Here is a 72,089-nt window from a genome sequence, read left to right on the forward strand (position 1 = left end):
TCACTAGACTAGTCATAACCAGTTCCTGTAACCGTTCTTCATTTGTTTTAGTCTCCAGTACCCTAATCATCCTGGTTGCTCTTCTCTGTACTTTTACATTAACTAATATATTAAAGGAGCCATTCAGATAACCTAAAGGCCAAATGTTATTTGAACAGAACTGAATGGTCTGTTTTCAAATATTTGTGTAGAATAGGAATTATCCCCACCTTCAAGGTAGAGGTTTCATAGCTCCAGAAGATAAAAGAGCCAAACAGAAAAGTCAAAAGAAATGCTTTTTAATAATTGTACTTTAAATTCATATACTATTAAAACCTTTGCATCTGTTTGTGACCTGCAAAGTGATAAGGAAAAAAATGATTGAACCAAGGTACCTCAAATGGACTAACTTACAAAATGTGTCCAAAATGCAAAACTATTACTTTCATGGGAATGACATTTGGAAATATTGTTACTGCTTCAGTGCAACTCGGCTGCTGTTTAGTGCCACCATTTCACTGCCAAAGTCAGCTATAGTCACATGAGCTCATTTTCAATGTTCTCTGACAGCTTCCCACAAGTCAAAGGGAAAGCTGGAAGGAACTGATATGATTGCAAGTTGTCTTTGTCTCCTTTCCAATAGCAAAGTGTTTACTTGTGGGAAGCTTGCAAAGAGAAAGTCATTGAAGATCCGGGGGGGAGGGAGGGAGGGAGGGAGGAAGCAAGCAAGGAAATTTCCAATACTCAGTGCTAGCTTCCAACTCACTCACTCACTCCTAGCTTTTTTTCCCCCATCTGTGTACATTCTGTTTCTCTGTTTAGGTAAGTAAATTTCTCTGAAACAATGACCCAGAGGGTCATAGGTTGTCTTGCATTAGATCAAACTATAGTTTGTATTCAAAAAGCATTTGCCTCACCCTTGTCACATTTTTCATAATATTTCATACATCTTTGAACTTTTTTGAAAACTAAAGCAATCAAACAGAGAAGCTTTTAGGCTTGGATTAAATGTTGAGGAAAAAAAATGGGGTTGATGTGGTTGGATATCTGATTTGTTACATTAGATGACCACTTTATATACTGTTAATTAAAACAGTAAGATCAAGCTTTATCTCTTTGTTGTCAGGTGGCTGTAAATTAAGTCCACTGAATGGATATTTTGTTTGGCCTTGAAAAATTGTTTAGATCTTCGGTACCAGGCCTTTAAGAACATTACAAGAAAGACAAATAATAATTCAGATTTATTCTCTGTTTCTTTAGAAAACTAAACAAGCTGCAATACAGTTATCTTGAACAAAGTAATCCATTATCTTAGACCACCCAGGTGATAATGATCAAATCCAGACATATTAAAATCAAATATAATTTTAAACTCTGAAATATTATCTGGCATTGTAAATGAGAAAACTGTCACACTAGCATTAGCATTAAGCGACATAGGAATATAATTTTCCACTGTCACACAGAGAAAAATTCTTAGGATTCACATCAAGTTTAAAAATATGTTAACATTGTAATATGTCTTATCTATATACAAATATACCCAAAATATGGACTCACTTCATCTTCATTACTAGTGTCCTCAGTATCATCCAACTTCTTCCTGTTCTACACTGCCAAATTTGGGGGAGTGGCTCATTTGGTAAGAGATGGCCTTTCTAGAAATTAAAAACTGAGAACTACAGGTAGTCCTTGACTTATGATCACAACTGTGGCCAAAAATTCTGTTGCTGAGTCGGACAGTTGTTAAGTCAGCTTTGTCCCATTTTATGACCTTTCTATCCACAGTTGTTAAGTGAATCACTGCAGTTATTAAGTTAGTAATATAGTCATTAAATTAATCTGGCTTCCCCATTTCCTTTGCTTGTCAGGTGATCACATGACCTGGAACACTGCAACCATCATAAATATGGGTCAGTGCTAAGTGTTTTAATTTTAATCACATGACCATGGGGATGCTGCAATGGTCATAAATGTGAAAAACAGTCATAAGTCACTTTTTGAGTGCCATTGTAACTTTGAACAGCCACTAGATGGACAATTGTAAGTCAACGACTACCTGTATATTGCTTTCACTATTACACATTTACATAATTCATTATGAAATAAAGGAATAATCTATATTACCGTCTTCAGGTCTCTTGGAGGAATGAATATCTCTACCTGTTTTAGTTAGCTACAGGTCTGATGGTAGAAAAGATTTAGTCATGACCTCCTGCTGGAAAATACAGCCATGCTTGAATCTTGCCTTATCTATTGGAAGCTTTTGTTACTATGAACCATGGTGTTTATTTAAGCCAGTCCAATCAAAACAGACTATGATGTATAAAGTTCAGATTTAAAAAAATTAATGGAGACAACAACCCAACAATTAATAGGAAAAAAAAAAAAAGAATATGAAAACTTGGAATACTGCAAGCAATTTTCCCCTTTCCCTTTCTCACCAAAGAAACATTTGTTCCACTCCCAATTTTTAATGGATTTTCTAAGTAACAGGAAGGAAGGTAGCAGGGTCAAACTATTCTGTAGATCCTACTCCTTAAGAGAAACAACCAAGAGTGAGAGCTCCCCACTCAGTCCCCTGGAGAGGTAGATATTATGGAGAGAAGGCAGTCCTGAAAAGATCCAGGTCCTGAATGGAGGGCCTAGAGGGCCTCCAGAAGGATCCTGAGGCCATAAAGGGTCTCCAAACTGCATTACACCCAGATGCCAGTGTAATCAGTGCAGGTCTCAAGGGTATTACAAAAGCATATCAAGTCACATCCACAATGACTTAAGCTGCTGCATTCTGCTTTCTAAATATAATAATTTTATTAAACATTCATCAAGAGAATAAAAGAATTGAAATAAAAATGGGTTTTCACAAAGCAAGAACTGGTGGTAGATTAATCAAGGCAGTCATAGGCTAGATCCCACTTGTTTAAAAGCATCTACAAAAGACAAGATGGATCAAAGACATCAGTAAGCATTGTGGGCCCAATTGGCAAAAGAAAGCTCAGGACCATATAGGTTGGAAACATGAGGAAGAGGCCTTCATCCTGCAGTGGATAGATTGAAATGATGATGATGATTACAGTGATGATGATTAAACACTACAGCCAAACAAATAAAACATAATGTAAAATATCAAAGAATTAAATAACAGAACATAAAGTTAAAGGTTCCCTTCACACAAATGTGCTAGTCATTCCTGACTCTAGGGGGCACTGCTCATTTTTGTTTCAAAGTTGAAGAGCCAGCGCTGTCCAAAGACATCTCCATGATCATGTGCCCGGCATGACTAAATGCCAAAGGTGCATGGAACACTGTTACCTTCCCACCAAAGGTGATCCCTATTTTTCTACTTGCATTTTTTACGAGCTTTTGAACTGCTAGGTTGACAGAAGCTGGAACAAGTAACTGGAGCTCACCCCGTTATGCAGTACTAGGGATATGAACCACTGAACCAGAAACTGCAGAACAAAGAATTATAGAGAAAAATAGAAAAGTAAGAGAAAGTAAGACTATAGTAAAGATAGAGAAAAGCAATATATAAATAAGTAACTTTTTACTGATGACAAGTATAAACTTTTTAAATTAAATTATTGTCTTCTCTAAGTATAAAAATGATTTCTTCATGCCAAATATGTAGGGCCTATGTTTTACTTGTTTTCTCAATCAGATTAATTCCTGCCTGAACCAGTTTGTGAACTGGAAGAGGTATAACAGGTTAATTTGCAATCAAATCAGCCCGACCAGTTCTTTCAGAACAGTTTTTTCAAACAGCAAAGCAGCAGCCTCCCAAACAGTCGGACAGAGTCAGTGGTGAGATTCAAAAAAATTTAACTATCGCTTCTGTGGGTGTGGCTTGGTGGGTGTGGCAGGGGAAGGATGCTGTAAAATCTCCACTCAGAGGTGGTATTTGCTGGTTCTCTGAACTACTCAAAATTTCCGCTACCGGTTCTCCAGAACTGGTCAGAAGCTGCTGAAGACCACCTCTGAATAGAGTTTATCTAAAAATAAAATTAAGAGTTTCATGGGAATATGTTTGAATTCCTGATCTGGATTATTTGTTACATTGAAGAAGTGCAGGTCTAATGACAAATTAATTGTATAATGTAATACTTCTTTTAAACTTAATCCATAACTAATAATTGGGTCAGGATATTTGTTCATCCAACCTAGATAACTCTGTTTAGAAACATAGCATTCCAACTTTCCTATATCTACTAAAGGAGAGTTAAATTGGCAAGGTTTTTATCTGGTCATTTGATTTGTCATTAATTTTCTAAAATTGGTTTTAAGAATAAAAGGACTCCAATCCCAAATCACAACTGCCTACATATTCACTCTTTCTAAACGTCTCTCAGTGTGCATATATTCTGCAATAAAGGTAGACAAATCTTTCTCCTACAGATAACATTCTATTAGGCTCAATACATAGATAGCAAAAGCAATAATCCAGTGACTCCCCAAAATGAAAACAGCTGTAAACAAGAGCAGAAGCAACTATTCATGACAATATATTTGCAATTCCAGTATTAAATATTTTACAGATGAGAAATGTTGCATTGTATATAATATTTTTGGTGAAGCCTGGCCAATTTGTGTCAGAACTCACTGAGATGTAAATTCAATCTTCATTTTTCAATACTGTTTTCGAAACTGAAATTTGAATGGGAAAAAATGAGCTTTTTACTTTTAAACAGCTATCCTTTTTTTCAAACATGCTTGGCTTTTTCCCCCCTATGATCCAAAAATAAATAGTTGTCAACCCCAAAATATGATAAATGTCACACAGAAAGTTTTGTAGGGCTGTAATAATAACGCAGCTCTGCAAAAGAGGTAATATTTTATATTGTATTCTAGGGAGACAACATTCAGTGGTTAATATCTATTCATTAAAATTTGTATAAGTTGTATGAGTTTAGTCAGGATTTTTCTTTAAATTAAAAGTAAACAGAGGTAAATCACTAACACCAAACAGAGAAAATTCTTCAACCAGTGTTATACATATGTATTACTTCCAGAAAATAGCACTGTGTTCAATGGTGCTTATTTTCTATTATGTAGGTGAGTCTATATTTTTTCAGATATTTTTCTTTAAAAGGAGATAGAGTGAGAGATGCTTTGAGATGAAGGCCCCATCTCAAAAATTGGCAGAAAAGCCTGACACCTCATTCACCTGTTTAACAGCAGATCTGTTACATCCGAAAAGTAAAAAAGGAAATATTCCAATGAGATTCCTGGGGGATGCCAGGAGGCACAAAGAAAATCCCTAGGACAAAGAATTCAGTCAGAAAGAAGATGAACTATGCTAGCTCTGAAGCTGTTGCAATCTATTTTCTTTCCACTGAAATGAATAAAAGGGAAACTGTTAAAAGAAGTGGGAAGAAAAGGAATAAAAATGTTTCTTTCTCCTTCTTTCTGTCAAGAGCTTCAGAGGGCTTTGAGTAAGAAGATTGTTCCATCTTTGGCTCTTCCCTGTGCAGTGATACCATTATTATGTAGTTCTGTGTAGAGCTGCAACTTAAGCTAATAACAAAAAGGGAAACATGAGGAAAAAGAAATCTGCCAGGCAGTAGAACAATCTTCTGTGTAACGGAGTCTCAAGATGCGATAAAACTTTCCCTATTCTGATCCTCCAGATATTTCTCATGTGTGGTCTGAACTTTGGATTGAAGGCAAAGAATGAAAAGAAAGACACCACAGGCGAGTAATAGTGGAGGAGGTGAACAATATGAAGAGGAAAAGGGGGAAAAGAAAAAGAGCTGCTAACACAAACATCAATCAAAGCTGGTTAAAGGAAGATGGAACAAGGCTCAGTTAAAGTGTTGCCTCACTGAGAGCAATTTGATGCATTCTTCACAAAGGCAATTATTTATTCATAAATAAAAGACTGTATAAAGAGGCAAATATAGCCAGGAGCCCACCCAAGGAGAACTGTCTTTCTCTGTATTGTCTTTTTTCCCCCTTGTCTTTCCAACTGATTTAATTATTTTAAATGAAGAGCACAGGGTAATGTTCCAGCAGGAGCATCATTTGATTGCTTGATCTTAGAGATTTTTTTTATCTCCCTGATACAGTTCAGGCCAATTCATACTGAACTCATAGAAAAAGTGGCAAATTAAATCTGTTTCAGATATTACAATTTTTATAGAAGTATAGTAAGCAGTTTCAAATCTATATATGAAAGTTTGTCATAACATTCTATACATCAGTTATGTGATATTTTCTTCTACACGGAAGTCTACATGAATCTCCATTTGAATGTATTAATTGCCTTTGTGTGTCTATGTATATGTACACACACACACATACTCCTCTACTCGTTGTAGAATACCTTATGCCACCAGACTTGAAATTCTAGAACTAGAAAACCTTGAATTACGCCGTCTTCGGTCTGATTTAAGCATGGTATATAAAATCATACATTGCAATGTCCTACCTGTCAATGAATACTTCAGCTTCAACCATAACAACACAAGAGCACACAATAGATACAAACTCAATGTTAACCGCACCAAACTTGATTGCAGGAAATATGACTTCAGCAATAGAGTGGTCAATGTCTGGAATACTCTACCCGACTCTGTAGTTTCTTCCCCAAACCCCAAAAACTTTAACCTTAGATTGTCTACTATTGACCTCACCCCTTTCCTAAGAGGTCTGTAGGGGGCGTGCATAAGCGCACCAACGTGCCTACCGTCCCTGTCCTATTGTTTGTCTTATTCTTTTATTTTTCTTATATGTACCCATTTCATGTATTCACAACTTTGTATACACTTATACTTATTATCTTGTAAACAATTGGCAAATCAAATAAATAAATAAAATATACACACACATACACAAAATAGCATAATAGATAATGTTGTAGTGGTTAGAGTGCCACCCTTTGATATTTGAGACCAGGATTCAAATCTAGGCTTATACCCGTCTTATCAGAAGGGATCCTTTGACAAAGACCTCCTATGGCTTCACTGCCTACCTCAGTAAAGAGAATATCACAATCTAAGAGAGTCAAGCCAGTTCAACGTAATCAGTGTAATCAAGATTATCAAAGTCTATACAGATGTCGGAGAACCAGGTATGGAATTGATGGAATGATACTATAACAGTAGCCTTAATAAGAGGGGATATATGAAATATATGAGGGAATTATAGATGGTCAGAAGATCTATATCCACTTCAACATAATGAAGAGATCCCTCTGTATTAGAGACCACAGCAGTTGATATGAAGCATATATAAACTAACTACAGTCAACCCTTCATATGATTACCAAGACTTGGTAGAGAAATATCATTAGATAGTATTCTAGAAGATGTCTAGGGAGCTGTATAGGGAAATCTCTATTTTTTAATGATAATGTTACTATGCTATTTAAATATTAAAAAGGAAGAGTGTTACATAATATTAAATTAAAAACATATTTAGGAAGTTGGAAAAATAGCAGTTCATACTTAACTTTTGCACTGGGACAAATTACTCTGTTTACACAAAGAAACCTTCAAAATGTTTGTCTGATATTGACTCACTACGGCCTAGTCAGCTGTGATTTGTACAATAGATTGTGATTAAGTAAATCATATCTTAGCCCGATGCATCAATCTAGTCACTTATAGAAAAGCAGGCTAAATCTTATACAGTTAATAATCTATAAAATTAAATACTATTGCATATTATTTACTTTTAAAAATAATTAGTATCATATCATTTAATATTATTTTCTGCTGGATATTTTTATAGTCTACAAAATTCTACCCGGATATTCATACAAATAGGAGAAGATAGCAGACAACAAGCTATGAGTCATTTAACTTGCTGAAAATCAGTCAGATTCTCCCCCTTTTCAAATCTTTTCCCAGGTCTGATAAACATCCTGGAATTCTAGTTTTTCAAAAAAAAATCTATTGTTGTTACAGACCATTTGGTTTAATGATTTATTGCACTTAATTATTAAGCAGATAATAAATAATAAATAAGATGAGAAATGTTATATATTGCTAAATAAAGACATCATTTACCAGGAAAAACCCTTTAAGAGAAGCTGTTGTTCAGAGCTGCTGAGGAGATCTATGCATTAATAAAAAAAATGCTTTCTTTTGGCAAACTCCCATGGGTGATTCAAGCAGTAGTGAGCTCAAGCAGACAGCTGGGAATTCAGCCTTAAGGGAAAAGCTGATCAGAGATGAAAGGCAGAACCACATGTGCATTTTCTCCTTTTCACAGATCTCTAGGGACTGCCATTAGATATATGCAGGTAGCTTGGGTAATACAGCACTGATATGTGGGACATACCTTGGGGTTTGGTGGCGGCGAATGATAGCACTCATTGTGCTGAAATGGAAGGGGAAAAAAGCTAAATGGATGTTGAACATAATCTGAATCCTCTTTAGTAACTCTTGATGCTATATCACAATTTCTAGTAGATTTGAATGTTGTTTTCATATCTGAAGAACTGAAAAGCAGAATGGTGCACAGTAGTGAAGGCAATGTGAAAACACATTGGAAAATTGGTTAATTGTATGTAGATATAACTACTAAACCATATTTAAACTAGGAAATGAATAATCTGAAGCTCTTATTACTTTTTTTGTATGCATTTTTTGTATGCTCTTATGACTTTTTTTGTATGCATTTTTTGTGCATTTGCTTTTGTGCATATGCTTCCCATAAAGATAGTGGTTCCCACCAGTGGTGGTATTCAATTTTTTTTACTACCAGTTCTGTGGGTGTGGCTTGGTGGGCGTGGCATGGGAAGGATACTGCAAAATCTCCAGTCAGAGGTGGTATTTGCCGGTTCTCTGAACTACTCAAAATTTCCACTACCGGTTCTCTAGAACTAGTCAGAACCTGCTGAATACCACTTCTGGTTCCCACAATTTCAGATCATAAACATGCATAAAGTTCTGAATTTTTGAAAGAATTCAGCTGTTCTACCCCAGGAATCATATATTAACTTTATGCTTGAGGAGAGCACAAAAATCTATTCTATTGCCATAGCTTCACTCAAAGGTAGCAAATATGTAACATTTTGCCAAAACCAAACTACTCAAAATCTGTTTATTTTACAATAGTATTGTGACTCAGCCATGGGAATATATTATACCATATACAAAACCAGAGTTCACATTTCTGAAGCTATTTCCTTGGCCAGAAAATATCCAAGTCTATTATATTCTCAAAATTTGTACATCTAATCAAATCAGACATTCATAGATATAATTCTGATTCTTTAATCCTTTTGCTCAAGATGCCTTGCAACTAGTCCACTAAGTTGCAGATGATCTGATCATATTTAGACCTTTTTTCTTCTTTAGAAAGCCAAGTGGTTTCTTATGTCTTCATGATTTTCCCTCAATGTCTGCACCATCATTTGCGGCTAGAATATATTATCTTTGCTTGTTTTTATGGAAGCCATTAAACCTAGAGAATAAATCTTATGGGAATTATATTTGAGGGCAACCTTTCCTAATCTTGGGCTCCTAGATGTTGTTACTGTATTACAATTTCCATTACGCATAGCAAACACAGTTACTAAGCAGAGATGATTGAACTTGCAGTCCAATAGCATCAGATAATACTTTAGAATAGTCCAGTGTAGACTTTCTTAGAGTAGATTAAAGCATTTCTTCTTTGTCTAAAATTGGTGGACTTAAAGCACAGTAAGAAATATAAAATATAAGACTAAAATTGCTCTTCCAGGTTAAAGCATATCATGTGATTAAGCTGGGGAAACACTTCAGCTCAAGATAAACCCAAGTCACTATAATGCAACTTTGTATGTTTTCAGGAGATAATGAAAAAGTAAAAGAAAAAGGAGACTCATGCTACCAAACTAACATTCTATCTCTGCAATAAATGTTTGCATATTAAATTCTATCCTGAAAGCTCACCTGTACAATATTGCCTATAAAGCATCTGATTGTAATTAGGCAGCTGGTGTATTCCTATTTCTGTTCATTGTACTACTCCTAGCAGAATTGCTTAACTGTGATTGTGTTCTTCTTGTTGTTGAATCCCATTGCTGCTTGTTTCTCCACATAGTGAATCCTTTGATTATTTGAATATTTCCATTTCCCCTTGTTTCTGGCAATGAACCACTTAAGGTTTACATAATACAAAGTGCAATCTTATGATAATTTAAATCAGAGCAGCAAAAAAATTCCAATATATGTATGTGTATATATATGTATATGTATATGTATATGTATATGTATATGTATATGTATATGTATATGTATATATGTATGGTGTTCAGCTTTGTTCGGGCATTTTCCCATGTCATTGTAGTTGTGCTTTTAAAGTTGTAGCAACGTTTCGGCAGAATCTCATCTGCCGAAATGTTGCTACAACTTTAAAAGCACAACTACAATGATGTGGGAAAATACTCGAACAAAGCTGAATACCATACATGTAAGTACCCGCGAAAACTTAAGAAAACACACACACACACACACACACACACACACACACACACACACACACACACATATATATATATATATATATATATATATATATATATATATATATATATATATATATATATATATATATATATATATATGTTATGTCCCACCTTCTAAAATAAACAGTTAAGGCTGAAAGCAGCAGTCCTTGTAAAGAAAGGCAGCAAACAGGAAAATGTTATGTCCCACCTTTTAAAGTAAACAGATAAGGCTGAAAGCAACAGTCCTTGTAAAGAAAGGCAGCAAACAGGAATTTTCACAGATAGCTCCAATAAGTAAAAGTTCCAACGAACTAAATCCAAGACTCAACAAGATTCTTCAGATCAAAATCCTTCACAAAATAATTCCAATAAGTAGAAGTTCCAACGAATTAAATCCAAATCCCAACAAGATATTTCAGATCAAAATCCTCCAAACTGTGCTCTTCAGTTCTCCTTGCAAATAGACACTTTGTTCCAGACAAAGTGCAAAGTCATATCTCTCCCTTTATAGAGTAACTAATTAGTCTAATTGCTGGTCTGCTCTCCTACTGTATCCTCGTTGGTTCCTCCTTGTCAGGAGACGTCTTGTCCTGACATCTACCCAGCAATCATCCAAATTATCATCTTCTTCACCTGAAGATATCATTGGTTCCTCATTATCACCCGTTCCCGGCTGACCACCTAATTGAAGGGTGGAGGAGTTTGAAGGTTCAAGCCGATCTTGCAAATCAAATGCATTCATCTCCTCCTCATCGTTAGAACTTGCTGATTCATATAAGTCCTCCTCGCTGGAGCTGTCATTCAAAAAACCTGTAGCAGATGCCGGAATCACAACACTATCCCTCACCGCAGGGCCCTTCCCCCGGGTCTGGCGATCCGGATGCGGTTTCGAAGGGAAGCGTGCATGAAAGTCTCGAAGCAGATCCGAAGCATGAAGTGTAGACGCATCCGTCCAGGAACAAGCCTCCGAGTCATCTACCCTCCTCCTGACCAAATACTGGAAGCGACCTTTGAGCCAACGGGAATCAAGGACGTCGACCACCGTATCGTCAACAGCAGGCTCCTCAGAAAGCAATGATAACGGACCCGGTTCAGCAGAATCACGTAATCGACAAACAGAAGAATCAGGAATCAAAAGAGATCGATGAAAGACGGGGTGAATACGCATGGATCGTGGCAAAGTGAGGCGGTATGCCACGGGATTAATAACTGCCTCAATCGGGAACGGACCAATAAACCGATGATCAAGTTTTCTAATAGGGCGATCGACCTTCAGATGTTTTGTAGATAGCCACACTTTATCACCCACAACTAACGGAGGTGTATCTCGACGGGACCGATCTGCAAACCGCTTATAATCTTCTTTTGCCTTGTTCAATTGTTGTATCAGTAGACGGCGAACTGCGTGTAGTTCTTCCAAAAACTCGGGTCTCAGGAACCGGGGAATCCATCATAGTTAATGGGAAGAAACGCGGATGATAACCCATATTTGCAAAAAATGGCGTGACACGGGTGGAGGTATGCTGCGAGTTGTTAAACGCGAATTCTGCTAACGGGAGGTATTTCACCCAATCGTTTTGTCGCAAATTAACAAAACATCTCAAATATTGAGTAAGAATCCCAATCACCTTCTCCGTCCCGCCATCAGTTTCCGGATGGTGTGCTGACGCTAAACATACTTTCACTTGCAAAGCCGCCATTAACTGTTTCCAAAATTCTGCCGTAAACTGGACCCCACGATCAGAAACCACTCTATCAGGCAGTCCATGTAGACGGAAGATATGTTGCAAAAATAACTGAGCCGTAGTGCGGGACGATGGTAATTTCCGACAGGGAATGAAATGGGCCATTTTAGTCAACATATCCACTACCACAAGCACTGTTGTGAACCCCGATGAAGACGGTAAATGTGTCAGAAAGTCCATAGAGATCGCTCCCCATGGTCTACTTGGAGTCGGCAAGGGTTGCAAAAGTCCAGGAGGTGCACCGGATGCTGCTTTCGCTTGCCTACATTGAACGCAAGAAGCGACGTAAGAAGACACATCATGACGAACTCGAGGCCACCAAAAAGTCCGAGTGACCAAATGCAAGGTCTTGTGTAATCCAAAATGACCAGCGGCTGGGTTATCATGACATTGTGTCATGATGAGAGCCCTCAACGGTCTGGTAGGCACATATAATAAACCCCGATATCGAAGCAGATCGTCTTCAAAAGACCATGGAGAAGTTGGGCCAATGTCCTCCCGTCTCTGCTGCATCCACGCATCCAAACGTTGCGCCTCTCGTAGTTGGGCCCATAAATCTACCGGTTCCTGCAGTACGGCTAGAGATTCCGGTGGTAACACTGTCCGTAAAGGAAGAGGATCTTCGGCACAAGTATACTCCGGTTTCGAGATAATGCATCCGCCCTCCGGTTCTGACCACTTGGAACGTAAGTAACCGAGAAATTAAATCTGGCAAAAATAACGACCAACGAATCTGCCTTTGATTCAATTTCCTAGCCGTGGTCAAATGTTCCAGGTTCCTATGATCTGTCCGAACCTCCACCTTGTGTCGAGCTCCCTCCAAATGATGTCTCCAAGTCTCAAAAGCAACCTTAATAGCTAACAACTCTTTTTCCCAAATGGTATAGTTGCGTTCCGAAGCTGTAAGCTTCCTAGAATAATAAGCGCAAGGAAACAAAAGAGCGCCATCCTCCGAAGCTTGTAACAGCACTGCTCGATAGCGACATTAGAAGCATCTGTCTCGACCACAAATGGGCGATCCGGATCAGGATGCTTCAATATGGGTTCAGTTATAAATGCTTTTTCAAAGTGTCAAAAGCCTGTTGTTGTGGAGGCCCCCACACAAATGGAACCTTCTTACAAAGAAGCTGGGTTATGGGATCCATTATCTTCGCAAAACCTGGAATGAAAGTCCGATAATAGTTGGCAAATCCTAAAAGTCGTTGCACATCTTTAACCCGACGAGGAGCTTCCCAACTACACAACGCCTCAACCTTTTTGGGGTCCATAGCAATGCCCACAGGAGAAATAATGTGTCCCAAGAATTCGATAGACGACTGAAAAAGAAACATTTTTCTAATTTAGCATAAAGTTTATGTTCCCGAAGACGCTGAAGCACTTGACGCACCTGCTGAAGATGTTGCTCTTTAGATTTTGAATAAATCAAAATGTCGTCCAAATATATGACAACAAACTTATCCAACATGTCTCGAAAGATATCGTTCATTAAATGTTGAAATACAGCAGGAGCGTTGGTCAAACCAAATGGCATAACGGTGTACTCGAAATGACCATAACGAGTGCCAAAAGCAGTCTTCCACTCGTCTCCCTTACGCATCCGAACCAAATTGTAAGCTCCACGTAAGTCAAGTTTCGTGAAAATTGTAGCTTCCCGTAACCGCTCCAACAATTCGGAGATGAGCGGTAAAGGATAGCTATTTCTCACAGTGATAGCATTTAGCGTCTATAGTCACAACAAAGACGAAGTTCTCCCGACTTCTTCTTGACAAAGAGAACGGGTGCTGAAAGAGGGGATGACGAAGGTCGAATAAATCCCCGAGCTAGATTTTTATTCAAAAATTCTCGAAGTGCAACTAGTTCAGGCTCAGACAAAGAATACAACCTCCCCTTTGGTAATGGAGCGTCCAGTATCAAATCCACGGGACAGTCGTAAACACGATGTGGTGGTAATTGATCTGCCTCCTGTTCACTGAAAACATCGGGGAAATCCGACAGCTCTGAAGGAATCGAGGCAGCAGAAGCGACAATATGTTGGCCTGCGCAGACATGTCTCAGGTGGTCCACACATTGCAGGCTTGGAAAAGAAACAGCGTTCTGCGCCCAAGCCACCAACGGATCGTGTAGACGCAGCCAGGATACTCCGAGCACCAAAGGAAGATGGAGGTTCGAAGTGATATAAAAACTTATCGCCTCCTCGTGATCCCCAATACGCATACGCAGTGGTTGGGTGGCAAGCGAATAGGTCCCGACTTTGAGTTCGCGCCCATCTACGGTTTCCACCTGCATGGGGGGATTCACAGGCACTAAAGGAACTTTGAAATGTTTTACAAAATCATAATCCATAAAGCTAGTCATAGCCCCTGAATCCACCAGTGCCACGGCAGGGATTCCCTCCTTCCGAGATTGCAAGAATATGCGAGTGTCCAAAAGTAAATGTCGAGGAGGGCCAGAATTAACTTCAGCAATTTGAGATGAAAGTGAATACTGTGCCCGACCTAGGGTTTCCCTGAGGTCGGGCCTACCCCGTTTCCCGACGGACCAGCAATGGGTTTTGATACAGGTCCACGAGTCCCCTTCCGAGTGCAGGAATTTGCAAAATGTCCCGAACCCCCGCAATAAAGGCACAAACCTTCCTGAAATCTTCTCGATCGTTCCTGAACTGTTAAACGAGGGCGGAGTGCGCCTATCTCCATCGGCTCCTCTGCTGGAATTCTGGATTGGAAAACCCTCATAGACGGGGTGCGTGAACGAGGAAACACAGGTGGCTCTGCAACGGTCCGTTTACACCCACGATGTTGTAGGCGAGCTTCAACACGTAAGCATTGAGTAATCAATGTGTCCAAAGTTGAAGCACGCTCTGCATGAATTAGTTCATCCTTGATAATGTCGGACAAACCCTCTTGGAATGCTGCCATGTGAGCTGGTTCATTCCAGGTGGAGTCCATACACAACAAGCGAAATTCTGCAACGTATTCTTGCAATGAGTGTTTACCTTGAATAATATCCCTCAATTTTCTGTCCACAGTTTGAGATTTAATTGGATTCTCAAACATAACGTTCATCTGTTGAATAAACCCCTGAAATCGTCCAGTAATGGACTATCTTGTACTAATAAGGGAGTAGCCCATTTGGCAGCCTGCCCGGTTAACAAACTAATAATAAAGCCAATTTTAACTCGATCGGTTGGAAAATCCTCTGGCCTCACAGAAAAATACAATTGGCACTGACCCAAAAATGTTGAAAACATGTCCGTTTGCCCAGAAAATTTATCTGGCATAGCTATCGGAATTTTTCTCACAGGGGGTGCAGGGGGAACTCCAGCTGCAGCTGAAACAGTTTGAGAATTGGCAACGACGATAATAATTGTGTTACCTGATTTTGAAGGGATACGTTGCTCTGAAGTAATTGATTTATTTGCATCTGTTGCTGCTCCACCAATTGTTGCATTTGAGTTGAATCCATCGTTGCAAAGATGGTCTGTTGGGTCCGGAACAAAAATGTTATGTCCCACCTTCTAAAATAAACAGTTAAGGCTGAAAGCAGCAGTCCTTGTAAAGAAAGGCAGCAAACAGGAAAATGTTATGTCCCACCTTTTAAAGTAAACAGATAAGGCTGAAAGCAACAGTCCTTGTAAAGAAAGGCAGCAAACAGGAATTTTCACAGATAGCTCCAATAAGTAAAAGTTCCAACGAACTAAATCCAAAACTCAACAAGATTCTTCAGATCAAAATCCTTCACAAAATAATTCCAATAAGTAGAAGTTCCAACGAATTAAATCCAAATCCCAACAAGATATTTCAGATCAAAATCCTCCAAACTGTGCTCTTCAGTTCTCCTTGCAAATAGACACTTTGTTCCAGACAAAGTGCAAAGTCATATCTCTCCCTTTATAGAGTAACTAATTAGTCTAATTGCTGGTCTGCTCTCCTACTGTATCCTCGTTGGTTCCTCCTTGTCAGGAGACGTCTTGTCCTGACATCTACCCAGCAATCATCCAAATTATCATCTTCTTCACCTGAAGATATCATTGGTTCCTCATTATCACCCGTTCCCGGCTGACCACCTAATTGAAGGGTGGAGGAGTTTGAAGGTTCAAGCCGATCTTGCAAATCAAATGCATTCATCTCCTCCTCATCGTTAGAACTTGCTGATTCATATAAGTCCTCCTCGCTGGAGCTGTCATTCAAAAAACCTGTAGCAGATGCCGGAATCACAACATATATATATATATATATATATATATATATATATATATATATATATATATATATATATATATATATATATATATATATATATATATATACACATACATACATACATATACACATACATACATACATATACACATACATACATACATACATACATATACATGTATATGTTTGTGTGTATGTATAAAGGCAAAGCATTCATTTATACAAGTTGCCATGGGAGAATAGATGGCAATATAAATTCAACAAATAAATAAATAAAATTGCCCTTTCTAATACTCTAGGGAGTAGTATTCATCTCCATTTCTTAGCCAAGGGAGCCAGCATTGTCTGAAGATCCTTTCCATCATCATGTAGTCAGTATGTCTATACACTAAGACACCCAGAATGCTGTAACCTTCCCATTGAAGTAGTATCTTTGAATCTACTCACATTTGCATACTTTTGAAATGCTACCGTAGATGAGCAGCTATCAGTTACCCTTATGACCACAGTTTAGCCCAAATTTCTGTTGCTAAGAGAATTGTTAAGTAAGCTTTGCCCCATTTTATGACCTTTCTTGCCAGAGTTGTTAAGTGAATCTCTGCAGTTAAGTTAATAACACACTTGTAAAGGTGAATCTGGCTTCCATATTGACTTTGTTTGTCAGAAGGTCACAAAAGGTGATGACCAATCCCAGGATACTGCAACTGTCATAAATATGAACTAGCTACTATGCATTCAAATTTTGAACATGTGACCATAGGGATGCTGCAATGGTTGTAAAAAAATGGTTATAAGTCACTTTTATTCAGTGCCATTTTAACAGTCACTAAATGCTGACAGACAGACAGACAGACAGACAGACAGACAGACAGACAGACAGACAGACAGACAGACAGACACAGGCAGGCAGGCAGGCAGACAGACACCTCAGTATGCATTAATCAGTTTTGCATATGATGATATGTTGTTTGGTAGCTGAATACAAAATTATTCCTTTGAATTAGATCCAATAAAAATATTAAAAGATAAAATTTAATATTTTGATCTGATAAAAAGTCCCAATTAATTGAATGGCATTTTTTTACTTTACAAATTAATATAGATTTTTTTTTCTTTAAATGATTGTGAACACTATTCCAAAAAAGACATTCTCTCTTTTTTGATGAATGCCCTTTTTTAGAAAATGCCTGCTGTGATCCATGTGTGGCTTGTCTACAAATGCAGCCTGGCTTTTTCTTTGAATGATTGTTTTTTACTAAAATGTGCAGATTTAATTGATTAATTAATCAAACAAAGACATATAATTAGTCAGATGGATTCCCCCATCCAACACTTGGTAAGAGCTATAACAAAAACCAAACCTCTGTAGATCAGCTGGCATCTGTTTCAATGAGGTGCTTCATCTTGCACAGAGTAATGCATGTAGTAATGCACCTAGAAGGAACAGAAGGAAGTACCTTAATCATCTTGCACCTTGATAAAGGTCAACAAAGCATCAACTTGGCTCTATTGTTAGGGGCTTTTGAACATAAGGCAAAGATGTAGAAGTCATTGCTGATGGAAATAATTTCATTGTTTTGCTTCACTTGCAATAATGTTTCAGAGGTGAACATTGCTAAAGCTTTTCACAAAGAAAATTCCCCATCACATGACCTCCTAGTCCTCCAGAAATCACATCGTTTTAATTGCCATAATGATTGTCCCTTCAATATCTTTGGAGATTCTCAGTCATCCAGGCCATGGTTGTCTTGACTTTCTTTGAAGGTGTTTTGTTTGTCATCCAAGAAGCTTCTTGAGCTCTCACAGTTGAAGAAGCTTCTTGGATGATAAGCTAAAAGTCTTCAAAGAAAAACAAGAAAATCCACTTGCCTCTTGAAAAAGCACTTTTGGATCAGTGGTGGGATTCAATTTTTTTTACTACTGGTTCTGTGGGCATCGCTTGGTGGGTGTGGCAGGGGAAGGATACTGTGAAATCTCCAGTCAGAGGTGGTATTTGCCAGTTCTCCAAACTAGTCAAAATTTCCACTACTGGTTCTCCAGAACTGGTCAAAACCTGCTGAATACCACCTCTTCTTTGGATGTCCCCACAATAGATGGATATCTATAAAGATGCCCCTCCTATAAGCAGCTACTTTCATGTAAACTAGCATACAAGCTTGGATACAAGCTGGGGAGAAAGAGGGCTTACTCTTGACAGTTGAACAACATGTCAGGGCTGTACTCCAAAAAAGTGGATGGAATCATAGAAAACTAAAATTGTTTTGATTTAATTTAAATTGAGTTACAGTTAAAATATTTAAATCTTTCTATTTAATTACCATATTTTTACACTAAAAATTAAAGTTTGGCTACAACATCTGGAGGAGCTTTTGGGACTTCAGAGAAAGGGGGGAAACAGAACAGCAGAAAACAAATTGTTTCAAACAGAAAGCATAACAAAGAACAATCGTTTTGTCTTAAAGTGCAACAACTGGTAAATTTGGTATCAGCTAGTGTGTTTTCCAAATTTGGGAAGACTTTGTTGGCTGTATAACCTTGTAGTAATAAGGGGATGTCACCATAACATGCAGACTTTACATATATAGAAACAATACGGTACAGGGTGATTTTTCATTTTTGAATCCCCTGCATCAGTGACAATATCAATTAAATGTATCCCTGACCTGCTGGGTTCTTTAAATATTTGCAGTTCTCTGCAGCTCTATTTAGAAATGAAATTAATGAGCTCATTAGATTCTGCCTCAATCTTTCAAATATAAATATGACAATCAGTATAAATCTTATTCTTGCTCTACTTGCAGTGAAATGTACTTCAGGAAAGCCAGGCTAACCCTACAATAATCTACTATATATGTCTGTCTGTCTGTCTGTCTCTCTGTCTGTCTCTCTGTGTGTGTGTGTCTCTCTCTCCCTCCCTGTCTCTTAAAAAGAGATAAAGACCAACAAGAACTAATATAAAATAAAGGAAAAAGAGAGAAAACAGAAAAAATGTAAAAGAAAAATGAAAAGGAATAATAAGATGTAGCTTCTGATCTTCTTTGTAGTATATATAATTACAAAATCACCTTTTATTCTATGGTTACAAAAAAACCCTCTCTCTTTTATTATATGTTTTTCAAATAGTCAAAACCATAAATTCATTTTTCCATTTCATGCATAAGTCTTAAGGGATTTCCAGTCATCAATAAACATATATGTTGTCTTTTCTCTAATCAAGGAAGTCAAGTTTGCCCATCTCTTCAAGTTCCATCATCCTCACCAACCATTCTTCAATTTTGGGTAGCAAAAGTTTCCATTTTTGACCATATAATAATCTTGCTACAATTGTGTTTGTGCATAAATCGGAGTCCACATCATTGAATAATGCTGGGTTGGCAAAAATTATACTAAATTTTAAAGTGTTTTATATGGTTTTGGATTACTGTAGTGTGTGAACCTAGAAGTCTGGCTTTTCAAACAGAAAAAAGGAAATTAATTTTGATCTCTGTTTATTAACTTAAGAAAGTATTTGGTTGGTGACAGCAGGAAGTATGATTTGTCATGATAGAAAATTTACTTGATCAAACTGGGACTGTCTTCTATTATTGAAACTGTAGAGTTTTTTCATGTATGTATTTATTTAAATTCAAATAATTTCTAGCAAAATAAAAACAAGACAATCCCTATTTTTAATGTTATAATCTAAAACAAGGGTCTTCAAACTTGGCAAGCTTAAGACTTGTGGACTTCAACTTCCAAAATTCCTTAGCTAATATGACTGGAGGAGAAATTCTGGGAGTTGAAGTCCACAAATCTTAAAGCTATCAAGTTTGAAGACGCCTGATCTAAAAAGACATGTCACTGGGATAAAGAAGGAAAAGAAAATAAGAAATGAGCTAACTGGTATATAACAGGTCTTACAGTGACTAATGTAATGCTTCCAATGCTTCAAAGATGAACACTGTACTTGAAATAATCTATTTAATTAAAGGTTGTGTTGTTGTTGTTATTATTGTAATCTCTGGTCTCTGCCCAGAGTCATCTTGTAGGGGAGATGGGCAACATATAAATTTAATAAACAAATAATAAAGAAAATAAATAATCCCCAGATCACAGGATAAAACAAAAACATCTCATTCAGTTGAGGAATTGACCTCAATATAAGAAATATAATAGAAGGGAAATGAACATTCATAGACTGGTTTCTGCTTTATATAAATTGTTCATAAACTAGTGTTTAGTCTCTATTTATCATATTTTTGGTTTGCCCTATATCACTAAATGTGTCATAGAGTTAGTTATACAACTGCATTCTCCACATCCCCTTTTTATTGTATTTCTGCATTAAAACTGAGATGTAAGTGAGCATTATTGATGAAACCACATAAAGCAATCTCTTCTGGTTTTCTTCAAGAATAATTATCAAGAACAAGTATCCTGTTTCATATTGTTCCCACCCCTCAAAAGCATTTCCATACCACTCCAATGTGATATTCAAGAAGGAACTACTTGTATACCATAATTGGCAAATCTGCCTCAGTAATTTTTTTAAAAAAACTGTTGCTATCAAGTTGTGGCACTTGTCTCCCCGTTAGGTGAATGAGTGCACTCAGGGAAACATAGTGAGAGTGGTGATGAATAATACACAACCAGCACACAGATACACTGAATGGTAAAATGTAAGTTTTACTTCCTGTAAATGGGTAAACAAAGTCCAACAAACAGTCCAAATCATACACGGTTAAAACAGTTAGTATTCAAAATAATCAGTCCAAGGATAATCCAAAAACGAAGTGCTTTTCTTTACCAGTATCTTAAACAAAGTTCAGTAAACAGGGTTTGCAAATAGTTGCAAGACTCACAGTAATTCAAGCAGAATGACAATCAGGCAAAAGGCAAAAGGAAAGCAAAGGAAATGCAAAAAAGAACAAACCAAGTTTCTGGCTCCATCTTATTGCTGTTGGAGGAACCTCAGCCAATCACAATTACAACAATCTCTTAAAGATACAACAGTATTAAATGACTATCCTGGTTTATATATTGCCAACCCAACTGTTGGGTTAAGATTTTATTGGTTAAGATCACAGCATCATTTCACTTCACAATGTTGCAATGGTGTGCTTCACTCAAATACCCAATAAATTGGTGGCCTTTCAGAAATCTGCAAAGCCACAATAATTACTATGATTGTTTAATATAACTTAAAGTGATACAACACTGGAATGCTATAGCGTCTCCTACAATGATATTGCATGAAATTATTGACATTTGTAGCTAGCACATGACAGAGGCTGGGGAAAACAAGACAATGTCAGTTTGCTTCTCATTTTTTTGTCCTTCATCCTATTTTAGGAGCACAGATAGGAAATCAATGAAGAAGCATGATACTGCATTGTTTAGGAGAAAATGAAAGCAGTCCTGATAGATATCTTTGATATTGTTTGAACTGCTCCCCTGAACAGGTTGTTTTTCCTCTGAACACATATATTTAATAGCAGATATGGAAATATCCTTTCCAATGGTTCCAACATCCAGCAGCAGATAAAAATTAAATTTCTCCAACTTTTCATTTTAGTTCCTATTTGTTTTGTGTTGTTGTTTCTTCTCCCTAAACCAACTATCATAGATTAGAAAAAAAATCCAAACTTCTGTTTGTTTTTGTTGTTGACACTAGAAATAAAACAGTGAACAAGTGAGTTTAGGCAATGTTATAGAAAGTAAAATCAATAAAGGATTCAAATTAAACACAAACAACCCCTCAGAAGCACATGAATATATATGTTCTCATAAATGGATTACAAGGTTCAGTATCCATGTCTGTGTGAATACAGTACAGAATATGTTTCTTGACACAATAAGAAAGCTGGTGGAGGAAAGCTGACTGGAAACTCAAAATATGATTCTGTAACTGTTTGTATTTCTGAAATGTATTTTTCTATTGTTAGTGTTGTTTCTCAATTTGTTCAATAAATCATTAGGGATTTTTTTTATCTGATATGAAGTTTGTGTATTTTAAGTAAGGTTTATGGATATGGGAACTGCATAATATACAAATATAAATAAACAGATAGAGTTGTGATCTAGCTATGCCTAGTAAGGCTGTCAAATTTATCAAGAGTTCTACTGACATTTCAACTAGGAAAGTTGAATTTTTCATATTCATACACTACAGAAGTGGAAAAGAAGTTCAGATGTTATAGGCTAGCGTTACTTTTTCTCCAGCTAACCCAATTCCTAGTCAGCAACTTGTTTTTAATACAGTATTAGCAGTAATTGTATTTTGAGCAGTCAGCCCTGGTGTCTTTCTAGCTTTCAGCAAAGATTCATTGACTGGGACTACACAGTGTCCTATAGAATGAGATTACCATTTCATTTTAATGTGTTCCCATCTCACTAGAAATTGAAAATAATCACATATGGAAGGATAGTTCAGGTTCATTCCCTTGCCTGCTAAGTTGGTTTTATTTAAAGTGCTTTTAAAATATTTAAAAATTCATCTAAATAGAATAGTAGGATTTTAAAAAGTTATTCCCACTTTACTTGAAGTCAGAATTGGTATAATCCATGCTGGGACCTCAAAATGTGTGTGGGTATGTGTGTATGCTCAAATAGATTTTTATTTTCAGTTATACCTTTAATAATAAGAGTAACAGAATAAGAGGAATTATAGATTCCTTCAACTTCTGGATCTTATCTACTCAGTGGAAGAAAGGAATTTAGGAGATCAAATGAGAACTTTGGTTGTTCATACCAGAAAAGAGAGAACTGGGGTATCTTCTATTTGCTTTCTGATAATGGCTGAACTATAGAAAAAGAAAAGGCACTGCCAAACTGTTTTTACTGTTCCACGCAATAAAAGTTTTAATTTCTTCTTAGTTGTGCAATAGAAAACAGCTGAGATTCATCAAGGAAAATAATAATTATTAACATTAATAATAATTGATAGAATTTATATGTATATAGAATTTATATATCCTGACTCCCAGAAACTTTGGGTGGTTTACAATTATTAAAACTATTTTTAAAAAAACATGAAAAACAAGCAGAAGATAAAAGAACATTGATGGCAAAGAAAACAAATCCAGAGGACAACAAAAAAGAAGTGGACATCAATCATCCTTGACAAGGCCTAGGTGAAGACAAAAAAGCTAGGTCTTCAGAGCTCTTCAAAATACTAGTAGGGTAGGAGCCCTTCCCAACCAAATATTATGTTGCTGTCCACATTGAGACAAATATCATGAAAAGCCTGCTGCATTCAAAAGCCAGGTTATCACTAAAGAATAGGTAATTGTTCTTGTTGAAGAACAATTGTTCTTTTAAAAAAAATAAAATTAAAAAAAAGAACAATTGTTCTTGTTCTCTCTTTTCTCTCTGAGGTACCATGTAATTACTTAACACAAAGAAAGCCAGAAGCTCAGGATTTTATTAGCCTGATTTTTTGAAAGGGTTAAATGGGGTTAGCTCTTGGCAATGGATACATTTATTTCAACATCTCTATCTTTAGGTTTGCCAGAGCATGGATTACTTGATACTCTTGCTAACAATTTAATGATAAGAAAGGAGGTATTTGTGATCCTGGTGGTTCTAGCAGAAGATTAGCAAGAAATTGAATATTTCATTAGGTGCATGGTATATAAATGCTACAGGATTTTGTATTTTCATGTAATGGTTCGTTATTGTACTGCAGAGTGAAACAAGCATTTTTTTAATTCATGAAATGGTCATGTTTGAATTATATTTCTGTGTCCTTAGTGAGACACTATGTAAAGCTGAATGGAGTTTCTCATGTTCAATCCAATTAACCTTGAGAAACAGATAATCCTTAACTCTGAATTAGTCTCATTGCTTGGTATAGTTGATGATCTCATGCTTTGAGTAACTTAAGAAAAGTTTGATTTTGTTTATGCTTTATCAGATTGATGCACCTTCCCAAAGAGGAAAGGAAAGGCTGAAATCACTAATTGCATGCCTTTATGCTACCAGACTGTAAGGTCATATTATAGAAGCTATTTCATTTCCTCACATTTTACTTACTACAAGAGCAGTACAGATTGTGAGACTCCTATTTACAGACTAGGGTTAAGGGAATGTTGTCAGGTAATGCATCTCCTGGAAGATAGTGGCAGCACCATCAATTACCAAACAGCTACATCAGAGGAGGAGACAAAGTAAGACTATGTAAAACCTATGGGCTTCTGGAAGAAGATATGAGTCCAGTAAGGGTATTTGAACTGCTTCTTAAATTCACTTTTATCTCTTTTTACCCACATTAGATTTGTATATGAGATGCAGTATGTTAGAAGTCAGTGCAGAAATATTTGGTTTCTGGTACTTTTATTTTACTTTATTTTTTTAAAAGAGTTTTTTAAATGCTACAATGGGCACAATTTAGATTATACAATATTTATCCGTTCTAATTCAATAAGACTGGTTGTTGTGCAAAGGAAAGACATGATGGCAAGGTCAATTATTTTATCAAGGACAGAGGGTGTGAGAAATTTTAGAGATTATATTTCCCTATTTTTAAAATAATCTAAACTAGTCAAGTAGATAAGACAACCACAACATTTCTTCTTGCAATTTCTAAGAATGAGAGATGAAAACAATGAGGTAAAAATGGATAGACAAAATATTCATTTCCACCTACTCTAATCTCTAAGGTTTGTCTGATTTGAAACCAGGTCTGCCAGTCATTGCATCTAATACTGATACTCCTCTCCCAACAAGGATATTTATAGAAGCAAGTAGTTGTCATCAATTTCTGGCAATGGAAACAAGCATTATTGTCACTCATCTTGTCCCTTTTCCTTCACCACTTCTAATAGCATCTTCAAGATGAGTTATAAAGTTTACAAATGCTCATCCTTGCCTAAAGCTAAGTGTGCAGAGAGTGAAAATGAGAATTTGGTATACTGATATTCATCTCTTTTGCTATAGAAGATAGTGAAACTTTCTAGAAGTTTTCTCCTGGTCTACACATTGATACTTTTTGTCTGAACCTTAATAAATAAATTTCAAAACTTAAAAAAATGTAAGCAGAGTCTAAATCTGATTCTGTATTCATGAAAAAGCAATATAGAAACAAACAATGTTAATGGGTTTGGTGTAAAGATGCTTGAGAATTCCATCTTCACAAAATGCAAACAGATTTGATCATCATCACATCACTCAGTTCAGTGACTAGATGGGTACATTTATCTGAACTCATTCACAATGTGTTTAAAAACTCCTTATGTTATTTCCTTGGGGTATGAATATTGATAGGGCCACAACTGCATGAGTAAGGTGTAAACAAAGGTTGCTTTAAAATTGTTTCTTCATTGCAATGACATGGGTGAGCCTTTTCTGATGAGTAACAGTATGAAACTTAACTTCCTACCTTCATTTTTACTGCTCTAATTGTTCCACAGATTTTATCTCATTCCTTCAAATAAAAAAGTTCTACCCCTTTATGCTTCCCATAGCAGATAATTGGAGTTCAGAATCTAGAATGAATTAGAACGGGTTACCATTTGGCTCAAACTGGGTACATTAAACAACCTTTGGAGCCAAGGATTGAATGGCCCTTGCTCTATCCTTATACATTTAAGTTCCTAGGAATATGTTAACAAAAACTGTTGGTGTCACTCTTGCTTTATTTAAAAGAATGGATGATCCCACTATTCCTTTTTCATTGTAGTTAATTATGGACATCAAAGCAAATCAAACAATAGTACATACAGAAGTCAAATTCATATGTTTCTTCTGATTGCCCTTTAATTGTCACTCTGACCTCTGCTTTGTAACCCTAAGGCTGCACTTTAAATCTTATTTGCAATGCTGAGAAAAGAGGGACCAACCTTATGAAAATCAGTTATAGCACATCTCTAGCACAGGCAACAAGGAACTGTGACATCCAATTTCTGGAGAAGGGGAAGCATAACAGTAATTAAATTTTCTGATCTTGTTAGCCAATTTCTCCAATCACTGCCCCAGAACTGGAGATGAGGAAGAGAGAAGGAACATTCTTGCGTCAGCAACACTGGTAAGGCAAATTAGGTTTTCATGGATTATTGGGTTAGTTCCACTTCTCCCACTTTTTAATTTATTTGTCTGCATGTTCCACAGAGCTGAAAGGCCAAGAAATTTTACCTATTTTTTTAATTAAGCTTAGAGGGGAGGGAATGATAAACTTTAAAAAGGTAGGAGAAGTAAGTTTGAGGAAGAGAGAATGGTGATTTTTTTCCTAGTCTCTTTTCACTTCCAACTTTCATTCTTGTTTTGCCTCCCAAAAGAAGAGATTCTTGTTAAAATGTTGTTTAGAACACTTGCAAAATGTTCTGCAGATAAATTTTCACAGGGAAATATCTTCTCAGTAATGATGTGATTCAAAAATAAAGTAAGATTAAACTATACTAACAGATTTACAGCAGGCTGCATCTTTGCCTTGTCTTTTCAGAATCAACATTTCCATTTCTAGGATATTTCTTAAGATTGTCTAAATGTTGTACTTTTATTATTGAAACAACAATAAACCATATTCCAAAAGCACCTAAGAGAAATCTACTGGTAGATCATATGTAATTATTCAAGACGAAGAGAGAGTTTTCTAAAAATAATTTAGACTGATATATTTAAAAATCTGTGATTTAAGCCTGCTTTTAAACAAACAGTAAAAGCAATTGCTTTAGGACTCTTTGATAAGGAGACTTTGGCATATTGGATTGCAAATTATTCATTATAATTATAATTAAAATCTAGTATGTTACAGCTGATACAGTGATGTGTTTCTTAGAGCATAAAAGATTCAAGATGAAATATAACATCAGCTATGAAACTTATTTGAAAAAGGCACCATAATATAACCAAAGTTATTTTACAAGGTTGTTCTAGGAATATGCATAGGAATGAGGATTGAAATCAACTTTGCACACTAAGATGTTGTGGCTTGGAGGTTTGAGCCTGCTTTGTTAGAGGACAAAGACTTGGACAATGAGGAAGAGGAGGATTTGGCTTTGAGGTTTGAGCCTGCTTTGTTAGAGGACGAAGATTTGGACAATGAGGAAGAGGAGGATTTGGCTCTGAGGTTTGAGCCTGCTTTGTTAGAGGATTTGGAGTTGCCTTCCTCCCCAGGACTTTCCTCTTCGGCAAGACCTTCCTCCCTGATTGTGCCTCAGGTGTCGGCAGATAACCAGGAGAGCATATCAGAGCCTCTGCCTGAGGATCAAGCTGAGGAATGCTGGCTTGATGTGAGGCAATGGCGCAGGCAAAAGTGTGAGCTGCAACGTAGAAAGAAAGGACGAATCAGAGACTGAGATGAGGGACTGACATGCCCCACAGGGAATAAAAGTGGGTGTGTTCGCTCTGGGAACTTGTTCGGAACAACGTGTTACTTAGTGAGAGAAGCTTCGGAATATCCTGTGTGCGAAGACAGGTTGTGATTTATGTTCCTGCTTTATCTTCGGACTTGGCAGACAGCTTGTGTGAGACTGCCAAGAACTTTATCAGCTCAAGGAATTTAACCCTGTAATTACCGGACTTGCTTGCTTGTTTGTGTTTAGTTGGAAATTTGGACTTCTCACCTTTTTGGTACAGGTGAGACATAACACTAAGATTTATTTAAAAGGGAGGTCATGATCTAATGCATGCAGAAATATTGATTTCTCTGATTTGTCTTTTATTCTTGCTGCTGAATTTAAAGTTTACTTGTCTAGGCTAGTCTTCTCCTTCTTATCATCCTTCTTATCATCTATTAAGGCAGTATAAAGTTGTTATATTTACATCTTATCAGGGTTTTACTTTTATTAAGGGTCTTTAACAGAGCTTTTTCCTGGATATTCCTTTCTGATACATACCTGTTTGTCTTTGACTTCCTGCATCAGTTTTTCATTCTCTCTCTTCCCACCCGCATTTTTCTTTTTCTCATCTTCACTTCTTTTGAATCAGGCATCTCTATTTTCTCTTTTTCAGTTAACAAGGTTACTTTTCTCATGTACCTTTTCTTAAATATTCTTCCAGGGGAAGCTTCATATTAAAAAGCCAAACCCAGTCTCTCTATTAGAAGACATTATGTCTCCAATAAAACCACTGGGGTAGTAGAGTGCATCTGGCACAAGAAAGTTAGCTTTCATTCTGGTGAATGGGTTTGATGTGACTAGCATGTGGAAGCATTTTATGAATGTGACCACCACATGTTCTCAAATTTTTGACTTGTTTCTAGTTCCAAAAGGTTGCCTACCCTTTCTTTGTAGGGCATCTATTGAAAGAGGAAAAAGGAGAGCAACAGGAAAGAACCTTTATTGATTTACTGTAAATATATGTGTTACTGAACTTGGTAGTCTGCTCTAATAGCACTATTTATTACCTTACCTTGGAAAAACCACAACTTCCCTGTTATGGGGGGAAAAGAGAAGAAATGGTATAGAGCTGTTTCAGACAAGCAAAATTATTGCCTTACTCTGATGGATAAGAAGAGACAATGCGATGGTCAAAGTTACCTCAGTTAGATCTTAGATCAATAGCAATAGCAATTGCACTTAGACTTAAATGAGCCATGGTGGCATAGTACTGCAGGCTATTTCTCCTGACTGCCAGCTGCTGCAATCTGGCAGTTCAAATCTCACCAGGCTCAAGGTTGACTCAGTCTTCCATCCTTCCGATGTGGGTAACATGAAGACCCAAAAATTGTTGGGAGCAATATGCTAACTCTGTAAACTGCTTAGAGAGGACTGTAAAGCAGTATATAAGTCTAAATGCTATTGCTATTGCTAAATACTGTTTCACAATGCTTTACAGCTTCTTTAAGAAATTTACAGAATCAACCTATTGGCCCCAACAATCAGGGTCGTCATTTTACCAACTTTGGATGTATGGAAGGCTGAATCAACCTTGAACCAGTGAGAATTGAACTGCTGACAGTCAGTAGAATTACCCTGCAATACTGCATTCTAATCACAGCACCACTGTACAGCATGTCAATATAAATTTAGAATTTCCTTTCGTCATCATTCCCCACCAAAGTCTAGAAGCAAAACTTGTTTTCTTGTACTACTAACCTGAATTTAAAATTTCAGCCTTTGATTTTATTTTGCAAATAGGAAACCTGATGCTAGTGAATTACAAGAGGTTGCAGGCTGCTGTTCTGATTAGAGAGGCCCTGGCTTTGGGAAGAAGGGAAGGAAGAAACAACAGCTATAGTCAAATCTAGATCTTAAACTGTAGTGGAGTATGTGAAAAAAAAAAGTGGGGAGAAAGAAGATACACCCTATTTCAGTTTGGAAGTGAAAGTTTTGCTCTGCTTTCAACAGCATTAAGGGCCAGAGAATATGGTTATTGGAGCAGTAGATCACATTTTCTAGGTGTCTGCTTTGAGGGAAGAGAAATGCTCCAGATTTTCAAGATGTATTCGCCAGTAAGTTTAGCAAACTGAAGTTCAGTTTGATCTCTGAGTGCTCTGCCTGCTCTATGGGAGGGAAACAGGGAGGCTGGGCATAATTGCAACAAGCTAGTAATTAAAAGCTTTTTAGCCTTTATGAGTTCCCAGCTCACATAGCTGTGGCAGGAGGAGTTGTTTTCATTTTACCTCATTATGTCTGGAGCAGTGAAACCGCAATGAATATAACTGGGCTTTGCCAACTGTTGTCACTTCTGAACAAAGAAGGCATTGGGGATGTGAGCAACTGAAACAGAGTTCATATAAATGTTTGGGTTTGCTGGTAGAGATTAGCTGCCAGCAGGAAGCAATTTGCTAAAGCGGGTGGCAGGGTGGTGGACACAGTGAAATAGAAATTTAGCTCTCCAGGGTTATAGATCGGCAGTCCCAAATCCTTAGGTCGAGTCAATAGCAAACACAATTGATATTGTCAAAATAATGTGCTATCCATCCCTGCTGATGTGGAAATCAGGTCTCAGAAACAGAGGCAAAAGGGAAATAAATCTTTCTATTACTGTAGAGACAACTTATCGCAAAAAGAGAAAGGAGAAGAAGCAGATTGATTAGCATGCTGTGGTGACAGTAGTTACTAGGAGGCCAAGTGATCTGTAGGCTCAAATTGCTATTTAGCATGTGCGCATCCTTCCTTATAAGTTTGCCTTTTTTTGTCTTGTGTGCTGGAGTAAGTTCTCCATTAATTTTCAAAACATCACTTTTTAATTGAATTTGTATTAGAGCCAAGATTCAGTACAGCATTGGACTAAGCAAATCAGAGAGAATCCTAAATTCTATGTCAGTTCTTCTTTTACATGTGGAGATTTCATTTATACTGCCTTAGATACTGAATTTCTTTTTATCAGCACCTGGAACCTAATGTCCTGGAAATTTCATTATAAAATAACTTCAAAGGATTATGGGAAATTCAAAATGTACCAGGCATCATAACTCTTGAGATACTAGTAAATTTAAAATAATGGTGTCAATATCAATGAGCTCTATTAAATTAAGAATATATACAGGTTGTCTGAATAGTTTTTTGAAGCTGTGCAACAAAAGACAGATAAATTTTAAATTATGCTTTTGGATGTAATTCCCATATAATCTCCATTTCAATTCCAGAAGAGAATTAGCAGATACGAGGGTGGGGATTAGACTAAGTCATATTCTTGATAAAACAGGAGTCAAATATCTGAATAGGACTGCAATGTTAATTTCAATATACCACAGAATTTATTTATAATGCTTTTCCTTCCTTTCTTCCTCTTAATAGTAAAAGAACCATGCCTTTCAATAGAGAATAAGGGAAGAATTATGCTCTACTGAAGGACACTATTCTTTTACTATTAAGGGGAAGGGAAGGAGGGAGGGATTATAGAAGTGTAGAGTTGGAAAGGATGACAAAGATCATATAGTCCACCTCTGCATTATTCAGGAAATAATCCAATGCAATACCAAATATATTATCCCATGATATTGATTTATTATACTGTATGCCATCAGATTTGTGTCAACTTTCAGTAACCAGATAGAAATATTTTTCTCAGGACAATCTGGTTTTTCAGGTTTCCCAGCAGTGCATTTAAATATCTTTTCCAAGGTCTCTGTAGCTAACTATTTCTTGACTTCAAGTTCTGTTGATAATTTATTCTAAATTAGAATTTATTATTCTAATTTATTCTAGAAGTTACCCACCACTTCAATATTGTTGATTCTAAGACTTAGTTACACTTTTTCCTGTAATTCTTGACTTTGACTACTAGAGCTTTCAGATCATTTGTATTTTCAGCTATTGAACTACTGTTATCATCATAGCTCAGGTTATTAATGTTGGAATTCATTGTTGGAATGTATTTCTATGCAACAACTACAGTAGTATTCAGCAGTAGATGGCAGTATTTACAAATTTGGATCTATGCCCTTTTGTTCTAAGTAGAGTTTCCTATTTCCTTTACAGTTATATAGTTGAGCAGTAAGGAACATGATAACTATCCTTAATATAGGAACTATATAAAGGCACTATGGTGCTTTATATAAACAGAATTTCTAACTATTAATGTTTCTTCCTTCAATTTTAAAATGATCCTCATCTTCTTCCAATCTTATGAAATACTTAGGAGCAAACGTCATAAGATTTCATGAGCAAACTTAAAAGCAAATGTCTACCCTATGCAGTAGACATTTTGGTTGAAATGTCAACTAAATAGAATTTGGGACCCTAGAATAGAAAACAATTATCATCATGCACAAATAGTGTCTGATTATTAGACCACCATAGAATTAATGAGAACAATCTGCAAAGCAACAAAAATTACACGTGTGACCAAGACATCGCATCTTTGCGTCATGCAATAAAATAGTGTTCCATACAGTGGTGATATTCTACCGGTTCAGCCTGGTTTGGCTGAACCGGTAGCTCCAGGGATCATCTGTGAGTGAACCAGTTTGCTCCAACAATCAGCTGCTGGGCCCGCCCCAGCTCTGTTCTGACCTTTATTTCCTGGTTTTCAAGCTCAGCTGCTTCATGGGGTACAGCAGATTGACATGCGTCAGCTGTTTAACACACAAGGAGATTGCAGGATTGCAGGAGAATGTCAGTAGCAAAGCCTCTGCCTGCACCCAAAGTGCGTGCTCACCGAATCGGTTGTTACAGTTGTTGGATCATATCCCTGGTTCCATACATTTATAAAAAGATTTAGTAGCTGCTGAAAAGATATCAGAGAATCTTCCAATGCACTTCAATATGATTTGATTCCAAATTCTCAATAAGAATTTGCATACTACAAGGTATTTTGAAATATAAAGCTAAGTATGCTATTCACAGAAGATAGCACTGAAAATCAGTGTTTTCAAGCTTCTTGAAAGCATAACAAAAGTCAACCGAAAAGAAATTCTAGACTGTTGGAGAAAAGCCATTCCCACTTCATCAATTTAGCCCATTGTAATGGCAGAAGTTCGAGTAAGGTGCATGGGATAATCCTGAATGGCATTAAGCTTTTCAGAGCTTGTAGTTTGCATGTTAATTTGAGTCTTAATACTTCTGATATTAAAAGCATTGAGCAGAAAAACTGTTGCTTACATTAACATAATTCTAGTCCTACTTGGAGCATCCAACACAAAGTGGTAGCACACAGAAATTGTAAGACAAGGCACTTTATCAAAAGGTGGAATCAAAAATATTTTTTTACGATTAAATTTTGACTGATATCAGGCAATGGATTAATGGAAAAGTTACACCCAGACATAGTTACATGAAGGGAGAATATTTATGTCAGTAGAGTCACTGATAGAAGACACCTTTTGATTAGAGGAGTTACACGTAACCCTTTTGCTTTCAGAAAACTACAGGGCATAAGAGATTTCAGAACATAAAAGATTTCATAAGAGAAACATACGAGATTTCAGAACAAACACATGCTTATAGGGAAGGAAGATACGACAGGCAAATACATTCTTGATTCCAGGATAACAAACACACTTGCAGTAATTTGCACTGGATATAGGAGCTCCTGCTGTAGTAAATCAAAGCAAAGAATTTACAGCAAATTAATGAAACTAATTTTCTGACTAGAATCATCTTGTGTGAATTATCATGTCCTTACTCATTAAATAAATTATCTGTGTCTTCCAAGACATTAAGAACACATAATAAATTACACTCCTTCATAAATAGCTTCTGCATGTGATTAAATATATAATAGAAAAAGAATATAAAGGAATAGAAGGCAAGCACAGCAAAGTCCACATTTTCAATGTAAATAGCAGCAACAAAATCAGAGGGCCAAATCAGATAATTGAGAGAATTGTCATAGATAAGGACAATTAAAGACAGGTGAGAACCAAAAGAGAAAATAAAAATAAAAATAAAAGTGGGAGGAAGTGGCAAAACCATGCAATACATATTCCAGTAAAGAAATCCAATAGGTGGGATCTTTAGAGATAAGTAATTTATTGACTAAGTTCTTATTTGGACAGTAGGAACAAAAATTGTTGCAGAGCTGAGGAGCAATGCTAACATATTAATCTAGCATACTTGGCAGATATATTGGTTTTATATAATATTAAACATTTTAGGTCTTCGGGCTAAAGATGGTTTGTCTTCAATAATGGCAGCCAGTCAGTCAGATCAGGACTATTTTAATGCAGTGTAATATCAGCCCACATAATTATATTAATTTTAGAATAAGGGTATAAATGAAAATTTAAAATGTAAATACATAAATCTAGTATATAAATGCATTTTTATAGAAAAACCTATCAAAATTTCAGTTGTGTTTTGGGCCTTTTCCTATTTTAATTTAAATATTCATTTTACAAACTTTTGAGCAAAAGCAGAGAAATTTTATAACTATAATGTTAAAATATGTTGCTGCAGATGCATGATATCTAGCATCTAAATCTGCATGATTTTTCAAATATTTTTACATAGTTGGTGGTCAGGATAGCATATATTATTGAAACTTGGTTATCACAATGGCTTTCCATCAATTTGCAGAGAAATTATTCCACATCAACCTGCACCCATGGAGAAAACTAAAGCAACTATTATGAACTCCTTTTTATCCATGTATGTTTATAAATCTTATTTAGGGAGATACATCTTTTAAGGTAGGGAATCTGACAAATCCACGGAAACTCATGACTGCCATCTTTCAGTAGATTTTGTACTTTAAAATGCACCTGTGAATGTTCTTTCTCTCTGAATTTCAAAGAAAGAATAATAAGGAAAAGCAAAATGTCTTTCTAGGAAAGTTGTCTATCACTGATCTTCCCAATCAGATACTTAGTATGGTTTCCTAGACTTTTGGAATTTCCACAAAACAATTTGGAAACAACTGAATTACCAGATTGTTTACTTTCCCATGGAAAAAAAATGGTGCATGGTATTTAGCACAAAATACCTCTGAATCTAAAGTTGTTGCTGCTATTGACTTGTATTTGCTGGTTTGAGATGAGAATTTACCAGTGCATTATTGCTATTGAGTGGTTGCTATTCTTTATAGGAATGCAACCTTGGCAATCAGAGGGTACAATGTGTAACTATTTGAATTTGTTTAATGCCCTTAGGGTGCACAATATGCCAAGTACCAAAACAGACTTGAATTTCCCCTCCTAAAGAACATCATGAACTAACAAAAGGTTGTATTTCTTATTTACCGTAATGTATTAGAATAGTTAAGAAAATGGGATAGAAGCTGGAAACTCAATGAGTAACTTATTTCACAACAAGTAAACCACTGCCAGGTAGATTGGCTAGTTTTGTCAATGTATTGCAACTAAAGATATTGAAAAATTTGCACAAAATCTTTCAGCAGTAAGAAAAACGACTATCAATATATATTAAGTTATTTTAAATGTCATTCCAACTTCCTCCATTTCCAAAATGACATTCATTAAAAGGAGTGGATATGCAATATCTGGAAAAGCCAAAGAGAAGAGCTATTCTTAGCAATGTCAAAGGCAATGTAACACCTTTTGTTAGAATGAATTAATGAACCCTCTACCTTCTCTTCCATCTGCATATCTCTAAAGCATGCCTATGCCCATGGATAGTCTTTAGGTATTTCTCATGCTCCCTAGTGTATCTTTGAAGCATGGGAAACTGACTTACTGCAAAGAAAAGCACCATTTGTATTGCCAAAAATTCCCAGACATTGTTTTTAAACATAATGGACAGATGAAGCCCACTATGCAGACAGCCATCCAGGGGGGTGGAGAGGGGTTGAGGAAAGGTAATGCTGTCAAGGACAGATACTGAAATGTCTAAAAAGGTAAGAAAGTTTGGCAAACCATGCAGGGTATCCTTCAAAGGTTGGAAGGGAGCAAGGAGGATGATTTGCAAGTGTGATGGTGAATGTCATTGTGTGTGTGCATGATATTTTTGTATGTTTATATTTAGTGTCTGTGCCTTTTGTCACTCTCTATGTATTTCTGAGAGTGCCACTGCTTTACCTCCTGAAAATAGGGCTGATAGCAGATAACTGGAGTTTCAAGAATGATTTGTATCTTGGGATTCTGGTTCCACTTCTGGGTTGTACTTTGGTAAATCTTTTTGTCTTTTGGAAAATAGATACTTTATGCTTGGCCACATCTACAATAGCAACCAATCTGTAACAGAGCCCACAATGCATTCATTACATTCAAATGTACCTCACTGGTCAATAAGATTCTTACTGATTTCTTTTACACACATTTTGTATATCCACTAAGAAGCAAATATGTTTCACGTTTGCCCAGCATCTGGAACCTCTATAAATTCCTGGAAAAGCAAGCAAACCTATCTGGATGTGAATTGGATTTCTTTTTCACAGCTTTATCATGTTGTACTATCTGTCAAAATATGACAGAGGCCAATCCAGGGAAGATGCGGAAAATGTTGCTGTAACACAGTTGTTTTGCATGTGTTTTTCTTGCATAATTATCCCCTTGGAGCTGGTGATCGGGAGGGCTTCCCAGGAGTATCTGAATCCAATATGGTGACTCTCAGCAAACTCACGAACTCTGCACCAAAAGACTGAAAGGATTTGGAAAAAGGGCCATGTGCTCCACGTTTTTATGTTCTTGAAGTCTCTGAGCAAAAAAAGTTAGTTGCTTGTGAAATCCCTCCATCTGTGATAGTTATTTATCCATGCTGCCAGGGCTATTTGTTTTGTTTCAGGCTGTAAAGTATGCTGGGATCATGGCTTAATTGCATTGTTTGCTGAATTAATTGTTTTGTTTGATCTGCTTTCCTCTTGGGATGCCTGTGGGAGCAGGAAGATTTGCCTGGCACAGAATAGAAGGGTGTTTATTTTTTTTTCCCAAGGGAACAAAATAGAGGGATACACAGCCAGGGATGTGGAGAAAATTATGAATCTCCTTAGTTAATGAATGTGTACAGTAAAGCTTAACAGCATGGGAAAGACATACAGATCAGAGCATAAGACTGTAAAGAAAGGCTGTGTGTTTGGATTAACATTCAGGATGTGAGGTACATTGATTTTTTTTAAAAAAAATAGCAGTAGATAAGGGTAATAATTGTGATAGAGATCCATTCTCAATAACCTTGATGTGAAGTTTAATCCCTCTCTCCTTCCACACACATATACACAAAGAGACATCCTACTACCCAAACACAGAGCTTAGCAGTTTATGCTTGAAATCTGAGATATGTAATTAGAAAGGAAGAAATACTTCAAACTTGTCAAAATACTACAAAAAAGGTTACAAAAACACAAAAATTCTCATTGATGGCAGCATAGAAAGCATGTATTTTTAGTAAATTGATTCAGATTTTAAATATGCTGCAATTAATAGTTTATTAAAAGGGCCAAGTAATTTTTCAAACAATTAGTCTTCCCTCCCTCACCCAGTTTTCTCAATAGTTAAAAGATTGCACTTCTGTTGCAAGGAAACTTTCCTACATATCTTGTTCTCATTTAATCTATGTCACAAACATATTTTCATATTCGGTCGGAGAATTTTCTTTCATATTCTGTACATAAATGACAACATTAGTATTTCTTTCTAATAAAATATGACTCTTTGAGGCATTACGTGCTCTGGGAAAGATCACAAGTGTTTGAAGACAGGATATTTGGTTTTCATCTCAAGTCTTCTCATTAATTGACTGAGTAAATGTACAGAGCATGATTTCTATGGAGCAAACATTTGTGAATTTAGCCCTAGGCAACCACTTCTGAAATATGCTGCCAAGAAAACTGCAGATAGTAGTCACCATGATCAAAATTGTCTTGAAGTGCACAAACTTGATATTTTTTTAATTTGACTAAAGTGATAATATTGTTGGCTTCTCACACTATATGTTCTTTGAGAACTTACTGCTTATATCATAATATCGGAGATCCAGCCTGATGGCACAGAATGTACATGTTCACACCATAGATTTTCAAGGACTGATGCTTACAGCTTGACCTAAGAGGGAATTTGGGCATGTGCAAAATGTCACTTCCTCATCATTGAAATGAGTAGTCATTTCTTCTCTCTCAGATTCGTCTTAGATTAAGACTGGGATGGATAAATAAAAAGACTTACTTGAATCCCAGTCCTTTTTACAAGCTTGAATAAACTTAATCTTTCAGAATAAAAATCTAATTCCCAGGAAGTCAAAGGTTGCTATGGGCTTGATTCCAATCCACTTTTGCGTACAATAAAATGTCATAATTGCAAAGAAGTTGAATGATAAACACAAATAGATTAATAGCATTAGAGCAGGTTTTAATAGCTGCCTCAGGCTTTCCGTGCTTACCATGCAAAATTGCCCAGTAACCAGTAATTAATGAATCGGCCAAATAATTGGTTTCTTAATTTTCAATATCAAAATTAATATTTAAGGCTGAGGATACTGCTCAGGCTTCTTATAAGAAAATCAATCTATTAGGTGACACTATTACAAATTCAAACGGACTTTGAAATAATATCCTTTACAAGTGGAAAAAAATTGCTTGGTTGTATCTCCCTTGCAATGAATTAATGTCATCTCTTTTCAACATACATAGTATAAGGAGAATTTATTTCATCGGCTCTTTTTTCTATTCTTAAAATGTTGATAATGTGCTGTTTGAAACTTAACTATAATTATTGAGACTGATCTTAAATTCCTTTCCCCCACTTCCCAATAAACCCAGTCCTAGGTCTTGCTATATAAATAATATATTAACTTCGAAGGAGCGCTTTGATTTGACAAAGCTTTGATCAAAACACTCCATCCAAGCAGATTCACAGATCGAAGCAGGAACTTCCTTTAAAGCAGCAAATTGAATCAGGTGGCTTTGAAGCACTTTGCATGACCTAAGGACTTTCTATAATTTCTGAGGTTGACAACATACTCAGTGCTGCAATGCAGACAGTTCTGAATCTGGACAATGTTGGGTTGAATGAAGAGTGATGTGATAGGTTGTCTAATAATGACATAAATATAGAAGAAGAATATAATGATCCATTAATCTAATTAGTTATCCGTGGAGGTAGCAAGCCTAACATTATTTGGGGCTTTGTTCACTTTGTCAACTTTTTATTTGACCAGTTATGAAGTTCTACTGTGTAGGTCATAGACACTAAACCCAGAGGTTCAACATTACCAACATTATATTAGCCATGAAAGTCTATACCAAAAACTTCAATTCTGACAACCATAATAGAAATGGAACGTTAGATACCAACTACCCTTTTAGATATGGGCTCACATTTTTATTGCTCCAAAAATAGAAATGGGTAGCAAATACTATGAATATCCTTGATTCTGTGCAACCTCTTTCATTGTTAGGTGCCTTTGTAGCATTGTCTCTCATGCCATAAGTTTCTGCAACTTCTGTTCACTTGCTAATTAACAGGAGGTTTTTTAGCATTTTTTTCTCACAGGTGCAAGGTCTTCTTTTTTTTAATCACCCCCCGCCCCAAATATTCATTTTTTAAAATCATTGGTTGTGACAGGGATTAACTGACCAGCTTGTCAATCTGACAAGTCTGACATGGTGGACTATGAGAGAATGTCTGGCCCAAAGTCACCCAGCTAGCTTTCATGACTAAAGCAAGACTAGAACTCCCAATCTCCAGTTTTCTAGACTGGTGCCTGAAGCATTAGACCAAATGAGCTCTCTTACTAATTAACAGCAAACATATTTACACAAGTATGTATTACCAGTAGTAAGGAAGGCATTTTCAGGAGAAGCCATCTGCCAACTAGTTATGCCAACCATCCTGACATTCCAGAATGGAGATTGTATGTTTTTGACATCATGATCATAACCTCATTGGCCATGAGAAGGACAAGGCTTACCAAGATCTAATGGCTAAAAAGAAAGCAGTCAAAGACTGCTACATCTACAGATTAAAGGGTGCTGTATATAATGTATGGTCTATGGCAGGGTATGCAGCCTACAGCGTTCCAGATGTTGCTGAATTACATATCCAAGCAGCCCTGAAGGAGATCAAGGAGGAGGAATACTGTATTGTAATCACCATTGGAGGACCAAAGTTGGGTCCGGGTCCCAAACTCAAAAGGGGGAGCCTCAGACTGTAAATTTAAAGCTATTTAACAACTCTTTCCTCTGTTCAAGGATGTGTAGTTTTGTGAAAGGAATTAACACAGCGGACACTTTCTGGATAAGAAAAATGACATTGAAAGTAATATTGAAAATGTTATATTTGTAATGCATCTGATAATTTCCAAGAAAAAAAAGACACTTAAAGGCATAAAAATGAGTGAAAGATCACTGAAGTGTGTGCCTGTGGAAGAATGAAAAGAATTCAGAAAGCAAACTAATGAATTATTGTCTCTGTACTCCAAAATTCAGAAGCTTAATCTTAAATCCGAAATGTGCTACTCCTCTGACTTTAATCTCTCCAGCAGCATGAAGGGTTTGGTGACAACAAACTCCTCCTATAAAGGAAGTATCTTGTTCACTATCCTTTTCCCACTATTAAGAGTTTTAATTGGCAGCAAGTATCCTTCTCTTGTCAAGTCAAGCCCTATTATGTTATTTTTACACAGGGGACATTTAGAAGAAGAGGCAAAAGCCAGAAACTCTGCTAGCAGAAAAAAAGTAAGAATTAACAGAAGCCCCTGCAGTAGGTTACTGAAGAATAGAGACCATGTGTTATGCTTCATTTCAGAGACTGGCTTTTTGCCTCCATAGCAAACATTTAATGCAAAGCAATGAAGTGATATGGAAAAGTCTAATTTTCCAGATGAAATAGAAAGGAGGAATAAAACCTATAAAGAAAATGAGTCATAATGCAGAGTCAGAGACAGCCTGGAATTAGGACTGTCTTTCAGTAGGAGAGTACGTGCCATGGATATGCTATAGATACAGGAGAAGACCCCAGGTTCAGTTTCTGATTGCATGAGAAAAAGGAAAGCATATCAATTTGGAGAGCTGTTTTTAATCAGTGCAGGTAGCATAAAGCTTTGTTAAATGAATCCCAGTGGGTTTGAAATAATGAAGGAAGTTACAAGTTCATCTAATTCCACATACTGCTTCCCACTATGGTCAAGCAGACACCATGAGCATGATAGACTTAACAGAATAACAGAGTTGGAAGGGACCTTGAAGGTCTTCCAGGCCAACTTTCTCAAACAGAAAACACTGTACCATTTCAGATAAGTTATTGTTTAATCTATTCTTAAAAACCTCCAGTAACTGAGCACCCACAACTTTTGGAGGCAACCTGTTCCACTGGATAAAACTTCTAACTGTCAGGAAATTAATTGTTCTTACTGGACTTGAAAGTCAGCTTTGCATGATTTTCAGTGGAGGACTATATTTTTATAATTATGGAAGAATATATAATAATCTTAACTAAAAAAAACCCAGTAATAGGAATCAATCTAGAATGAAGACCTTTGATTTATGTATAGTTTATACCTGAACCTGTTATTGGAGGTAAAAGGAACATTTCTAGACACCCATCAATTTTTTCCTACATTGTGGTCTATAAAGATTCAATTTCTAGCATTATGCAAAAGACAGAAACATCCTGTCTGAATTTAATTATGTTATCCATCACCTATCCCACTTATCTTTTTCTATTGAAAAGACCAGATGACCTTTTCACTTTTTCAGTTTTGATACATTTTCTTTGGGATATTTTAGTTCCAAAGATATACATCTATAATAGAATAGAATAGAATAGAATAGAATAGAATAGAATAGAATAGAATAGAATAGAATAGAATAGAATAGAATAGAATAGAATAGAATTCTTTATTGGCCAAGTGTGATTGGACACACAAGGAATTTGTCTTTGTGTAAATACTCTCAGTATACATTAAAGAAAAGATACATTCACTAAGAATCAAGAATCATAACATACAACACTTAATGATAATAATGATAGGGTACAATCAGCAATCAAATCATACTAGGAAACAGTCAATATAAATCATAAGGATACAAGCGACAAAGTTACAGTCCTACAATCACAAGTGGGAGGGGATGGGTGATAAGGAGTGATGAGAAGATTAACAGTAATAGTATGCAGACTTTGTAATAGTTGAACAGTGTTGAGGGAATTATTTGTTTAGCAGAGTGATGTCTTTCAGGAAAAAAAACTGTTCTTGTGTCTAGTTGTTTTGGTGTGCAGTGCTCTATAGCATCATTTTGAGGGAAGGAGTTGAAACAATTTATGTCTGGGATGTGAGGGGTCTGTAAATATTTTCACAGCCCTCTTTTTGACTCATGCAGTATACAGGTCCTCGATTGAAGGCAGGTGGGTAGTAATTGTTTTTTCTGCAGTCCTAATTATCCTCTGAAGTCTGTTTCTGTCCTGTTGGGTTGCAGAACCAAACCAGACAGTTATAGAGGTATAGATGACAGACTCAATAATTCCTCTGTAGAACTGTATCAGCAGCTGAATATACATATTGTATATGCATATGTATTGCTGTATATAATATTATGCACTCTAACTCAATATTTATTTCTTCATATTCCTTCCTTTATATATTTGATGTTTTCTCCCCCCTCCATGTGCATCCTCTCAGATATGTAACTTTATTTATTTGTTGTCCATTACTGTTTTGTGAGATCTTTTGAAGCCCAATTGAAAATAACCTAGTTTTTTATGGCAAGAGTAGGCAGTTGATAAAAAGCTAAAATCAAAATTATTGGCATTGGAAGAGTGTGTCCCCAGAAAATTGGTAGAAAATATAGGTGTCCAGTGACAATCACAGATTTCTCCAAAACTGTGTAGTAAAGCAGAGGAGAACACCACAACCAAAAAGATGACTTTGAGAGAATCCTTTTCTTTTAGTCCAACTCACCTCACAGAGTTTGTTGTGAAGGAAGCAGGAAATTTGGCATTTTGTGAACTGTGTATATTGCCTTGAACTAATACTAGAGACACCAAACTGAAATACAACAACATTATTGAGAAAGTAATAGCAGGCAGCAAATGCCACCTCTGCAAAAAAGCTAAAGACACAGTGGACTATGTGGCTAGATGCTGCAAAAAGATCATACAGCCTGGCTACAAATAACAGCATGACAAAGTAGCAACAATGGTGCATTGGAAGATGTGCAAGAAATACCATTTGCCTTCAATTGGAATTGGACCATAAGATAGAGAAAATAATAGAAAATGAAGAAGCTAAAGTGCTCTGGAACTCTAGACTTCAAATAGATAGGCACTTACCATATAATACTCCAGACGTAATGATTATCAATAAGAAAGACAAAAAAGTATGGCGAGTGGATATGGTAGCATTTGGAGACAGCAGAATAGAAGGAACTGGAGAAAGTAACAGAATACAAAGACCTGCAAATAGAAATAGACCAACTGTGACAAAAAAAAAAGCAAAGGTGGTACCAGTAGTCATAGGTGCTTTGAGTGCAATTCCAAAACAACCAACCACCACATGAATACCATCAGCACTGACAAATTTACCATCAGTCAATTGCAAAAGGTGGCTTTACCTGGAACAGCTTAGATCTTGAGATGATATCTGTAACACCATCAAACTTCCACATCTGCCTATCTCAGTCTCAGCTACTCTTTGGCACAAATGCAGGGAAAAAATAAGACACTCTTTGCTTCAGTATTTCATAACACAAAAGCTTATTGTTTATTCCTTCCTCCACAAGGAGTCCGAGATAATAGCTAAGGAAACAAAATAAAGTTGGATCTAACCCGAGTTTCCTGAGACTCGATATTTATAATGATTTCCCCTCATTACCCCTCATTACCCTTATTACCCATGATTACCATTTTTAATGATAATTATTCATATGAACTCAATCACATGAATCGTGGTTAATGCATAGAGTTTCACCTCACAGCATTTTACATAGACCACACATATAATTATGATACAGAGTTTATTCTGATGAAGAGGAATGCCATCCTTCAGGTCACTGTGGCTTCAATGCAAACGTGTGTGTTGCGTAGTCGTGACATGCATCCCCCTTTACCAGGAACCAGTCTATATAACAGTCTATAAAACAATATACATTATATCACTAATTATGTCTCTACTTGTGGTCCAGGTTTATTGGGATATTTGGTATGAAATTGCCTTATCAGTCTATTGCACACACATCTGCTACTTTCACCCAGGTTGCTTCTGTTTCAGGATATCCTTTCCATCTCACTAAGTATTGTAACACTTTTCTACATATCCACAAGTCTAGAATTTTATCAATTTCAGCATGGGTTACATCTTTAGGTATTACAGATTCCTCAAGTTGAGGTATATCAATGTGTTCTACAGGCTTAAGTAAACTAGCATGAAATACAGGATGTATTCAATGTAACTGTGGTGGCAATTTAAGTTTTACAGTTACGGGGTTTATCACTTTCATAATTTGGAAAGGTCCGATATATTTTGGTCCCAATTTTTGACTAATTAGGTGTAATTTTATATATTTAGTTGATAGGTAAACATGATCTCCAGGTTTGAATGCTTTATACTCTTTCCTTTTCTTGTCTGCTTGATGTTTATATTCTAGTGCTGTTTTATTGAGTCTCTTTTACTTTATCCCAACTTTCCTGAACTTTTTTCGACCACATTTGGAGAATTTATGGGTTGTTGTTCATCACATTGTAAATCTGGGATTGGCACAAATTCTATCCCATTTACTATCTGGAATGGGCTATATCCTGTGCTTTCAATATCTTTTAATCATCGCATTAGCTCTTTCAGCAGCGCCATTGGTGCTGGGATGGTATGCAGACCTAAGACCTTGACAGCATCCTAAAAGGCGTACAAACGCTCTCCAAAATTGTGCTGTGAATTGCACACCTCTATCCGAAATTATCCTCCTAGGTGTGCCATGTAGTCTATATACATGTTTTATAAACAGGTTGGCTAATTTTGTTGCCGAAGGTAATCCTTTACATGGTATAAAGTGAGCTTGTTTTGAAAACAAGTCTATAATAGTCCAGATTATTGTATATCCATTACTGCTGGGCACCTCCACAATAAAGTCCATGGCTATATCTTGCCATGGCCAGTTTGGATCCAATACAGTTTGTAATAGTCCTAAAGGTTTTCTACTCAAGGTTTCATAGTAGCACGAATATGGCATTCTTTAAGGTACTGTTCAATGTCTGATCTCATATGTGGCCACCAAAACTGCCGACTTACCAAATGTAGTTTTTTTAAAAAATCCAAAATGTCCAGCCTGCCTTACATCATGACATTGGGATAATATCTTTTTCCTACAATTTGATGGAACATATATTTTATTCCTTCTCCAATACAATCCATCTTTATGTAAACAGGCACTATTATTTGTTTTTATCCATACATCCATTTTTGTAGCCTCTTCTAATTCCTTTTTGGTTATCTCTTTCATGGGTCAACATCTGAATTTGTTCGGTTGACGGTCCTACAGAGATCATGGGCTGAATAACTTTGTCTCTAGACACATTGTATTGAGGTAGTCTAGATAGTGCATCTGCCATGAAGTTTTTACCTCCCGGAACATATCGCAACTGGAAATCAAAACATTTAAAATACAAAGCCCATCTTACTTGTTTAGGGGATAGTTTTCTCGGTTTCTGTAATGCTTGTAAATTTTTATGATCTGTCCAAACTTTGAGTTTTTCTTTCAACCCTTCTAATAGGTGTCTCCATGTACTAAGTGCCCATTTTATGGCGAAAGCCTACTTTTCCCAAATAGCCCATCTGTGTTCTGTGATTGTAAATTTCCGTGATGTATATGCACATGGCTGGAATTGTCCATCAATGTTATACTGTAAGAGGACAGCCACCACAGCCACATCACTTGCATCAGCTTGTACTACAAAACTTTTAGTTGTATCAGGAAGTTTTAAAATGGGCTCTTGAGCAAATAAAGCTTTCAGGTCATCAAACGCTCGCTGACACTCTTGTGACCATACAATGGGTTGACTAGGTCTGGGTTTTGGCACTTGATGTTTAGTTTTTAACAATTCTGTTAGTGGTAAAGCAATTTGCACAAATTTAGGAATAAACTGCAGGTAAAAGTTCATAAATCCTAAAAAAACTTTGTAATTGCTTTCATGTTTTTGGCTCTTTCCAATCAACTACAGCTCTGACTTTATTGGGATCCATTTCTATTCCTTTATTGGATATTCTGTACCCCAAATAATCCAACGACGTACAGTGAAACTCGCACTTCGAAAGTTTCACATATAATTTGGCATCAAGTAATTTTTTCAGAACTTTCCTCAGTAAGGTCACATGTTCCTCCATTGTTTTGGTATAAATTAAAATATCATCTAAATATACTAGAACGCCACGATATAAATGTTGTTGTAATACTTCTTTTATAACTTGCATGAAGACAGCGGGTGCCCCTTGCAACCCAAATGGCATAACGTTAAACCGAAAAGGGGGAAATTAAAAGTAGTTTTCCATTGATCCCCCCTCATATTCTAACTCTATAGTAGGCTTCTCGTAAGTCCAATTTTGTAAAATACCTACCAGTTGCTAACGTTGCTAACAAATCATTGATCAGTGGTAAAGGATACACATTGTCTAAAGAAATAGCATTGAGCCCGCAGAAATCAACACAAAGATGTAATCCACCAGCTTTTTTCTCACGAAACAAAACAGAGGCAGCTATATGTGATTTCCCGGGTTGAATAAATCCACGTGCCAATTTTTTATCTATATATTGTCTCATTTCCTCCATCTCTTTTGGAGTCATGGCATACATTCATGGTTTTAGAAACTTTGCTCCAGGAATTAAATCAATTGCGCAATCAGTTATTCTGTGTGGTGGTAATGTTTCACAGTCCTTTTCGCTAAACACATCTGCTAGGTCTTTATATTCCTCTGGATAACATAGTTCTTCAGAATCATCTATAGCTGTTACAACTTCCCTATTATTTACATATGAAGGGAACATAGGGCCAACTGCAACTTGTAACTTCCTAAAACCGTCTTCCCACCCTATCGTGGGCTTCCATTTGTCTAACCATACTAGACCTAAAATTAGTGCCTCCCTCATCTGTGGTATGACAATAAATCATAAAGACTCCCAATGACTCCCTATCTCTAGTTTGATAGGGATTGTCATTATTGTAGCAGGACTCCCACCTAATAATGAACCATCCACTTGTTCAAAACACATAGGTTTGGGCAGTTCTTCCACTGCTAACTAATTCATCAACCACTTTTTTTACTAATTAAACATCTAGTACATCCAGTGTCGATTAATGCTCCATACTGACCCCTCAATTTGCTTGTTAGATTTTCCAATACTACTGGTATAACAAATGGTCGCACAGGATTACTCACCAAATCATCCTCATCCGGACTGTCATCTCCACTATTGCATAACCCCGAGACTACCTTGGGTAGTTGTTTGCCATCAGGTGTTTTCCTCTCACATCTATTTGTCATTACTTCCATGTTCATTTTTTGTGACACCCCTTGAGATCTTTCAGATGTAACTGTCCCTTGTTTCGTACCACGGGGCATGATACCACCTGGTAAATTGCTACTTGCGGTGCTAGGAATGTGAGCCACCTGTTTTCTATCATCTAGTTAGATAGATGGACCTTATGTCCCAGACCTTGGCATCGGAAACACCTCATGGGCCCTATTTCCCTACCAATCCTTTTAGTCTCCTCCCCCACTTTACCCCATGGTGCTACTGCTCCTATTGGTTGTCTTTTGGGCCCTCCAAATGTAGGATGGAACTCCCTCAGTCCCACATCCAAGTCCACAACTGTTTTATACCATTCCCCCAGTTTCTGGGGAACCCCCCTATAAAGGCAAGCCTGCCTCAATCCTCTATCCAAACCAAATCTAAATTCTCTAATCAATAGTCTTTCTGGCCAGGTGTGCAACCTAGTTGCTAATTTCCAAAGTTCTCTGACATACTCCACAGCAGGCCTCCCATCCTGCTTCAATGACATTAATGCTTCTTCATATTGATGTATCCTTGACCTATCTTCAAATTGAACTTTGAGTGCATCCAAAAACAAACCAACATCAATCAATTCCTTTGCATGCACACTATGCAACTCTGCAGCCCAATCGGCAGCATCACCTGTTAACACTTTAGTTACCGCAACTATAATAGACCGTTGAGAAGGATAACAATTTGAATATAATTCTAGGTGGTTCACAATTTGGCTTAAAAATAATGCTAACCTGTCAGGGTTCCCATCAAAGGAAGTGTTTATAGGAGGAAGACCACCCCAAACCATTCTTTGGAGCCAATATCCAGACATGCCTGATGGACCCCAGGAGTGAATTGTTTATCTATTCCCCATTTGTGCATCCCTAAATTCAACCCTGGAACCTGGACTGGTTTAGAGGTTTTCTTCCAAGTTCCTGATACTCCTACTACATCTCCTAATGATTCATTACTTCCATAGAAAATGCTCCCTCCGACTTCCTCCTACTCATCTCCCTGCTATCTCTAGCACTTCAACTAAAGAAAGATGTGTCTTCCATTCTAAATCCCCTCCCTGGACTTTCCCAAATGGTCAGGGGAGTAGAGTCACGAATGCTTAAGTCACCATACTTGACATGGAGCAGTTCCAACGTACTAGCATTTAAACCTGTCGTAGAAGTACTACATTCATCTTCATCAGCAATCTGTCGTTCTCTCCACTTCTCCAAAGTCCCGGAGGTCAGCGGCATAAAAGTAGGAGGTTTCCCTTGTGAAACTTTTCCCCTCATATTGTCTCTCAACTCCAATCCTGCTTTCCGTTCCTTCCGGATTTTCGGCCTTACCACAGGCTGAGGATCCTCTTCATATCTCGCATTATCTGTTTGTCCACTTTCCAAAGACACCACATTATCGTCCAACTGAATTGAGGGCTGCTCAGGCACCACGCCAGCCCCTCCAACAGCATTTATTTATTTATTTTTATTTATTTATTTGATTTGCCAATTGTTTACAAGATAATAAGTATCCACCTCCGAAACATCCTCAAAACCTCCATCAACAGCAGTACCTTCAGCCATAATATCACAGGTAACAAAATATTATAGGATGTAAGAGATCCAACTTTCCTCTCAGCTACTGTTTGGCACAAATGCAGGGAGAAAATAAGACACTCTTCGCTTCAATATTTTGTAACACAAAAGCTTATTGTTTATTCCTTCTCCGCAAGGAGTCCGAGATAATAGCTAAGCAAACAAAATAAAGTTGGATCTAATCCGAGTTTCCTGGGACTCGATATTTATAATGATTTCCCCTCATTACCCTTCATTACCCATGATTACCATTTTTAATAATTATTCGTATGAACTCAATCACATGAATCATGGTTAATGCATAGAGTTTCACCTCACAGTATTTTACATAGATCGCACATATAATTATGATACAGAGTTTATTCTGATGAAGAGGAATGCCATCCTTCAGGTCACTGTGGCTTTGATGAAAACGTGTGTGTTGCATAGTCACAACATCAGTCCTTGGGAAGGACTCAATGGGTGGACAAAAATGCCAAATCCAGTCTGAACATCTGGTTGATTGTTTGATGGATCATAGTAGTTACAACATCCTGGGTTCTTGGGAAGAATATGATGCATGTGAAGATCAATACAAGCTGAAGAACGGGCACCTGTAATTTCACACTGGTGTGTGTATAACTACACAATGTTGTGTGTAGTTCTTGCACTTTTCCTAGTGAATGTTTGAGACACTGTTCAGCATTTAAATTCTTGGTTTATGGAAGACGGATGTCCATGAAAGCAACCAAGTAATTAATGAATATTTTATTTTTCTTGTGCTCTACTGAAGCTGATTCACCAGAATGAGAAGCAAGCTGGAATGAACCCTAAACCTGTCTTTAATAAAAGAAAGCAATGCTGTGCCTTCTAAAAACTATGCCATTTCTTCATCAACATAGCAAAGTGCATTCTTGTGAGCTAGATAGGGAATAATTTAAAGCCTTTTAATAAAGAAGAGTCTCTTGAGATTTATGTGCTCAGTGATAAAAAAAGCTTTTTTAAAAGAAGAAAATCTAGCTTCTCTGGTTCTGCATGTAGAGTTCAAAGTCCTGCCCCCTCCCTAATGTTGCACAAAGCACCCAAAAGTATCAAGTTCGTGTAGGATTGCAACTGGCTTTTATTAGAAATGAAACTATTAAATTCTGGTACAGCTCTTTTGAGAGCTGGAGAAAGAAATGTTGAAAACCAAAGGGTAGATGTTAAATCTAATGGGAGATGTGTGGTTTGTCTGGCCTGAGTCACCTCAATAACCAACCTTTTTTCCAGGGGTATTGTACGACATTTTATAAGCATTTAGAGAAACAAGACGCTGAACTACATGAGAGAAATCACTAGAGAAAATAGTATCATCCTTCATGTACCCTTTGTAAATATTATACATTTCAGGGCCTGATAGTATAAAACATGCTTCTCACTGTGTGCTAGGTTATTTCCCAAAAACTGGCACTTTCAATTAATGTGAAATAATATTTCACTATATCCTCCCCAAATTTCAAAACCAAGATAGTTAAAAGAAGTAAGACCACTATATTTTATTTTATAAACATTTTTTAATATGTTACATTTCAATTAACTCCCATGTTTGTCATTTTCAAATTGAACTAAACATTTCCCAGTATTATATAGATGGGTAGATATAAACAGAGGTTAATATATGTGTAAACTTATTGCAAAATATACAATTTTAGATGTAAATGCTTTGTGGAGTCATTACATCTACAGGCTTTTTTCTATTTATAAAAATAGATGTCTCAGTAAATTGTTGCTGTTGTTATTGTTGTGATTATTCTGCTTAAATAAGCTCCCCCATTTTGGATGTCTTCCAGATATGTGGACCAACTCTATAGAACTAGATGGCCCCAGAATTTGAGACGCTCTAAAACTACCCCATCGTGTTCATAAAGTTTTATTATGGAAGAAGTAAAAAAATGCAAAAACATTTCAGTTTGTGGAGTCCCGTCCCCCCCCACCTTTTCTGGAACACTTTCAGGCAACTAGTTTTCCCAACTTCCACTTTTCTGAATCCAATTTAAAACCTATCTGAGGCTGATTTTTTCTGGGCTGACAATTCACAGATCTATTAGAGCAGTGATCCCCAACCTTTTTTATGCCGCGGCCCGGTACCGGCATCAGCTGGGCGCCGCGGCCCGGCATCGGCATCAGCTGGGCGCCGCGCCCGGTATCGGCATCAGCTGGCGCCGCCATCTTTTGATGAAAAGTGCTTCCGTGAGCTTTCTACCTGGAAAAGCTCACCGGAAGCACTTTTTCATCAAAAAGATGGCGGCGCCAGCAAACCAGCAGCCCGGTAGGACTTGTTCCACGGACCGGTACCGGTCCACGGACCGGTGGTTGGGGACCCCTGTATTAGAGCAGTTGCTTCTGTCAGTTCAGAGATACTATTGTAAGTCTGGAGATCTCACAAAGACTTGCCATACAAACTCCATTTGCTATTCTAACCAATAAATTAACACAGATAATTAGTCTTTCTTTTCTAATCAATGACCTCCTTAGGTTTGGTAGTGTGTGTGTGTGTGTGTGTGTGTGTGTGTGTGTGTGTGTGTGTATGGTTGCTATGGTGGCAACTCTGCTTAGCCATAAATACTCCTTGTGCTATTTGCTATGAATTTCCTTTACCTAAACATGCCAGTCCATGCTATGATGGTGTGCCAGGAAGTTGCAAATAGGGACTGCCAAAAATAATTTCCAATGAATGCAAAGTCTTCCTTAAGGAACACCATTTTTGAATAGCATTCATTGGTCTCAAACCACATTCCTCCATCCATGGATATAACATCAGTAGCACAATGAAATATTGAGCTGCTTCTAAATGAAGACCTGCTTGTAATTGTAATACCATGTAATGAGTGTGGGGTTCATCGTACCAAATACCAAGGCTGCACTTTCATCTGGAAAACTTGTCCATTTTTCAGTAACTCTCAGGCACAAAAGACCCACACATGAAGATTCAATTTAAAGGGATTTATTTCTAAAGGCTAAATGTACAGGAATCTTTTCAAGTAATGGTCAACAGCTGATTTTCATTAGATAGGGGCCAACAGCATTCAAGAGGGAGAGGGATTTAGTTTGCTTGTGACTAGTTAAGGCTGATCCCCATTTTCATTCTGTCCTCAGGTTCTGCTATTCCTTCTATAGTAACTCACTTCTATGTCTTATCATACAAGACACACAAAAATGCAGAGAGAGGAGGGAAAGGGAGAAGGTGGGAGGGAGACTTAAGTGAAAAAGGGATGGAAAAGATGTAATGGTTCATAATGTTCTAGTATGAACATCTACCTGGAAAAATATATTTAAAAAATCAAAGACTAGTTCCCAGGTAAGATATTTCAGTGAGGAAATATTATTTATATCACTATAGCTCAGGATTGAATTGTTTTTATAGACAGACAAAGGGATAAAGAAGAAACATCTCCACCTCAAATGTCCTGATGGGAGAGGGAATGGAAAGAAGCAAGCAGGCGATAAAGCTGACAAATCCTTTTTTATGATTCAGGGAGAGCAGCTGTGGTTGAGGCTCAGTGTTTAACATAAACAGGGGGAGAAGAGGCAGCAGGGAGAGAAGCAGCAATTAACAATTATCTTCCCTTATGAATTAATTGCCCTTTTTATTTTGAGGAAAGGATGCTAAAAATTCATAACTGCATAGCTTGGAGTATGGAACCAGCATTATTTCTTCCTTTTTTCCCTTTCCCTCCTTATACTCAAAATGTGGTAATTATTACATAATATGATGGACACACACTTTTAGAAAAAATGATAGAGGAGACAACTTTTTTCTTTATTTCTTATCTTTCCTGAAAGAATCATGAGAGCAATAATAAATGTCACTTAGCTAGAAAAATGCATTGTTCTCTCAAGGTAAAAATAAGATCCATACATAGGTCCTTTCATCTAAAGCAAAAATGGCCCCCAAAGACCCATCTTTTCAATATTCCTTTAGTGAAGAGTTTAAAGAGTGTAAGTTTCTCTACAAGAAAATGAATTTACTAGCAGAGCTTAAGTTTGTTCTTGGAACTTCAGTGGAAAAATATATTAGTTTATAGCTTTGGACCAAATGTTATGCCACATTCAGTGACCCTCATTCTGCCCACAGACATTCCTCATATATAGCCTAAATTAACACATTCAGATTCTTGATTTTAGTGTGCTTTATATAGTCATAATAAAAAATATGCTTTTTTCTTAAATTATTTTTTAACCTGCATTACTTGCCAAGCTTAATTTGGTTTGAAACAAGAGTTCAGTTAAAATATACCTTAAATCTGGTATTTTCACATCATTATTTTTTAAATAAAAGCACTTGCACAGTATTATATACCTGAAATAAAGCTATCACAATCTGAAATTTTTATATTAAGCAGAGATCAAAGGTACATAAGGTAAAAACTTTCCTGTGAAGTCTAAATGAAGTTCCTGATATTTGAAAAAAAAATGTACAGTAAATATCAGTGTGTTATTTGAGAAATGGAAAACAGAGAATGAAGAAAGAGGGAGATGATAACTAATTATATGATTATATACATTAAAAGTTTAGTTGTAAAAATGAAGAGTTTAAAAAGGTGTACAATCTGCAATAAATATTCTTACCATTTGTTTCTGTTTCTAGCTTAGGATCTCCTTCAGGGCCAAACTCAAAGTGTATTCTTATGCTTATTGGTAAAGAGGCTTGAAAGCTCAGATTCTTAAATGGGGAATCTGATCAGAAAATGTATTACATTGGATGGCCTCACAAACAATTTGAATCAATCATGAAGGCTGAGTCAACCTTGAGCAGGTGAGACTCAAAATGCAATACTGCATTCTAACTACTGCATACCACAGCATAGACCACTAGATATATCATTTGCCTTTGCTACACTCACCTGTCTAGTTTTCCAGGTGATAACAACCATTTTTAAATTACAGTAATGCTTATTCTTATCCTCTTGTCCAAATCCAGTTTCTGAATATTATTTTTGCTCTGGTATGTGATTTGTTTTACTTTGTATTTATTCACACTTAAAAGACATTAATCTAAGAATGAATGTTGATGCTAAATATCTTTTACCACCATTATACAAAATGTGGTTAACTATGAGAACAACAAGAAATGTTGTTAAGGTACCATGGGTAAGGTATTTTCATCTTGTGGAAGGTTCCTGAAGCCTCATGTATCATCTAGAAGAACATTTTGACTTGATAAAGAATATCTTTTTCAGTTTTTAGAAATCGATGGAAAAACTTTAAAAAAAAAAGATTAGCAGAATCAGGGTGCAGGATACATTAGGATTAGATTATTGGTATTGCTTCAATGGTTTTGAACTACTTTCAAGACTGAAATTTGAATTTTAAATAATGATTTTCCCAAATTTTTAATAGAACTCTTCAATAAAGTGATTAATCATTAACAGTAGCATTCAAAACTAAAGTTATATCAAGAAAAAAATACTTAAAATTAAGGACACTAAGTAAAATATTTTATGGAAAACTTCCAATGAGATTGTTTATTGAAATGAGATGAAAAGACACTGCAAAGAGAGATGTGTCTATTGTGGATGTGTCCATCTAAAGAACCCATGTCTAGAAGATGATGCAATTAATTAAGTTCATTTTCTTTCATTTTTAAAAATTTCTTCTCATTGTATTTGAGTTGTTTTTCCCCCTCCCAAATTCTGCGTCAATGAATTCATCTGATAAAGTAACATAGGGATTTTTGCCTGATAAAGGCTTACTCAGCCTTTATCATACTCAGGCTTACTCAGCCTAAGTATCCAGCCTATGCTCTGTCTCTTGCCCTTCCTGCTCCTCTGACGTCCCACCTGCATTTTCTCAAAGGAAGCCATCCAGTGGTGGAATTCAATTTTTTTTTACTACCGGTTCTGTGGGTGTGGCTTGGTGGTCATGTGACTGGGTGGGCATGGCTTGGTGGTCATGTGACTGGGTGGGCATGGCCAACTCAATGTCACTCACATCAAGGGGTGCCTCAACTGACCCCTCTCCTCCCAGCCATTCCTTGTCACCCAGCCTCAACTTATCTATAGTTCTGTAAAAATGTTGTTCACCTTTTTTGACTTTATTATCTGCATACTATAGATGTACTTTCATGAAAGGAGGAAATGGCTCACATGCTTTACTCAAAAGTGTGATAGGCAACAGGCTTTTAAGGGGCTGCCACAAAGAAAGGGGGACAATGTATTTTCCAAAGAAGCAGAATGCAAACAAGAAGCAATGGATGGAAACTAAACAGAGAGAAGCAACCTAAAACTAAGGAGAAACTTCCTGAGAGTGAGAACAATTAACCAGTGGAACTGCCTGTCTCCAGAAGTTCTGGGTGCTCAATCACTGGAAGTTTTTGAGAAAAGACTGGACAGCCATTTGCCTGAAATGGTATAGGGTTCACCCCAAGGTCCCCTCTAAGTATTATTCTGACACCTTTCCCAGGATTTCTACTCAGAGTTTGGCATCCTCAGTTGCCTGACCTGGGGGTTGGACTAGAAGACCTCTAAGGTCCCTTTCAACTCTTGTTAAACACATGTGTATTTTATGCTCTGGACTATTGACATTGAATGCATGTAAACCCTAAAAAATATGTGGTAGCCCTGGGCAGAAGAAAGGCAGAAAAATCACTCTAGGTGTAGGGACAGTGTAAAATATTAACACATGATAAATAATGGAACAATTAAAAGTAATAGCACAGAGTTTTCTCTCTCTCTCTCTCTCTCTCTTCCTCTTTCTTTCTTTCTTTCTTTCTCACACACACACACACACACACACACACACACACACACACACAGCACTTAACAGACAAGCATTTTGGAAGCAGCTCCTTTAAATTTCTCCAAGGCTTGAGTGGAACCCCCCACCCCCTTTGTCTGACCGCACTCTTGCTCAATCCAGACACTTTAACTCACACGGGGAAAGCAATACTTGCATTGGCCATGGGGAATCCTTGGAGAAGTTTTTAAAGGACCTGCTTCCAAAATGCATTTCTTTTACATTGCAAAAGTGCTCCAAGGCTCGATTCACCCCCACCCCCTCTGTCAGACTGCACTCTTTCTCACTCCAGACACTTTAACTCACATGGGGAAAGTGATACTTGCAGTGTCCATGCCTTTCTTCCTTTTCCCGGGGAGAAAGAGGATGTGGGGAACGGAAAGCTAGGAGAGCGATCACAAGTGAGTGACTGGGCGACAGGGTTGGGAGTGTGGCCAGCCAGGGATTGCCACTGGTTCAGCGACCCATGCCAAATAACCACTACCGGTTTGCCCAAATAGGTGCGAACTGGTTGAATAGCACTTCTGAAGCCATCTCATTCTTTTCATCATAGTCATCTTGCTCTTTCTCAGGCTGCTTGGAAGAGAAAGGTAAAGTGAGTGAGTAATTTCATTCAGAGATACAAATCCATCATGCTACCAGTGATTATTTATTTTAAAAAAACCTGCACAGTATACTTTGGATGAATTAATATAGCCTCAACAGATTTAATTTGTCTGGTCCCAAAAGAATTATAATAAGATGTGACTCAGAAAGGAGGTAGATGGAAAAGGTAGAGGGGGCTTGGGTTAATATATGCAAATTGACTGGCATGTAAATTACCACACAGTTAAAAAATAATCCATTGCATAAGAAAGAAGCCCAATTTAAAAGAGCTGTTCATTCATTAAACTCTTTATTTAGATGCCTTCAGTTTTCTTTTATTTCTTTTAGTGCTTCACTTTTCAGATTGTTAAAAAAATGATTTCTTCATCTACATTGTCTGTGCTGATAAGAAAATGGGTTGGCAAAATATATTCTCTGACTCTAGACTTAGTTGCTTTTTAAAAACATACCTTTGCTCAAAATAATAGAGTTATTGACCTCCTATAAAGATAAAGTTCCCCTCACACATATGTGCTAGTTGTTCCCAGCTCTAGGGAGTGGTGCTCACCTCCGTTACAAAGCCGAAGAGCCAGTGCTGTCCAAACACGTCTCTGTGGTCATGTGGCTGGCATGACTAAATGCCGAAGGCAAATGGAACGCTGTTATCTTCCTACCAAAGTGGTCCCTATTTTTCTACTTGCATGTTTACATGCTTTCAAACTGCTAGGTTGGCAGAAGCTGGGAAAAGTAACAGGAGCTCACTCCATTACGCAGTGCTAGGGATTCGAACTGCTGAACTGCTGAGCTTTCTGATCGACAAGCTGATCGTCTTAGCCTCTGAGCCATCGCTAGTTCCTATGTACATATAATAGGAATCCTTCTAAGGTAACATAAAATTCATGTGTTGGTAATTCCAATTCAGGAATAAAAAAAAAAAACAGAGTGGAATTTAAAATTTCTTTTAATTGCTTTTAAATGAGTCTGTATTTTCAGTCCATAAAGAAAAGGAATAGTGAGGAAGACAAGACACTTCTTGCATGAATCCAGTCCACCAATTGCATTGCATTGAAATAAACCTTTCAAAAAGGATGAGGTTTTTTTCAATAACAATATTTTTACAAGGAATTCTAGATTTTTTATGAGACTTCAGCATAAACCCCAGCTCAAAATTACACTACACGCAGTGATTTCCTAAATTAGTCTGCCTCCTACCCTAGCAGCATAGTGGTGTTTCAGCTGGGTCTGGAACTTCACAGAGTCCCACCTCATAATGGGTCTATGACAATTTGCCACAGCTAACTCATCACAGCTGAAGTGCCATGGCCAATTCACTGTGGGACAACTTGCCACAGCCAATTTGCCATGGGACAACCTGCGGCAGGACAAGAATTACACTAACTTCAGAGAAATGGTGGCATAGAATCATTAAAGAAAGGATACCAAAGGAGGGACAGAATGAAATATACATGACAAAAATTAAAATATCTTTTTATTTATTTCAAATAATTGAATTGTTAAATTGTCCCATGGCAAGTTGTCCCACAGACAGTTGACGGTTATGAATTGGCCATGGTGAATTGTCCCATTCCGCCTCAGAACAACAGAAGACGATGGGACAGCAAATAGGTTCAGTGTCAACATCTGGACTGGAATTAGCATGCCAGAACTCACAAGCTGTGTTAAAAATCATTTTTTTAACAGTAAACTTTTTATAATTAGTTGAAGGCAAATCTGTTTATGGTTAAAGATGTTCATTTTATGAGTTTTATTTAAAAAATATTAGGTCTTTATATTATGGAATGCTGTTTGTAGTTGTCTTTAACATATAGGAACTTTTTTCTTTAAAAAAGTTATTTCTGTAACATACAGATGCCAGGATTTTATAGTACAACACTAAGCATGTTCAGAGAATTTATCTTTTTAGCATGGCTGCCAAACTGTCTTTTGACTGATTGCTGCTATAATGTATCCAAACACAGTACCAGTTGTAAAATATAAAGCAGTGGAAAAGCTGTAAAAAGCAGAATGTTAATTGTGTGTTTCACAACTGAGACAATATACATGGCTGTCTAAAGGAAGAACCCATAATAAGGAGAGAATTTAGAATGGTCTAACTGCATTGTGGCTGCAGTAGTTATATGGGTGGTCATGAAGTTCTTCATTCTGTCACATACCACAAAGGATTACCTCTGTTGAAGCCAAATAATGTTCATGCCCTCTGGGATAGAAAGAGTCCCCCTGTGTCTCTCTCTTCTCTTCTCTTCTCTTCTCTTCTCTTCTCTTCTCTTCTCTTCTCTTCTCTTCTCTTCTCTTCTCTTCTCTTCTCTCTGTCCCCTCCCTTTCTCTTTCTTTCTCCCTCTCTCCCTCTGTCTCTGTCTCTCTCTGTCTCTCTGTGTCTGTCTGTCTGTCTCTCTCTCTCTGTGTCTCTCTCTCTGTGTCTCTCTCTTTGTCTCTCTGTCTCTCTCTGTGTGTCTCTTTGTCTCTGTCTCTGTCTGTCTTTCTGTCTGTCTGTCTCTCTCTCTCTCTCTCTCTCATCTCTCTAAAACCCTAGTGATCGTCTTATATAGACCAAACAAGTTATCAAATGAATGTTTTATTATATTTACTTCTATTGTGTTCATATCAACACTGTAATTCCAATTTTAAGGAGGTCAAATTAAACTGGAATTAAACTATAAACAGTGCTTTCCCAGAATGCTGGAATGTCTAAAATAAGTGAAAACATCAGTATTTTTTCTCTGTATGCCTATCTAGGAGTAATCAAGGGCATGGCTTGTAAATATCACTTCCTTGCATATCAATTGCATATAGTTCCTTCTGCGTGGTACCTTATAAATGACCAAGGGCATGAATTAAAAAATCTGTTCTATATGCTTATTTAGAAATTACTCTGACTAGATTCAGTGCAGTTTATTTGCTGGTAAGCGTGCATAAGAGTTCAGCTTTCTTACAGAGAATTAAGCAATAAACTCAACCATACAAACAACATTGCAGCAAATTCTCTCATGCTCCTTATTTTTTGCAAATAAAAATCTATCTCTGGAAGCACTTTTACTTTTCTATAGGAAGTTTAGATAGATTACCGGTGCCTATTCAGATATGAGTATAGCTGATTTCAGAAAAACTTATTTCCAACGTGAGGGTTATGGAACTACAGCCTTCTTAAACAGAAACAAAACACGTAAGTAGAAATGTCATTTATTTATTCTACCACAGTTACACATATTCACATAAAAATACCGTCAGTAAAAATGGATTTATAATTTGTGCCTCAGGTTACATGCCTCAGAACTTTATCAAAGGTAGTTGGACTCAGCTAAAATTTTATCTGCTCAGTTGATAACCTTGGCCTGCATCAATGTTTTCATTTTTTTCTGGTGCCTATAAATGTTCACAATTTCTTTTAGTCTTCCCCCCAAAAAGAAGTGTGTCTAAGTGCTACAGCAAAAAGTTAGAAAAGGATTGACTCAAGATTAAGACTTTTCTTTTAGTGCCTTGCAGAGAAATTCTTTTTACATTTCAATTTGATAGAATGGAATTTTCAATAAACATTCTTTCAAAGAAAAAGAAATTCAAGGAAATTTCTATGATTTCTATATTGTGTTTTTAAATCAGGGTACATGAATGATCTGCCTTTTATTGTATAGATATCTTTGCAGATTGACTGCCTCCCTGAATTCTTATGCTTCAGTTAAACCCCAAGAGAGAATATCATAAAGAAGCTCTGATAAATTTTAGGATCCAGTCTACTGTCACTTTTAAGGGAACATTGTGACCTTGAAAATTTGTTTGACAATTTCTGTTTAGTAGAACATATCCACCCAATTTTTCTGCATGTAAATCTTTAAAATGGGTTCTCAAATAGCAAAATAATAAAAAACCAAATGTTCTCCTCTGCAACAGAGCTGGAGATCTAGGCTGACTTGATTCTCACAACCACTCTGATCGTTCACCTCCTACATGATTAGTGGAACAAGCCACAGTTTCAGGGATTTAAAAAAACAAACAAACCCTGAAGTATGACTTTGTATTAGGAGCTATTTGGCAAATTAGAATAAGAAATTATAGTTTGAAAATAAAGGTTTTTAAATCATGATTTCTGCTGTAATTTGTGATATAAATTATTTAGATCTACTTCGAGAATCCAAAGAACCAATGATAAGAATGATGAAGAAATGAGCAATGAAAATAGATAGGATTACTTTACTCCCTGTGAAACAAAATACTTAGGTTGTAAACTATATAATGCAAAATTAAATATGTTGCTTTAACCAAATTAAAAAAGCATTCCATTCTTTTTTATCTTTTCATGAATTATGTTGCGTATTATGCTTCTTAATATGCTTTTCAGGCATCTGTAATGCTCAAATAATGCTATCTCAGTGTTTATATTAAGAAACTTGCTTTAGTTCTAAAAGCTAAACCTGATTATATCATATCTACAGTCAGTGACAAAAATGTGTGTATATTCCAAATATTATATTTGTAAAACTTGGTATTCTGACTTTTCCCTCTCATTCTAATTATTACTTAATATATTTCTTCATCACTTTTCACCAAAAATAATTCCAGGGACTCAGAATGAATAGAATTCCAATTGTGAATGTTATGCCTTGAACCAATATGGCCAAGAAAAACATGCATTGTCACTTATTTGATACCCGAGGTTTAATAGTGCAGCAACCTACAGTACATTAGAATTTCAACATTCTCTTATTTATGCCACCTGTACAGTTCGGGCAGTGACAGAGATGCTATGTTAGCACATCTCTGCCTCACCTGCTAATAAGCTAAGGATTTTATTACCATACCAGTTAATTCCATCTCTCTTGAGAAAACCTTTCTTCTGTCCTGTAAATGATAAGGCCTGTGAAATTCATAAGGAGACTGAAGAAGTCTAATTACAGTAATTAGCATTTCTAATTTTATTTCAACTATAGCCCTAAATCAGTGTACAAACAGAAATTTCTAGTCACAAGCATTAGGATCCAGATTTAAAGGGACAGTGGAAATGAGACTGTGAACTCAGTACAAGCCATTTAAAATGACTTGTGTATGCAAACAAAATAAGACCACTATCCTTTAATGTAGTAAATGAAAATAGGCATATGTAATATACATGAACTTCCACTAGCACATATCATTAGATAATTATGAAAATAAAACATTGAAAAGTAATTTTACTTAAAAATAAAAAGAAATATGATAGCTTTCTTCATATCACTGAATATCTTTATGTAGAAGATGGAATTAAACCATCTATAGTAAATATGATAAGGTAGTAATTAAAGGACAGTTATCTGACCATGCATTGATATTCAGGACAGAATTGTAAGATATAAGCCAAAAAGCAACAAGAAAATATGTTTTAGGACATCTTGAGAGACTATATGATAATAAATCACTGGGTCCTGATAGCATCTAACTGAAGGTCCATCATAATATAAATGTAAAACTAATTTTATTAGATTCATATTCTGGCTTTCCCATAGAAATTTCTGCTTCCAATTTTTCTTTTCAACAATCTCTTCAGAAGACTAGGATGGAAGAGAGTGACTGGCCATTGCACCCGGTAAGCTTCAATGACTTGACCATGGATCTTATCTAGGCATAGGACAAAAGGACAACTGGGAAAGAATAGGGCAATCAAGCCTAACATTTATTCCAGGCAAACTGATAAAAATGAGAATGAAGGAAAGTTAACTAGGCATGTAGAGAGCAAAATTTGGTAGAGAAGAATTAATAAGCACAAAGGACTCAAGGAGAGAAGCAACCTGGAATTAAGGTTTCCGGCGCTGCTTCTCTCGCTCGATGGTCTCCCGCTTCTCCCACTCCTCGTGCTCCTTCTGCTTCTGGTAGATCAGCTCCATCATCTGAAGCTACAGAAGAGGACAGAAGGAAGCCTAGAAGAAGTTTCCCAAAGGGAGAGATTTGGGAGGAATCTCCTAATCTTCCTTCCATCACTCCCCCCAAAAAAAGATACTTACTGAAGAATACCAGGATCCCAGCAATTCCTCGGAAAGTGCTAAATTCAAAAGTGCTCTATCCAAAAGTGCTCAATGATCTGCGATTCGACCCATCCTTACTAGAAGGTAAGGCGGTGGGGTTCGCCAGTACTGGGGGCTCTATGATCATCCTTGCAGGGTGGTGAGATGGTGAGATTCATCCCATCCTTGCAGGGCATTGAACACCGGGAGCTGTGAGTTGGTCTTCAGACGTTTGCAGCCAGGGTGGGAAGCAAACTGCTTCCCCCACCACCACCACCCTTCCTTTCCTCTTCCCTCTTCACCAAATTGCTAATCTGGACTTCCTCTTTAAAAGGACAGTAACTTTGGACTCCTGATAAGTAGGGAAGTATTGTTATAACTGAACCCCTGTGGAGATTGGAAGCAATTTTATTTTCTGTGACAGAAGCAGAAGTATATTGAAGCCAGGAGCAAATGCTCAATACAAATCTGAGTCTACATAGTAAAAATATAAACTGTTCAAATTGCCAGTGCAAGACTATCTACGTGCCTCTTTCTCTTAAAAGCAACAAACTTTGAAAGTGTATTTAAATTGACTAGGAGGGGGCCAGAAATCCCATTTATCAAGGGAAAACAAAAACAAAAAGTTTTCTGTTGCCTCCCTGTGAATTGTTCTGTTTGTCTCTGCTGAATCAAAGTCTGCTTGCAAAAGGGAGAGAAAAATAGTTGGTTTCCTCTGTTCTTCAACAGGAAGTAACCAATAAAAAAAAATATCTCTTGCATTGCTTCGCCTCCATTGAAACAATCTGCCTGCTAGCTCCAAAGTCATTAATCTTTTCTTGAGAGGAAGAAACGGCCTGTGATTCACGCCTTTTTGATGGCAAAATGCAAAGCCAGCAAACATTTTAAACAAGCCATCTCCATAGAAACAGGCTGTGTTCTCCCCCCCCCCAAAGAGAGATTTTCAACATTCAACCAGTGATTTAAAGAAAGCATTTTCTAATTTTACCTCAATACCTATATCAATGATTAGATAAACAATTTCTAAAAATAATTAATTTTTCAATTGTTTAATTGATTTATTGTTTTAATTGATCAGTGTGATTAGAGTGTTTAATGCAAATAGTGTGATTACTGATTAATATAAAAAAATCAGGCTTAATGTAATTTAATTGATTAGTAAAATTAGTGATTCAGTGAATTTAATTGAACAGTTTATTTAACAATTAGTGTAATTCATTAATTAGGCTGATTGTTGCTTAGCATAATTACTTGGCTAGGGAGATTATTGTAATCGATTAATTGGTGTGATATTGGCTATATTGATTACCCAAAATTGTTTTATTAAGCAATTTAATCAACGAACTATCTCAACAAACCCACCATGCCAGTAAAAAAATCCAATACCAAACCACAACCTAAAAAAAAAAAATCCCCACCAATGAACCACAAGACTCCTGTACGTGCTTTATATGCTTTGTAACTCTAAAGGTTAATGAAAATTCCATCAAATGTTCTCTATATGAAAAATACACTCATCATGACTGCCTGGAATTACCCAAGCAAATGACTCAATTCCTAGAAACATCCAATTATGCATTTCCATTTTTCTGCCCACCATGCAAATCCAAACTGGACAAACATATAGCCCTGTTTGAAAGAGTTGACTCCATAGAAATGCGAATATCATCCCTTGACACCATAGTAGCATCCCTGGACACTTTAAATGAAAGATTAGCTAACCTTAAAAAAAAAGAAGAAGACACAACACAAAAACCTGAACATCCAATAGCTACAAACCAATAACTGCAACCTAATCCACAAAAAAACATAAATCCAACAAATAATGATATCCCAATCCTCATCAGAGAAGCTGTTGAGCGCAAACGAAAGTGTCCTAACGCCATCTTATTTGGTCTAGAGGACATCAATAATAATGATGATATCACAATTGTCCACAACATCATCAGTGACTATCAAGCATCAACCATCTCCCCTGATGAAATACTTGACATTTCCCGCATTGGCCTAGAGCTCAAAAACAGAGATGGCTCTATGGCCTCACGCTTCTGCAGAGTCATTTGCAAAAATGAATTAAGCAAATGTAAATTAATTTATACTATAAATTCACTTGCCAAAAACAACACCAACCATAAAAACCTCCAATCTCATCCTTACCTAACCTTACAGCAATGTGCCTGCTCTGGTAAACTACGCACAGAACTCAAAAATCATCTAGACAATGGAGAGAAGGACCTATACATTGATTACCGTGCAGACTCTATCAAAAGAAAGTCATACAACCCACAACTCAGCATCCAACCCTACTTCAACCAATCCACCATCACCCAAGACTAGGCACGCACGCCCCCAATTACCTCAATTCAAACCACAACTGCACTTAAATGCAAGCTACTCAATTCAAGAAGCCTTGTAAATAAAATACCTGAATTTCTCCTCTTACTAAATACGGCTAAATTTGACATCATATTTGTCTGTAAAACATGGCTCAATGCATCTCTCCCTGACTCCATTACTCAGTAAGAGACTATCATGTTTACCGATCTGATTGTGAAATCCGTAGAGGAGGTGGTGTTGCTATCTTCTATAAAAAGTCCTTACATTTAAAAAACATCCAAGTTACCCAAGAGCTTGCTCTTCCTGAGACCATTATCTGTGAACTGTCCTTAAATATCACATTTTGGTTCTTACTATGTTACAGAGCCCCTGATTATGACATTGAACATGTAAACAAGCTAAATACACTACTAACATGGGCAGCATCCTGCCCACATGCTTTTATCTTTCTTGGTGACTTCAATCTACCTCATATTAACTGGACCCTAAACAAATGTACAACTGAATCCATACATGTAACCTTCTACAATGCTGTAACAAATCTGGGACTGGAACAACTAGTAACCAACAATATTAGGCTTAACAACTACCTCGATCTCATCTTCTGCAATAGTTTGAATTCAATTTATGGAATACAAATTAAAGAACCCTTTCCCAACAGTGACCACAACATGATTGACTTTTGTCTCAACATATGTCCACACACAAAAATAATCACAATGATAAAATCCCCAATTATAACTTCAAAAAAGGCAACTATGATCTTATAATCAATGTTCTCTCTTCCCTTGATTGGCAATTTCTATTCACTGGATGCAATACTGTTGAAGACCATTACAACATATTCTTATTAGAAATCAAAAGAGCCATCAAATATATGTACCAATAACAACTCCCCAAACCAGGAAAAACAGATTACCCATAACAATAAGGAAGCTTCAATCCAAAAAGAGATCACTTTGGCGAAAAAACAAATCTGGTCGCGTTGCCAACTTCAAAAGCCGATACAAAAATCTATGCCACCAGATAAAACCTGAATGCACTAGTTATCACATTAAACAAGAGGAAAACCTTCTACGCACAAATTCCAGCCATGCTTTCTACAATTTTGTAAGCAACAAACTAAAAGACTCAAGGTCCATCCCACCCTGAAAAGACCAAATGGTAAAGACTGCAACAACGACACCATTAAAGTCAACCTCTTTAACACATTCTTTGGCTCAGTATTTGTAAACAGCAATGGATCATGCCCAGTATTTCCTAGTCGAACCACAGACAACTTCAGCAAATAAATGCTCTCTCTTACATATTGGCAAAAAAATATCAGAAAATAAAATACAAGCTAAATAATCAAGACCTTGTTGAGGATCCAAACTTTGTCAAGGACCTTGGAGTAGTCATCTCTAATGATCTAAGTGCTAGAGCCCACTGTAACTACATAGCCAAAAAGACATGAAGAGTTGTTAACCTAATCCTATGTAGCTTCTTCTCTGGTAATATCACACTACTAACTAGAGCATACAAAACATTTGCGAAACCTATACTTGAATACAGCTCATCAATCTGGAACCCATATCATGTATCTGATATTAACACAATTGAAAAAGTCCAGAAATATTTCACAAGAAGAGTTCTCCGCTCCTCTACTCATTGCAGAATACCTTATGCCACCAGACTTGAAACTCTAAACCTAAAAAACCTAGAACTACGCCGCCTCTGGTCTGATCTAAATATTGTATATAAAATCATACATTGCAATGTCCTACCTGCAAATGAATACTTCAGCTTCAATCATAACAATACAAGAGCAAACAATAGATACAAACTCAAGGTTAACCGCACCAAACTTGACTGCAGAAAATATGACTTCAGCAACAGAGTGGTCAATGTCTGGAATACTCTACCTGACTCTGTGGTTTCTTCCCCAAACCCCCAAAACGTTAACCTTAGACTGTCTACTATTGACCTCACCCCTTTCCTAAGAGGTCTGTAGGGGGCATGCATAAGCGCACCAACGTGCCTACTGTCCCTGTCCTATTGTTTCTTTTTATTTTTCTTATAAGTATCTATCTCATATATTCAAAACTATGTTTATTCTTATACCTGTATCTTGTAAACGATTGACAAATCAAATAAATACTAAAAATACTAAAAATAAATATTATGGAAAGACAAATTCTGTGGGAAGATGTATGGGGAGCAGATAAACAGATGAATTGTTGGACAGAAGTGGCCCTATTGACACTTGAATTTTTAAAAATGTTTAACAGAAGTCCTCATCAAAAGCTCTTGAGTAAATAAGAAAGGAAAGCAAAAAGAAGACAACCAAGCCTCAAAAACTAATTGTAATGATGAGTTTTGCTATGAATCCAAAATATTGAATTGTTATTGCAAACAATATATTCTCTATTTTATGGAAACTTGTCCCTGGAAATCCAGATATTGCCTTCCCTTACAGGTTTTATTTGGGAGATGGGGAGGGGAGCATTGATGGAGTCTTCTATTGTCAAACTCCCAAAACCAAAAACACATGGTGATTCTTCCAAGCAGATTTCTTTATTATTCCACACCTATAGACTGAATCTTACAAAACTGAAGCATCCTACTAACTACAACAAGCATATATTCTGAGAACTATTAGGGAGGACTGTCTTCATCCCCTTTCTCACACACAAACTATCCGAACTGAGCTGCTTCTTACTTCTCTGGAATGCATCCCTTCCTCCAGGGAATCCAGACTACATTGCATCACCTTCACAGAGCTTTTGGTTGTTGAAGAATAAGTCATTCTAGATGCCAAGTTTTGTTTTGGAATGGGACTGTTTTTTGATTTAATGACATTTAATTTGTCCTAAACAGCCAGAGATATGTGTGAAGTCAGCAATGTAAAAATGTAATCAATTCATTAATAAAGGGCATTTTTATACTCTTAAATAAGAATAATAATAACTAGATTGAAGATAGAAAATTAGCATGGAAATGTTTTTTCAGTTCATTACACAGAGTGTCAAATGTACTATTGTCTGTCAATCGGTCATTAATCATGAATTTTGGCTCAATGCAATAAGCTTCTGACTCTTATGAACCAATCTGTTCCCTTGAAATGAAGGTGACTGGAAATGCTTAGAAAAGCAGGCAGTATATGGAGAGGCCTTCTAGAAAACAATGTCACCTGCTTTGTGTGCAAGGACAACTAGATAAGCAGAAGACAGAGTTGCAATGAATGAACAAATGTGGTGCCAGGGAGAAGGAGGTTTTTGTTAGACACTGGGGAACATTTGAGGACAAAATAAACCTCTTCAAGAAATGGGATTTACTTGAACTGAAATATAACTAGGATATGAGTACCTAAGCATCAAAAAGGCAATTTTTGAAAGGATTCCTGGGGGAAGTTAACAATGCTGGGTAGCATCCATTTCAGAAAACTATAGATATTTCAGGAACTATCACAAGGAATTGAACTAATGTTTGAAGTGGGATAATAGGTGTTAATATCTGGCAAGGAAATTAAAGAGGCAAAAAATGATGGGGGGGGGGGGAAAGGTTATGTCAATGACCTTTGGAAAAAGATAAAGCTATATAGATTCCAAGTCTGGAAATTTTCAAGCCAAGCAGAAAAGACCAGAGTTTAAGATGGATGCATAATGGTCCCCAATCTACTCAACTTTTGTTTGGCCAAAAGATAAACCAGTTTCTATCCTATCAATTTGCAGGCCTCAAAATTCCCATATTGATGCTGATACTAATAATGCTGTGATCATTTCATGTACTCCAACTAATGTCAATAAGAGTTAATAGAAGTATAATCCAAAATGCAGGGAAAACATTAACCTGAAAACATAATAAAGATTCCTTGTCCAAACCTCTTGTCCAAATTCTTTTTAGGGCAGAAGTGGACTGTTACATAAGTAAATGGCAAATTAGGAAGTGCAGGCTAAGATTTAAAGCTATTGTTTCTCCCTTTAGATGAATAGAATAGAATAGAATAGAATAGAATAGAATAGAATAGAATAGAATGGAATGGAATGGAATGGAATGGAATGGAATGGAATAGAATTCTTTATTGGCGAAGTGTGATTGGACACACAAGGAATTTGTCTTGGTGTGAATACTCACCGAATACATAAAAGAAAAGATACATTTGTCAAGAATCAGATAACAGATAACAAATAACAGATAATCAGAGTTGGAAGGGACCTTATAGGTCATCTAGTCCAAGCCCCCACACAATCATAAGGTACAACACTTAATGATAGTCATAGGGTACAATCAGCAATCAAATCATACTAGGAAACAGTCAATAAAAATCAGAAGGATACAAGTGACAAACTTACAGTCCTACAATCATAAGTGGGAGGGGATGGGTGATAAGGAGTGATGAGAAGATTAACAGTAATAGTATGCAGACTTTGTAATAGTTGAACAGTGTTGAGGGAATTATTTGTTTAGCAGAGTGATGTCTTTCAGGAAAAAAACTGTTCTTGTGTCTAGTTGTTCTGGTGTGCAGTGCTCTATAGCATCATTTTGAGGGAAGGAGTTGAAACAGTTTATGTCCGGGATGTGAGGGGTCTGTAAAAATTTTCACAGCCCTCTTTTTGACTCATGCAATATACAGATCCTCAATGAAAGGTAGGTTGGTAGTAACTGTTTTTTCTGCAGTCTTAATTACTCTCTGAAGTCTGTTTCTGTCTTGTTGGGCTGCAGAACCAAACCAGACAGTTATAGAGGTGCAGATGACAGACTCAATAATTCCTCTGTAGAACTGTATCAGCAGCTCCTTGGGCAGTTTAAGCTTTCTAAGTTGGCGCAGAAAGAACATTCTTTGTTGTTTATTTTATTTATTTATTTATTTATTTATTTTATTTGATTTGCCAATTGTTTACAAGATAATAAGTATAAGTGTATACATAGTTGTGAATACATGAAATGGGTACATATAAGAAAAATAAAAGAAGAATAAGAGAAACAATAGGACAGGGACGGTAGGCACGTTGGTGCACTTATGCACGCCCCCTACAGACCTCTTAGGAAAGGGGTGAGGTCAATAGTAGACAGTCTAAGGTTAAAGTTTTTGGGGTTTGGGGAAGAAACTACAGAGTCGGGTAGAGTATTCCAGACATTGACCACTCTATTGCTGAAGTCGTATTTCCTGCAATCAAGTTTGGTGCGGTTAACTTTGAGTTTGTATCTATTGTGTGCTCTTGTGTTGTTATGGTTGAAGCTGAAGTATTCATTGACAGGTAGGACATTGCAATGTATGATTTTATATACCATGCTTAAATCAGACCGAAGACGGCGTAATTCAAGGTTTTCTAGTTCTAGAATTTCAAGTCTGGTGGCATAAGGTATTCTACAACGAGTAGAGGAGTGGAGAACTCTTCTTGTGAAATATTTCTGGACTTTCTCAATTGTGCTAATATCAGATACGTAATGTGGGTTCCAGACTGATGAACTGTATTCGAGTATTGGTCTAGCAAATGTTTTGTATGCTCTGGTTAGTAGTGTGATATTACCAGAGAAAAAGCTACGTAGGATTAGGTTAACAACTCTTAATGCCTTTTTGGCTATGTAGTTGCAGTGGGCTCTAGCACTTAGATCATTAGAGGTGAGTATTCCAAGGTCCTTTACAGAGCTTGGGTCATCAACAAGATCTTGACTATTCAGCTTGTATTTTATTTTCTGATTTTTTTTTGCCAATATGTAAGACAGAGCATTTATTTGTTGAGATTTGAAGTTGCCATTTGTTTGACCATTCTGATACATAGTCAAGATCTTTTTGTAGGGTAGCAGTATTGTGTTAGATGTCCATTTTAGGTCATGTGATATAGTAGAACCTAGAAATTTTAAGGTCTCTACTGTTGATACTGTGTTGTATATGCTTTGCATATGCTTTGTATAAGTATATGTATATGCTGTGCTATGCTATGCTAAGGACTGAGAGGAAAGCTTGGAGACAGACAGTTAGTAGCTTAGGATCAGTTTTCTCATTGATTGTACAATCAATAAATAATAATAATGATCCAAGTTTTGTTCCTTGGATTAAGTCCCATTTGTTTTGAAATATATCTATCAAGGGAGAAAGTCGAAATGGATAAACAGTTGCTATTTTATGGGTTTAGGTTCCTTACTTAAGTTTACCAAGGTAATTAGGTTGTCCTGCAAAGAATCAAAGATTCAGAACACTAAGTGCATAGGATATCATTGAATAAGCTTGGGCTAAACATTTTACCTGAAAAACAGCATACTATTTAGCAGCATTCACCTTTCCCAGACTATAATTTTTTTTAAATCTAGATATATTGCTCTCCCATCTGCTTTTTCAAAAAAATAAATACTGTAAAATTCTCCTGGACAAAAGAACTTTCCTCTGTGGATCCAGGGAAATTGAATCAATAAATCACATTTTATTATCCTGCCCTTTTTAAATAAGTACTGTGTTTAAAATACATTAGCTACAGACATAGGATTACCCAGGCAAATTGGATGGATTTTATACCATTCTGTACTTTAGGGAAGTAAAGTAGCACATAACTCTCAGGGTAGCCAACTTCAGGAGTGACCTTTGGGTGACCATGGAGGATGAGATGTTCATCTGCCTGTTTGAACAAAACCCATGCTGGACTATATGGCTGACTGGGTCATCTTATGAGCTGGCAATGGAGTTATGAAGGCAACGGCACTTCTGATCAGATGTTCAGCAGCCTATGATGCCAATGAAGGTGCTGCCACTCAACTGTAGAAGATTAGGTAACATGTCAGTGGCAATGACAGAGATCTTAAGTGTTCAATCGAGTACATCCAGCTGCCCCAGTGAATGTGTATTGGGGTGGTGGTGGGGAAATGATATGGTACAGTATGTGTACAGATGAAGATGGGACTGGGGAAGTTGCTTGTCTGGAAATAGAGTTTGTTAAGCAATACATAAAAACATCCCAGAGAATCAGATTAATCAGCTGCTTGAATGGTTTGCCATCCAAGTGTGATATAGGCCCTTTGATTTGAGGAAGGGGTGCCAAAGGGCAAGGCAAGCTGATGCAGGGGTGATGATAGAGAGAGAGAGATGGGGGAGACTCTCAGGAAAAGTGATCCTGATATTTTAATTGGTTCTGAATTCCAACTGCCCATCTCTGCTCTAATGTCTGGTCACTGGACTCTTAGGGACTCCGATTTTTGACTATTGATACTGAATACTTTTTATATATCCCATCTTTATTATTTTTAGAAATAACTCAAAGCAGCATACCTAATATTCCCTTTTTATTCCTATTTTCTTCACCACAACAACCCTATGAAATGACTTGGTGGGAGATAAAGTTATAAGGTTGGCATGTTCTACAGAATCTTATTTGTGTCCAATGTTATTCTATTCTGCATTAACATTGTACTAGAAAACCTATTAACATTTACAAATCTTCATATACTTCTAAATTATTTTTAAAATGTAACATGAATGCTGTCATAGTTGCCAAGAAAGTTGTATTTCAGTGATAATTTTTCACCATCTATCATCCAATAGACTGAGATCCTTCCTTTTATTGCCACAACGGAACATGGATTTTTGTTTAATTTTTAATTTAAAAAAATTATTTTTAAAAAACAAAAATAACAAATAAATAATAATCTTCCAATTCTACAGTGTGCCGGTTGGGAACATATATCTTGTGCACATGATATTATCATACATTTCTTATTTAATTATATTTATAACCATTCTAATCAACATTTTATATCATATTGTTTGATTATTATATTATCAT

This window comes from Notechis scutatus, chromosome 4 (genome assembly GCF_049901735.1).
Source record: "Notechis scutatus isolate UNSWTSFEM ecotype Mainland chromosome 4, rNotScu1.2, whole genome shotgun sequence".
NCBI lineage: Eukaryota > Metazoa > Chordata > Lepidosauria > Squamata > Elapidae > Notechis > Notechis scutatus.